The sequence below is a fragment of the Vicia villosa genome, unplaced genomic scaffold (assembly GCF_029867415.1).
Source record: "Vicia villosa cultivar HV-30 ecotype Madison, WI unplaced genomic scaffold, Vvil1.0 ctg.000756F_1_1, whole genome shotgun sequence".
Taxonomy (NCBI): Eukaryota; Viridiplantae; Streptophyta; class Magnoliopsida; order Fabales; family Fabaceae; genus Vicia; species Vicia villosa.
The window spans coordinates 618,909-690,997 of record NW_026705338.1 but is presented as its reverse complement, the minus strand read 5'-3'; the positions used below and the strand labels follow the sequence as shown (position 1 = coordinate 690,997).

General features: G+C 34.6%; 4 protein-coding genes across 8 annotated transcripts; 1 reads left to right on the top strand and 3 right to left on the bottom strand.

Annotated features, from left to right (window-relative positions):
* Nucleotides 1-417: 417 nt before the first annotated feature.
* LOC131630963 (zinc finger protein ZAT9-like) lies at nt 418-1,822 on the bottom strand. Its single transcript, XM_058901705.1, has one exon. The coding sequence runs from the start codon at nt 1,691-1,693 to the stop codon at nt 734-736; it is 960 nt and encodes a 319-aa protein (XP_058757688.1). The 5' UTR covers nt 1,694-1,822; the 3' UTR covers nt 418-733.
* A 38,495-nt stretch (nt 1,823-40,317) lies between these two features.
* On the bottom strand, nt 40,318-43,397 carry LOC131630980 (WAT1-related protein At5g47470-like). The gene is made up of 7 exons (XM_058901740.1): nt 43,001-43,397; nt 42,837-42,902; nt 41,829-41,945; nt 41,499-41,745; nt 41,210-41,371; nt 40,961-41,115; nt 40,318-40,762 (listed from the first exon to the last, which is right to left on the bottom strand). The coding sequence occupies exons 1-7, from the start codon at nt 43,189-43,191 to the stop codon at nt 40,651-40,653; spliced, it is 1,050 nt and encodes a 349-aa protein (XP_058757723.1). The 5' UTR covers nt 43,192-43,397; the 3' UTR covers nt 40,318-40,650.
* Nucleotides 43,398-44,226: 829 nt separating this feature from the next.
* LOC131630981 (protein NONRESPONDING TO OXYLIPINS 2, mitochondrial-like) lies at nt 44,227-52,128 on the bottom strand. 5 transcript variants are annotated; one of them, XR_009292569.1, is made up of 4 exons: nt 51,783-51,921; nt 46,413-46,473; nt 44,767-44,806; nt 44,227-44,464 (listed from the first exon to the last, which is right to left on the bottom strand). XR_009292569.1 is itself a non-coding variant. In XM_058901742.1 (2 exons), exons 1-2 carry the CDS (start codon nt 52,042-52,044, stop codon nt 44,439-44,441), a joined length of 288 nt encoding a protein of 95 aa, XP_058757725.1. In that variant the 5' UTR covers nt 52,045-52,128; the 3' UTR covers nt 44,227-44,438. The 5 variants fall into 5 exon arrangements, 1 of the variants encoding a protein (XP_058757725.1); XR_009292571.1 differs by lacking the exon at nt 51,783-51,921 and adding an exon at nt 51,721-51,752; XR_009292570.1 differs by lacking the exon at nt 44,767-44,806.
* Nucleotides 52,129-66,300: 14,172 nt separating this feature from the next.
* LOC131630979 (O-fucosyltransferase 29-like) lies at nt 66,301-71,055 on the top strand. Its single transcript, XM_058901739.1, has 9 exons — nt 66,301-66,707; nt 67,008-67,092; nt 68,244-68,320; nt 68,781-68,869; nt 68,972-69,161; nt 69,338-69,519; nt 69,834-69,936; nt 70,070-70,398; nt 70,510-71,055. The coding sequence occupies exons 1-9, from the start codon at nt 66,498-66,500 to the stop codon at nt 70,847-70,849; spliced, it is 1,605 nt and encodes a 534-aa protein (XP_058757722.1). The 5' UTR covers nt 66,301-66,497; the 3' UTR covers nt 70,850-71,055.
* The last annotated feature ends 1,034 nt before the right edge of the window (nt 71,056-72,089 follow it).

The following is a 72,089-nucleotide window of genomic DNA, read 5'->3' as shown; positions in this document are numbered from 1 at the left end:
AATCAAATTCAGAAATTTATGAGATTTTTATTATTAAAAAAAATTACCACAGTTTCTTAGAAAAAACAAGTCCTAGTTAGTTCTGTAAGTTCCACCGCATCCATCCAAACACTGAAAAAGAAACTAACTGTGCAGTCCTATTGGCTCCTTTAATCATTAACCGTTTCTGACTCCTTCCTTAGAATCATTGCTTTCATGCTTCACGCTTAAAACAACAACATGAACTCAACAAACAAACCCATACAAACACAAAACAACTCAATAATGAAGAAAGAGAATAATAACCCTTTTATTTGCATATTTTTTTATTTTCATGAAAAATACTAGTACAACTTAAATTTATGAAGAAAAAAAAACTAGTAGTAATAGAATTGCAGAACTTTAGTACTTTTAAAGGCAAATTTGTAGGTCCACACAGAAAACCAAATCTCAAATTCCCATTGCAAAAGTATGAAGAATTCTAGTACTATCAATCAAGTAAGAACCATGTTGGCCAGTACATACAATGAAGAAACTTCAACTGTTTTTACTACCAATTCATCATGTAACCGAATAACAACATAGCAGAGCAGTTGGTGAGAATCATAACTAATATTCATCTACCATTATAGAATCAAAAAGCATTTGATCTATCAATTTTGAATAATAAAAATAAAAACTAAAACCATTTTACCCAATTCCAACAAATTAAGAACTAATAATAATAATTAACCAATATTAAATAGCCACACAATTAGGCTTCCGAAACAACGCTAAGATCATCTTCTTCTTCGAGCGGAGCTGGCAAATTGAGATCTATGAAACTCTCTTTGAATCTAGCAGACAGATTAGCATTAACATTAACATTGGCTGCGGAATTAGATGATGAAGGAATCAAATGAGATCTCTTGTGACCGCCAAGTGCTTGACCGGAACCAAACACCTTAAAACAAAACGGACATTCGAAAATCTTATCATGGACACCGCTGTCATTCCTCGCTTCATCGCGACAACAAACACTTCTATGACTTCCCAATGCTCTTGAAGACCGGAACATTTTCCTGCAATTTTCACATAAATGCTTCCCACGAACACGTTTCAACAACTTCTCCTTCGGTATCTTCTCCACCGATCCCTCTTCTTCTTGTTCCACCACATTGTTAATGTTATTCTTCCTGTTCCATTTGTCTCTTGACAGCATCATGAGACACATAGCAACATCTTCTTCCGGAGAAGTATCAGAAACTGAACTCACAGGTTCAGTACTATCAATGAATGGCAACTGCGTTGCTGTTGGCACCATGAAATTCATTTTTGGTTTCTTCAATTCAAAGTTCTGGTTGTGGTTGCTGCTGCTGCTGTTGATGTGTTTTCTGATTCGTTTAGATCGTTGTTGACGAGTCGGATTATTCTTTGACTCAGTCTCACTTTCTCTATCTTGCACAATAACAGACTCAGTTTGATCAGGTTTGAAAGAAAATCCAGGATCTGCAATCTTCAGACTCTTCTTTGGATTCTCTCTCAAACCATAACTAACCAAAGTTTTCTCATCTTCTTGTTCTCGTTCCGATTCCGATTCCGATGAAGAGTTTGAGAACAAAACAGTTTGTTGTTTCTGAGACTTAGCTATGGCAAGATGAGCCTTCATGTGACCACCAAGTGCTCTTCCATTGCTAAATGTTCTTGAACAAAGCTTGCATTTGTGTCTCTCCATTACCACCAACTTCAACACTTTTAGTTTCTCTTACTCTTTTCTTTCTTATTCTCTCTCTTTTTCTCTCTCAACAAACAAACATACTAGTAGTAAGTTTTAAGGGCAAAAAATGAGAACTTAAAAGGAGTAGGTAACAAGCATTCCTCCACCAAAAGACACACACCACCCCATAAATTATCTTTTTATTATTATAATATTATTTAAGAAATATCATTTACAGTACTTTTGTAATAAATAGTATTTTTATTTATTTAGCAAATTTTAAATTTAAACCGTCCGATTTTAATCCAACGGATGAAAATTGAGTTGCCTATTACAACTACATATTGTAACAGTGCCATTAATTACAGAGCGGCAAAAATTTAGAAAGTGTGATCTTGAACAGAAAAAGAGCTATAAGTAACATGCAAACCTTGCTGCTCAAATGGAATAACCTTTTTCTATTTATTGCTTTCTGGCCACTCTTAACTGGCATTGCAAAATTTATACTTGTAAACAATATTTTTCTTCATTTTGATTCAATTTGGTGTAAAATTTAATTTCTTCCGGATTTGTATATTATCTAAATTACCCTATTGGGCAAAGTTCACATATACGCGTTTGCTTCGAAGATAAAATAATTACTTAAAATATTGAAAATGGGACCATGGAATATATTCATTGGAATTGGAATACAAGAATATACAAGAGTGATAATAGATAATTATTTTGTTGTGATGTGCAACTCACTAATTGTGTATGATTGTTGGTTTTATTAGAATTTGATTTCGAATGGTAAAGAAAATGGTGAGAATTATTATTCATTATAGAAATTGGAGATAACTTGGGGATTGGAAATATTCTCACAGTACGAGAGCAAATTGCTGATAATTACAAGAAGACTTTTTGTTGGTGAAATAATTAGAATAAGACTTTATTAGTAATTGGGTTAGTAAAAAATGAACGAGACAAAGTTATGATTTTGGGATGTAAATAATAAAAAGTGCCAAAATAAAAGTTGAAACAAGGAGTACTATATATGGTAGAAAAATTGTAGAATGTTGTCAACTATGGTTTGAACAAATGTGACAAACCTTAGAGGTGGTTGTAAAGTTTGAGAGTTGAGAATTCACCAAAAGGAAAAAATTAGATGGTGGTGAGTAATCAAATGCTTGTTACTTGCAAAGGAAGACTAATATAAGTTATTAGTCAAACAATTAAAAGAAATTTATCTATCTTTAAATTTAATACATATTCGCTGTAGCCATTTTATATAAATATTTTTATTAATAGAGATGAATAATGCAATTGTGTGTTGAAATGTATTTTACAAAAAAAAAAACTAAGTTATTAGGTAAGTGAGTCAACTTTTGTTTTTTTATAGATTTAACATTTTACTTAATTATAGTAGATGATAAATTTAACTCACATTTGAATTCAATAATCTTTTTAATAAGTACGAGTCTCATACATCCTATAATAATATTTAACATGAGATTTATTTTTTATTGAATTATACAAGGGTGACACAAATTATGTATTGGATTCAATACAAATATAAAGATAAAATAATCATTATCAATGTAAGATCATATGACATTCTTATCACTTTGGTGGAAGCGGTGTCTTTCTAGACACCACTCTATTTTTATAATAATATTAAATAAGTGATTTAATATTATTTCTAACGCAACGAAAATCTATAGGATTTCACACATAAAAACAAATAAACGAGAGATCAAATAAATGAGTAAGATTCATTTATGATTTGGCTATGTGTTCTTACGATGCCTCACTATTAATTAGAGACACGTGGTGCACCGTAACCTATGGTGCATATAAGTGATTCTATATTTGAGACACATGGTGCACCGTAATAGGATTCTTAGTTCTGGTTATCTCTAAGACCTTTGTTCATTCATAACTAGCACTTTAGACGGAAGAATATCCTATTGTAGATTATGTTCGCGTGGACTCAATATAGGTGATGTGGTTCATGTGGCGCTCATGATTAATATGTTTTTGAAGATCAACTATTCCACACTATAAAAGGTAATCAATCAATCTCTAACTCATGACTATTCGAAATAACTTGATAACTTGAATATACATCGTATTTTCCTACTCATTTTGCATGCTATTTAGTTTCATTTCTCGCTTTTATCGTGTTTTTAGGTTGCTTTGTATATGTTTTAGGTAATTGCTTTCCGTGAAGTGATGTGCATCGGAATCGGGAAGGACAAAGAATGAGCAGCAAAAAAAGTGGAGAATTGCAATAATACTGATATGGCGGTTGCCGTCAGCAGCATGGCACTCGCCATGGGTGCCTGTCACGTAATTTAATGAAGCTGACTCACGGTGGTTGCCACGAGCCCCATGGCGGTCGCCATACACCAGATATGCAGAAACGTGGAAAACAGAATGAGACTGATTCTTGGCCACTTCCCTAAATTCTCTCATGCACTTTTGACACGGGTTTGAATGTATCTTAGACCTGTAACACTATATATATGCACTCCTTGCCTCCATTAATATAAAGCATTCATTTTCTTTTATTCTTGTTCTCATATTCTATATTACTTGCATTATTATTATTAGTTTGTTTACATCAATCTCCATGTTGTTTCTTATAGTAATGCTTGTTTAATTTATTTTTCGATTAAAAGTATGTTCGGCTAAATAGTTTCGAGCCTGGTATGTGAGGACCGTCATTTCCGGCGGGATTATTTGAAAATTTTATTTTGGTCTTTGTTTTTAAACTTAATTTAAATAGCTTCGTCATGAGAGTGAGAGGTTACTTAACATGATCTTGTCACGAGAGTGAAAAATTAACTAAGGTTTGATCCCGCACTGCGAGAGCGTGGGGTTGAACCAAATAGTAAGAACGGTGCATTGACCCTTAAGTAGGGCGAGAGCGTTTTAGGTATTAATTAGAACTTGTTCAGTTTTCAAAACGTGTTCCTTGATTAGAATGGGCGAGCGAGAGAAAAATCCCATGGTTAAAGAACGCGACTTTGTCCAATAGCGCGGGAGTGTGAGATTTAGTCTTTAAATTAATATTTTCTACTAAACACTCTTTCAACTTCAATATATGCCAACGAGTTATAGAGTCCGTGAGGTACGTGGAATACACATTCCAGTCTCTCCTCATTTTCATATTTTCTAAAGTAATCCAATTTTAGTTTAAATTCCGTTTAACCATAAGCACCTTTCGCCTTAGCTTCACATAGTAACAATTGATAGCATTAGTTTAATTATTAGTCCCTGTGCGTTCGATATCTTTTAAAACTATAAAATGTGCACATGCAGTTAGTTAATCCGATAGACTCTTAAGTCGTAATCAGAACTCACTGTAAGAGAAATTTTGTAATTTTATTCGTCGTGTTAACTTTGTTTATTTGTGTTTTCTATTCACAATCATAGTCCACCATAAAAAAATACAATCACTTGAAGCTACACCACTCTAAATGTTTTCCACATTGACTTCATCGACAACCATAGTTTTAAAAAATTATCTCACCCTATCACGATGAATATACTTCATTTAAAACTAAACCACTCAAAAAATTCACATTTTTATCACTGACAATCATAGTTTAAAATGATTATATTACTCTAAAATGAAGAATATATTTCACTTAAAGTTTAACCACTCCAAAAAATTTCAGATGTTAAAAAACAGACTGAAAGTGTATGGTGCAATTTCCATGTTGATTGAAAATCCATCAAACAACAACATAATCTCCCATGACACCTTACATCATTGTCAATAAATGATTATGTACTAACCAACACTTTGTGTAATATTGATTCCATCAACACATTCTTGGAAACAATTTTTTAATGGAGTTGTATCCATGATATAAACCATGCATAATAGAGGTTTTTAGAAAAAGAAGTGGTATTACTGTGGACACACTCATGTACTTAGTCTTTCAAAAACATAATTTTCACACCACCATATTTCTTTTTGCTAAGGTTCATATAAAAGATAAGTCGTGTTACAGTGGACACACTTAAGCACCTAATCTTTACAAAACATCAATTGCACAAAACTACATTTCTTTTTGCTTTAATATCCACTTGTTGGAGATTATGGAAAAGCGCTTAAAAAATTGAGACAAATGATCTAGGATTACTAGAGATGGAGGTGCATAATGTCCATCTAAAACTTTAAGACATTAGGTACATATGTCACATGTCTTATAAACATAACATTTAATTGAATTTCAAAGTTTTTTATTTCCCTCATCATTACCATTGGAGTTACGTTCTTATTCTGATTCTGGTTGGGTTAGAGATTCTCTTATTTCTTGGAAGAGTAAGCAAAAAGTTAACGTATTATGTTCTTCTACAGAAGCTGAGTATCATGTTATGAAATCTATCACTATTAAAATAGTTTGGTTGCAATGGTTACTTTATGATATGGGTCTCCCTCATTTTGAACTAAATCTCATGTATTGTAATAAGAATAGTGTCATTCAAATTTTTTACAACTCAATATTTCATGAACTTACGAAGCACATTGAGATTGATTGTCACTTCATTCATCACCATCTTCAATATAGAATAATTACTCTATTGTTTGTCTCCTCCTCCTCGCTGATAGATAATTTGTTTACAAAAATGCATTCCATTAAACATTTTTGCTTCTTGATTAATAAACTCTCGATGATTCCTGCTAATATATCGTGAGTCTGAGGGAAGATGTTAGATAATGTGTAATGAGTCTTTTGGTAATAATTGGGTTAAGGATAGTTTATTATGTTTATGTTTGATTATATATATTCTTTGTAATTATTATTTTTAAAAGTTACATTATTCTCTAGTTGTACTGGTCAAAAGGTACAAGTGTTCATATTACCCCTATAAGGGAAGGGGCACTCAAAGGCCTTAGTATGTGTATAAAAAATAATGGTGGTTAGAGCTTACCCGCGGTAGCGAGAATCTCTGTACGATGGTGCTTAGGTGGTTTAGAGAACCTAATTACATGATGTGAAAGGCCCTGTAAATGTGTTGGGTACTTAGGTGTAAGCGTATGAATTAGGATCTCCCTTTCTTCCATTGGGGGAAAGGTATTTATAGAGACTTTGGGCCTAAGGTTTCCTTGGAAAAGGCCACCGTCCACCTAGTCAATGGTGAACCAATGAATCCCTATTTCCAAGGGGATGTGGCTCAGTTACTAACCATGACTTCTCTCTGCCCACGAAACGAATTATCCCATATTTCCCATGACTAGGAAATATGGAAGTATTTTGGGGGCGAGGTTGTATCTTCCTGAGGGCGACATATGATCATCGCCTTTTCTGGGGGCGGTTTTATGGTCGTCGCCTTAGCTAGTGTTGGGGGAGAATATGGTATAAGAAAACAGTCTAAAGGGGGCTGAATGGACTTTTAAAACAAACTTTAACTGATTTTTCAAAAATGAACTATCAGAGGCTTTCCGAGTTGTGTGCGAAAATGTTTTAATAGAAAAAGAGTGCATTATACTTGTTTAGAAATTGTTTCGCGTGAGCACTTAATCAATTTACAAATATCACACATGATCTAATGATGATACATAAGGTATTCAATTGATACCAATTGTATGTTTCACGAGAATTGGTTATACAATGATTCAATGTGTGAATTCTAAACTCGACAAATTTCTCAGATTTTATCACCACGAAAGCTCAATTAGGTGTCAATCTCAGCCAAAAGTAAGAGAGAGAGATAGAAGACACCAGGATTTATAGTGCTTCGAGTTTGTCGTCCTCGTGTGATTCTACATGCACTCTTCAAAGGTTTCACGTCGGAACTCTCATATTTCTTTTTAGAGTAGTGCTATTTAGTACGAAGCAATTTGAAGAAGAAATGCAAGAATGAGTATGTGTCACTATTTTAGTGGTAAATTTTAAATTAATTTTAAATTTAACTTCCTTTTTAATAGGGATCATGGGGGTATTGGTGATAATGGATGGTTGGGATCTATTCTTGCATTTCTTGTTTTTCCACTTTCTTACTAATAAGCATTTTCCTTCTTTTTATTTTGAAAAATATTTCAAGAGTTCATAGAATCACCAATCTATAAAAAACGATTAGTTCCAAGACAATGGCTCCCCCAATCAGTCATAGATATCTCATTATCAAAATCTGAAAACAAAACCGAGGTTGAAGACGAAAGAAATTCGAAGGCAAGGGTTTTGAACTTTCTGAAAATGAGAGAGAGTTGATTTCACAAAAAATCACAAAATGATTATAAAATTCTTTACATGAAAAGTGTCGGAATTTTTTTTTATATGTGCTTGAGATTAAGCACAAAGTAAGAGGTAAAATTTGGTTAGATTCAAATTTAGAATAATACATAGTTTTAGTTGAATGAGCAAGTGAGTGGAATAAAAGAAAATCAAATTTTTGACCCATTTCAGGCTTGATTCGAATCAAGTAAAAAGCATGATTCGAATCATAGATCCCATGATTTGAATCATATACAAAATCTTATTTGAATCAAGTGTAAAAATTGCTCGGATTCGAATCATGTGCAAAATTCTATTCGAATCAAATTGGGCATAGGTGACTAGAAAATTGCTTGATTCGAATCATGTCTAAAACCTGATTCAAATAAAAAAATTTCAAATATATTTAGTTCACCCCTGTTGAATTTGATTTGAATCAAAATATGTGTTTAATTTTATTGATTCAAATCAAACACTCAAAACCTCAATTTTTCATAGTTTTTAGCGTACTTTGAGATTTTTCTTTGCACCTAACTTGAATTAAAAACACATATAATTTTTATTCCACCGAATCATGTAATTGACTAAAAACATACTAATCAAGTTCAAACATAACCATTTCTTTATGCATGCTAAAACGAATAACAAACCAATTTCAAGCTTGATTCAAAAGATGTGGAATCATGAGGAGACTCAATAAAGGATAATAAATAAAAGTGATAAGACAAGCAACAAAATAACCATACTGGAGGTGTTCCCCCTGCATCTGTTTGGGACATGCAACAACCTCCCCTAGGGATATGGAGCTTTAGCCTGGTCAATTATAGATATAACATTATACAATCCCTCAAGCACGAAGCCCTTGATATATGACATATCATTTTTAAACCATGTTACATGGGAGTATCCCGAGGCCCTAAGTTTCTCAATGATATGTGCGATGGGCTAGGCCAATTAGGCTCGAAGGTTTTTAAAGATAAGTTATATTGTTTGGTCCTGTCCGAGGAAACTCTAAGTCTCTCAAGAGTTTAATTAGCATGGAAAATTTAAGTACCTTAGGCAAAGTCATATGTAACCTGGAGGATGAAACTATAAGTCCCTCAAGCGAGGCATTTTACCTCTCGGGCATGACTTCTATCAAGCCCTCAGATAAGACTTTTGCTAAGTCTTTTAGGCTAGACTTCGGTCGCACCTTTTAGGAAAGATTTCTATATCTGATTGCACCCTAGAAAATACTAAGTCCCTTAGGTGATAGTTGATTAGAATCTGAAATCTAAGTCTATCGAGCCAAATCATATGTAGCCGAGCTAATGTGACTATAAGTCGCTTAGACGAAACGTTGGACCTCTCGGGCAAGAATTATATCAATCTCTCAAACAAGACTTATGATTAAGTCTCTTAGACTAGAATTTGGTCGTGCCTTTTGGGAAAGATTTCTATGTCTAATCCCGCTGGAGAAAAATCTAAGTCTCTCAAGCGAGAGTTTGATTAGCCTGGAAATCGAAATCCATTAGGCAAAGGCATATGTAGCCTAGATGATCAGTGCATTTTAATGCACGTTCTTCCATGTTTGTCCTCAAGCATTTCTTCCATTTGTTTTAATTATTTTTATGTTTTAAAATGTTTTTATAATTTATTTTATTTTTAGCTTTATTTAATTTTCACACTTTATTTTCCAGCTTTAGCAGTCTGCACAGAAACGATCATAACCGGAGTTCCAGGAGTCTGGTTGAGGCGTTCTAATAATCGTCGGAAAGCTAAGAGAGAAAGCTACGACTTTCATGTTGGATTCAAAGTCAGATTCAGAGCCGATAATTCCCAGTTTTGTGTTTAAAGCTTCAACACTTTTTACTTTAGTGTTTGTGTCATTTGTAATGGGTCGGGCCGACCCGGTTAAGTTGTGAAACAGGTTTGGGTGTTTTCACCTAGGTTAGGCAGCCACGAAAACACTATGCACCATCATTTTACTATTCACATTGACGAACTAAAAAAAATTACGCTTGGCTTGTACGATGATGATGAACTAATTTCCCAAGGATCAATCTGCTGTAATCGAATTCCACTTTGAGGTTCTTTTATAAATTCCATATTAATCTGTTTCCTTCGAATTATTCTTATAATCTCAATTGTTTGCTTAATTTTGTTGTGGCTATAGGATATAATTCTTAAATTCGATTGTTGTTGTTGTTTCTGAATCATATTCGTGTTACCGTAGCTTTTGCGTTATCGCGTTCGATCAAATTGCGTTTGCTTAATTCGGATTTCAGAAACTTCCTTCGTATAATTGCTATTGCGCTTGTTGATAGTTCTTGTAATCGAATAGCATTAGACCCGTTTGGAAATTTATATGAATCAATGATAAGGCGGAAGTCGATACAGTAGGTTGATTCGTTTTAGCTTAATTATTAATCACTTATTTTATAACCACTTTTTCTGTAATTCGAAACTGAACCAACCCCCCCAATTCGACTTTACATTTGGTTAATAAACAAGAATCCTTGAGAATGATACTCGAGTTGTCGTTACCGTAACTATATTTCAAAATCACTCGTTTTTGATCCGTGTGCGACAGCGGATCACTAGATGACAAGACTATAAGTCCCTCAGGCGAGGTGTTGGATATCTTATTCGTATTATCCTGAAGGATGGCAAGGATCTTCTCCATGAAGTTCAACATAAGAAAATTACCTCAAGGGAAAACAAGGATATTTTCCATGAAGTCCTACATAAAATCATTGCCTCAAGGGACAACAAAGATCTTCACCACAAAGTCCAACATAAAAACATTGCCTCATGGGGCTGCAATGATCTTCTCCATGAAGTCCATCATAAAAACATTGCCTCAAGGGGCGATAAGGATATTCGTCATGAAGTCCTTCTTAAAAACTTTGCCTGAACGTGCGACAAGAATATTCTCCATGAAGTCCAACATAAAAATAATGCCTCAATGTGCGACAGAGATCTCCACCATGAAGTCCTGCATAAAAACATTGTCTCAAGGGGTGACAAGGATCTTCGACATGAAGTCCAACATAAAAATATTGCCTCAAGGGGGCAGCAAGGATCTTCTCCATGAAGTCTAGCATAAAAAATTGCTCTAAGGCTGACAAGGATATTACTTAGGGATCCAAAATTTTGGTCGCCTCTATGGACGACAAGGATCCCACTTAGGGGTCCAGAGTTTTGATCTCATCTATGGGCGACAATGATCTTACTTAGGGATCCAACGTTTTGATTGCCTTTACGGGTGTCAAGGATCCCACTTAGGGATCCAAAATTTTGGTTTCCTCTATGGGCGGCAAGGATCCTACTTAGGGATCCAGTGTTTTGATCACCTTTATGGGAGAAAAGGATCCCACTTAGTGATCTAGCATTTTAGTTGCCTCTACGAGGGACAAGGATTCCACTCAGGGATCCAACATTTTAGGTTCATCTATGGGTGCCAAGGATCCCCTTTAAGGATCCAAGATCACCTTTACGGGTGGCAAGAATCTTTCTCAGGGATCCAATATTTTGATCGCCTCTACATGGCAATATTCTTTTGAGCTTTTAGGTTTCTTATAAAGAAGATAGTAGATAGAAAACATAATTCTCTAATAAAGTAAGATGCCTCATTAAAAACCCTCACCATGTGAAAAGTGAATAGGAAAAAGAATGCACCCCAATAATTAACAATGTAGGTGGCTCTAGAGGGAATTCCATATGAGTCCTTAATCTTTGACCTCCCCGCTAGTAGAAGGGGGAGCCTTCTCAACCTTGCAGGTTCCTCCTGGCGGCCTTATTTTTGAGTCCACCTTCCTAGCTTTCACGCCTAGAGTGCAGACCCTTTTTCATCTTGAGGCTCTCCATGTAACATTTTTTGGGGATCTCATGATCTCCTTGGATAACTACCACTCGCTCATTCGGGAGTGGAAACTTCATGCATAAATGTAGAGGGGACAAGGCGACACCCATATGGTTAACCAAATACCTGACCTTTATTTTTATGGTCTGATCCAACTCTCCAAAAGTGGTCTTTAGCATGATGTATCCTTTTATTTGAACTTTCTCCTCGGAGAATCCAATCAGAAAGCCTTTGAGGGGTTTTAAGTCCCCTAGGTCGAGGCAAGGTCTTTCAAATTTCTTCCAATACAAAATGTTTGTAGAACTTTCTGGTCTACGAGGATTCTTTTGATCTCTCATTTGTCGAATCTGACAGTAATGACCATGAGTCATCATTATGAGGGTGGATGCTAGATGCATCTTTCACAGAGAAGGCGATTGTGGCTTCTAGCCCTTGGGCTTTACCTTTGATGTCGAGGATGTCTTCTATATTCAATATTTGGCGAGCATACCTTTTACGCGCGGAGCTAGTTTCCCCACCCTCGACAAATCTTCCTGTTTTGGCGTTGAGCTGACACACAACTTTAGTACCCTCGCCCTGGGATGCCTCTTTTTATTTGTTGGGCCTGGGATTTCCTATATTATCTCACCCTCGCAAGTTGGACTTATCTGACCCATCAGAAGGGTTTACCTTCACATATTTCTTAAGGTGTCCGTCTTAGATTAGTATCTCAACTATGTTATCCCTTGAATCTAAGGAACTTTCACCATCTTCCTAGTTCAGGACACATTACATTCGCGTTTGGAGCGGGTGGCGTAGGGAAGTTATGGAAGTGAAGGACCTCGTGCCAGATCTATTCATGATGGATGTTTAGGGGCGTGAAGTTCCCCGTTGTCTTGTCTACTCTCTTGAATACAATCTTGTCTTTTATGAGATAGGTATAGTTATTCTTCCTCTAATGGTGTAAACCCTTTGAGTTGGAAACACACTCCTTGGTACCATACACTTTCTTTTTGGCGTTTCTCTTCTCCCCCTTTATATAACATTCTACTCTGCTGTCCACTTCTAACAACAAAAGTGATGGCTTCAAGGCGAGAGACTCGTTGAAGTGTCTCGCATTAAGTCCATTTTGGAATGCCCCCATAAACATTTCTTGGTTTGATGGGATGACTTTGATGGTGGCTTCGTTAAACTGGGCAAGGTAGTCCTCAACGACTCTGATGGACCCTATTGTATGTTGAATAAGCTGGTGGTAGACATTTTCTTGGGACAACAAGCGGTGAACTGGTGTACAAGTTTCTTTTCCAGCTCCTGAAAGTTGGCGATAGAGGCACGAGGTAAACCTATATAGCATGGAAGAGGGCATCCTGAAAAGTTTCAGAGAGCAACTTGCAATTCAGGGAGTCAGGAATTCCTATGATTGCCATTGTTGCACCCCAAAATTTGCCCTCTTAATTTGAGCTATAAGTTAATAATGACGTTTATTTCGTCATTCAAAAATTGAAGAAAAATAATAAAGAGTTTTCATGGGTTTATGAAGATAAGGTGTGAAAAATGGTTTAAACAGTGTAAATACGAGAAAATTCACAAATCCTATCTGGAAGGTGATATGAGCTAAGTTCTCGCGTTGCCTCGACTGTTTCGACGATATCTACAACTTTTGTGTTCGGCTCAGAAGCCAATTCTTTGAGGAAGGTCGTCAAATTTTCAAATTACTTGAGGTTTCGCAGTGAAAACGGTGCTGAATGTAGGATTTCGGATCTCAGAAAATTCATATCTCCCAATCCGCTTGTCGGATTCGCTTGAAAATTCAACTGGAGGTCCGTACCATCAATACCAGGATTTCATATGTTCGGACCGAAGGCCAATTATGCACGGAAAACTCCCAGAATTTTAAGGATCGTCGTGTTGTTTCGGTAAAAAGTGTGTTTTCGAGTATGTCGCGCCGAGTTCGAAAATTCATAACTCCTTCGATTTTTATCGTATGAAGTCCATTCCGGCAGCGTTTTTTCAGAAATTTCGTTAGCTTCGATTCTTCATCACACATGCTTGTTCAGATTCTGAGCCGAAGGTGGGGTTTTATCGAGTTCTTTGAGCGGTACTCACAAAATTCTGCACAGTTGCGCCAGATGAATCGACGTTTCTCGTCATTCAAACGCGCGTAATTTTTTCATCGCTTATCGGATCGAGTCGATTCTCGCGGAGACGAGTCAAGAATTTGGTCATCTTCACAGTGGCATTGGTTTCGTTCCGGAATTCAGATCCGAACTGAGTTTCCTTAAAAACGAGCCAAAATAAGACGCACCGAGGGCAATTTGGACATTTTGCGTTGACAATATATAAACATTTTGCTCTTCAAAAATTAAAGAAGGACTCTCATAATTTCAATTCACCAAAAAGATCAAAAACACTTTCTCTCAATTCTCTTGGATCAAAACCACAAATTACATAAAACTTTCATCAAGATTCATCAATTTTCACCAAGATCAAGAACATGGATTGAAGAATCAAGATCGGAAGTTCGAATTTCTTCCCCTCTCCTCGCTAGATTTCGCGCGCCCTCCCTCTCTCTCCCTTTGGATTTCGTTTTCGCGTTCGTATCGTGTTCGTGTCGTGTTCGCGTTCGTATCATGTTCGTGTTCGTGCTTCGGTGTAGATCTTCATCCGGTAAGCTTTCGGATCTTGAATTAAGTGCTTAATTATTGATCATTATGTGAATTCGAATCTAGATATACCTCTTGTTCTTGATTAATGGATGATTGATGATGATTGATCGGTGAATTTGTTCATCTTTAGCTCGAATTGGTCGTGTTCATGTGAATTGTGGTTAGATTTGATGATTGATTGCATATAATTGATGATTGTTGATGATGAATTGTGACATTTGTGTGTGGATCCGGTTCCTGCGTTGTTTTTACTCTCTGGTTTTTGTGCCAGGAACCAGGTTGTCCCTAGGTGGGAACCGGTTCCTGCGTCGTTTTGCCCCCTGTGATTTAGTACCAGGAACCGGGTTGTCTCTAGGTGGGAACCGGTTCCCAGTTTTCCGCCTCTGGTTTTTTGTACCAGGAACCGGGTTGTCCTATGCAGGAACCAGTTCCTGTGTGTTATTTTTGTGTTTCCTTTCCTTAACTTCAATCTTGCATAACTTTTTACTCGTAACTCCGATTTGCACGTTCTTTATATCGTTGGAAAGCTTATGAGATGTACTATCTAGCTAGATACTTGGTTTTCATTAATTTGTAGATCATTCATGTTTGATTTCTATTTGGTGTTTCATCGCCTATTTCATGTTTACCTTATGTGCTCGTTTCTTTTGGTTTATAGTAATAACGCAATTCCGATTGCGATGTTTGTTACCTCTAACTTGTGTGCTAGTGTGCAAGGCTTTTGGATAGTCACCGATCGGCGCTTATTGCTTGAGTGTACCGCTTTACTCGCGGAACACGATTCCTATTCACTTGTATCGTGTTCTCATCCAGGAGACACGATCCTTTTACTTTATATCTGCTTGTTTGGTTTGCTTGTTCCTCTTGCAGGTGTATTGTGATTATGCTCGACGCGCGTGTCGACCTGTGTGTGCTTTCATGGCTAATCAGTGTGCTGACTATTTGCTTTTGCTTTGCTAGCTCGCTCGTGGGATCCTAGTTTCCTTGCTCCCTTCGCTTTAGTTTACGGATCATCATCCGTTTGGTATTGATTATGTTTCATTTTACTTCTTCTCGCACTTTATCGCTTTCTCGCATCATCCTTTAACATGAGAAGTAGGACCTAGACATGCATCTGGCCAAGTCCTCGAAAGAGGCTCTATTTTTGTTGGTGTGTTTACATTTGTGCTTTGCGGCAGGGAGTCACGGTGTAATAAGTCCTATATGGCACTCCGTTAAGTCCTTATGGAAGGCACGCGGAAAGGGTTAGCAATCAACCCCCGCTTAGTCTCATCGAGTCCGTTCAGTATGCGCACGCTACGCGTCGCTTGCTTTTGAACTAGCACAAGATCTTGTTATCGAGTATGTCAGGAAAAGGGTTCATGTAGCCGGACCCCCGCCTTTCCTATAGCTCGCGTTGTTCGACGTTGACGCTCGGTGTACGCATGCACCGTTTTCCTTTACGATCCGTGACGGCTTGGTTGCTGAGAGGGATCCGCTTCTCTTGTCTATGGCCCGATCATTTTCGCGAGGTCTAATGCTTGGTTGACTTGGGTTGAGTTGCTCCCCTTGGCTATGGCGGGACCGCTTTTCTACCACTCGGCCAGTGCCGTTAGTTTGTTTGCTTTACGAGCGGAGCTCGTCTGTGTGATATTATTGTTTGCTCCCCTTTTCCCTCGTAGGTTGGTAGTTTTAGTTTAGACTTGTACCCTTTGTATGATAACATTAGGTAGCAAGATTTCCCCTTTGGCTTAGGCTTTCCTCATGCATTCTTTAAAACACAAACCACACTCTTTGATTTTCTTTTCTTAAGAGCTTGTTATTTCCGCTCCATTCCCAAGCGTAAGTCTCCAAAGGTCGAGCAGCGGAGTGCGAATGTAACTTGTTCACCTAAAAAACACAAAACAAACAGAAAATAGTTAGCCGAGCTACGGTAGCTCTGATTCTGCAAAACAGATACGTAGGCAGCGGGGTAGGGCCCGTGCGAGCACAATCCTTTCTTTTCCCTACATTTTGCATTCATTTTAGTCCAGATTAGTGCAGTTTGCTCACACACCCATAGTTTTAGACACGAGCGTGGATACCATCGAGTACGATGGGCGCGAGGGGTGCTAACACCTTCCCCTCGCGTAACCGAGTCCCTTACCCTTTTTCTCTGGTCGTGAGACCGTTGTTTTGTTTTGTGGTTTGCTGGCATTCCCTTCCTTTTCAAGATAAATATGTTAGTGGCGACTCTGTTAATTTTCGCGGTAGCGACAGCCATCTGTGTGTTGATGGAGGAGACTTGCTCAAAGGGGTTACTGCGCCTATCGAATTTGATAAAAGAGGGAGATTTGAATTCCTTAGGGAGATTTGAATTCCTTAGGGACAAGCCCTCCCCATATCTCGTCTAAAATTGGTTGGGGATATTTCACTTTTATTTCCTTTAAGGACTCGATTCCTGGTGGCACGGTCTGATGTTATGCACATCATCCTCCAACATTTGGTTATGACAGTGTAATTCATCCATGGCGTCGCACATCTCCCAGTGTCGATATCACCGCTACTGCCGGTACCTTCTGTCGTAGGGGATGAAGCTCTCCTATTAACCATGACCGAAAGTGGCTTGGTGTAGAAGAGAAGGGTGATGGTGTTGAATAAGGTGTCTCCCAGGTTAGTTTTACTAGGGACCTATGATGAGCGCCATTGTATTAGTAAAAATGTATAGATGTGTCGTTACCCTTGCAAGGACATGAGCCTTTAGAGGCCTTAATAGGTGTATAACAAATAATGGTGGTTAAGGATTTACCACGACGACGAGAAGTCATCTACGGTGTTTATGGTGGTTTAGAGGACCTACTCACGTAAGGCGAGAGGCTCTGTATATATGTTGGGTGCTTAGATGTAACTAATGAATCCAGATCGCCTTTTCTCTCATTGGAAGAGAGGTATATATAAAGGCTCTGGGCCTAGAGTTTTCTTGGAAAAAATTACCGCCCAACTAATCAATGATGGACCGTTAAATCTCTACTTCCAAGAAAACGTGAGTCAGTTACTAACCTTGAGTTTTCACCGCCCGACTAGTCTTTTTTTCTTTCTAATTTATCATTTAATTGTTAACAATGTTATTATTTGAAACACAATTATTTTAATAGAGAGTTGTTAGTCAATCTTTCAACTAACTTTTCAAATTTTACAAAGAACTTTTATTTGCTAAATTAACATCTCATCAAAAAATAAAATAAATAATAGCTAATATTATAATAAAAATTCTAGTTAAATGTACTTTTCTCTCTATCATTTGGAAAATATCTAATTTTCCCTTGTAATTTTTTTTTTTCAATTTCACCATCATACTGTATAAATATAAGTTGTAAAGCTAAAAAAAAAAAATACCATATTACAATATTTATAAAAAGTCAAGAATAAATCACATGTCATCCAACTAAGAGGACAGCCCTAAAACATATACATAACATTCACTTGAAAAGTAGAAAAAAATTACACTATTCATTTTTAGGGATGTCAATAGGGTGGACGGGGCCGGCGGATACATTTCCATTATAATCCCTGCCCTCGAATTTATTCTCTATCCCCGCTTCGAATCCCCGCTACGGGTGGATTTTGTCTCCCATCCCCGTCCCCGCGAATTTCCGCGGGTCCCCACAGATCCTCAAGGTTCATGCGGATCCATAAACATGATTTTTAATTTATTGTTTTAATAATATTTAATCTAAAATATTGAGTGTCATGACCACCAAGATTTCCAACTAAAAAAATTGAAATAATCTTTTAGTTTTCACTGTTTTACTAAAAATACATATATATTTTAAATTTGTGTATAAGATTAATTATATGAAATGACAAATAAACTTACATAATAACTTAAAATTATATATAAATTAATGACATTATGGTATTTTAGGCGGGGCGGAGACTCCACAGGATAGGGGATATTTACGCCACCCTCGTCACCGAAGTGCATTCGGGGAGACTTTGCTCTCCATTCCCATTTCCACGTGATAAAATTTTCTGTCTTTGGGGCCCCAGACAAAAAATTTCCATAAAAATTCCCATTAACGGAAGCAAGTTGACATCCCTACTCGTAATGAGGTCCGCGGAGTATACTTTTTGAGCTTTCTGCTCGTGTTTGAATCTTAAAATGTCACCTTTGAACAAATCAATGCGAAAGTTGACCATGAACTTAACATTGGAAGGAGCAATTTATTGCCGTCTCCGTATAGAAAATTCTTAATAGTATAAAAAAAAATAGTTGTGTTTAAATCTACTATAAAAGTCTCATTTATAGAAATGAAATTGAAGACCAAATTTGATCACAGACTTAACGTCCGTAGAAATTTTTTTCTCCCTGTGGGGTATAAAATAAATAAAGTCTACAAATAAATTTGTGGTTATAACCTAACTTGACTCTTAACACTAACTAAGACTTGTTTCAATGATATTTCTAGCTGAGAACATTCAACAAAGTATGCAACGGTTCACGAGAAGTTATAATTGGAGCCTCACATATGCAAAAATCATAAATGAATGCATTTTAATTTCAAACATAGCGTGCATGCGTTTTAACTAAACCAGGTGTTATAGATAACTAAGTAAAAAATCCTTCATACGCACGGGTTATGTTCGGTTACGCGAATTTAGATACATTATTTATTTTAAATAAAAATGTTAAAAAAAAAAAAGTTAAATAATTGATTATTTCATATATAAAAATATTTAGATCAATAATAGATTTTTTCGGTATACCATTTTTGGATTAAAAATATTTAATCATAAATATCATTTATCGTATATAAAAATATTTAAATCAATAATAGATTTTATTTCCCGTATACAGACTTCATTTTTGTTCAGGTATCATTTACAAAAATATTTGGATCAATAGTAAATTTCGTATATAAAAATATTTAGATCAATAATAAATTTTTTCCCGTATATCATTTTTAAATAAAAAATATTTGGGTCATAAATACCATTTTTCGTAAATAATAAAAAAATTTCCGTATAAAATTATTTTTGTTTAGGTATCATTTACAAAAATATTTGGATCAATATTAAATTTTTGTATATTAAAATATTTAGATCAATAATATATTTTTTCCTGTATACCATTTTTTGATAAAAATATTTGATCATTATAATTTATCGTATATAAAAATATTTAGGTCAATAATAGATTTTTTCCGTATACAGACTTCATTTTTGTTTAGGTATCATTTACAAAAATATTTGATTCAATAATAAATTTCGTATATAAAAATATTTACATCAATAGTAGATTTTCTCCCATATACCATTTTTGAATAAAAAATATTTGGATCATAAATAATATTTTTCGTAAATAATAATACAAATATTATTTTTATTTGGGTATCATTTACAAAAATATTTGGATCAATATTAAATTTTCGTTTAAAAAATATTTAGATCAATAATAGATTTTTTATCGTATACTATTTTTTGATAAAAAATATTTGATCATAAATACTATTTCTCGTATATAAAAATATTTAGATCAATAACATATTTTTTTTCCGTATACAGACCTCATTTTTGTTTAGGTATCATTTATAAAAATATTTGGATCAATAGTAAATTTCGTATATAAAAATATTTAGATCAATAGTAAATTATTTTCACGTAAATCATTTTAGAATAAAAATATTTGGATCCTAAAAACCATTTTTCCTAAATAATAGGTTTTTTCCATATACAAATATTATTTTTGTTTAGGTGTCATTTACAAAAATATTTGGATCAATATCAAATTTTCGTATATAAAAATATTTAGATCAATAATAGATTTTTTGGCCTATTTTATTTTTGAATAAAAAACATTTGGATCATAAATAACATTTTTCGCATATAAAAATATTTAGATTAATAATAGATTTTTTTTCCCGTATACAAACTTCATTTTTGTTTAGGTATCATTTACAAAAATATTTAGATCAATAGTAAATTTCGTATATAAAAATATTTAGATCAATAATAGATAAATGTTTAAGTATCATTAATTTTCTTATATTATGGATTGATAGATTATTTTTTTTGGAAGAAAGAAGTGAGAAAGTGATGAAAGAGAAAAAAATAGAGAATAGAGAGAGATTTGATAAGTTTGATAAAATATAAGAGTTGTATTATTTTAATAATAAAATTAAGAATTTTATGGTACAAAGGCCAAAAAACCACAATTTTAATGTGGTGGCAAAAAATCAAATAAGGGTATATTGGACTTTTTCACAACCATTGATTTTCTTATATTATAGATCGATAGTTTTTTTTTTTGAAGAAAGAAGTGAGAAAGTGATGAAAGAAAAAAAATAGAGAATAGAAAGAGATTTGATAAGTTTGATAAAATATAAAAGTTGTATTCTTTTAATAATAAATTAATAACTTTATGGTACAAAGACCAAAAAACCACAATTTTAATGTGGTGGCAAAAAATCAAATAAGGGTATTTTGGACTTTTCCACAACCATTAATTTTCTTATATTATAGATTGATATTTTTTTTTTGGAAGAAAGAAGTGAAAAAGTGATGAAAGAGAAAAAAATAGAGAATAGAGAGAGATTTGATAAGTTTGATAAATTATAAAAGTTGTATTATTTTAATAATAAAATTAAGAACTTTATGGTATAAAGACCAAAAAACCATAATTTTAATGTGGAGAAGAAAGAAGCGAATGATGGTCTATATATAGATTTTGAAGTGAAAATTTCCAGTTTTCCCCTCTCAATTAAAACCCACTAAAATGCTTGATTTTTGAATTAAAATTAATTAAAAGATTTTAAAATGGTTAATTCTTGTGGCCCACGATGGCCTAGGAAACTAGAACCATGATGATAGTTTGCACGCATGTTTGTGACATGACGGTATGGTGAAAATAGTCATGATGATGATGACGTATCCCTTCAATGATTCATCCCTTCTATTGAAAACTTCATTTTCTCTTTCCAAAAACTATACCCTTCTCCATTTTCTCTTTCCAAGATTTAGGCTCTGATCCCACATATTTGACAAGATACACCAAGCATAAGTGGTGGGGTGAATTGTGGTATTCAAAATTCACGGTTAATTTATAAGTTTTATAACTAAAGAAGAAAATTGTGTTAGTATTTTCTAGATCAAAAATTAAAATAGTAAAGTAAATACCATGAATTTCAAAGATACAGGTTAGAGAGATGGCATCAGAGGATTATACAGGTTTAGGAAAAAGTTTGACCATTTCTGTCCCCAAGAGATATTCTTGAGATTTCCCTATAATATTGAGATTTTATAGGATATGCTCACGAACCTTTGATATAAGAAAATCGAGAGATTTTACATTTGCCTATTCCCCTAACCAAAAGTGAGCCTTTTCATGGATTGAGCTCACGAACTAAGTAGAGGTTTAACATCCTGATCTTAATAAACAAACAAAAAAATTTCAAGCTAATTTCTACAACCAAACAGCGATTTTGCAGATAGTTGATCATTAGAACCAAACTCATTTCTTCAAGAGTATCACACTCTTCAAAATAACAACTGTCGCACGAGACCAGTACAACTCTTTTCTTCCAAGAAGTTTTCACTCAGAAGGCACTGAGGAAACTTTTTTGAAAGAAAATATTTAGAGAGTGAGAGAGAGTGAGAGAGAGAGAGAGAGAGAAATTGGAAAGAATAAGGAAAATGGACCTGATCTGTCAGACTTGCCCATTTTTCATCATTTTTTCGTGAGGCCAGTCAAAGTTTTAGGCCCGCACCCTCTAATATGTTTGTCTTGCCCCGCTCTATTTTTGCGGGCTTTTGAGGGCCTAGACAATAACTTTTTATTTTATAAATTTTAGGCTTTATAAGTGCAATACTTGTGGGTCTACTCCGTCCCACCCTCATATTTATGCGGAATCGGTCAAGATTTTAGGCTCGACCCTCAATAATGTTTGCCCCACCTCCCCCCATTTTTACGAGGTTGTGTGGGGCGGACCTAAAAGAGGCGGACATGCCCGTTTGTCACTACTTATTTTATCTTGGACATGTTATGGCTCCTTTTCTATGTTGTGAGTTATTTTTAATCCTATTTGACTAGTTTTGGTGGCAACTACTATTTAGTTGGATTTGATTGTAAGTCATTACATTTTATTTCTTGGTAGGGTCGATATCATTCACATGTACATTATGTACATTTTGGTGGTTGTTAATTTTTAGATTTGTAATTTTAGGATGACCTAGAAGTAAATTGAGATTGTCATACTACTTTCAAATTTCTACCAATATAATTCTTATTTGGTTCGGTTACAATTTTGAGATATTTACTTTGGTGATATCGTTTTGATGTTTTGATGTACTTTGTTGGTTTGAGATATTTGTAAGGCTTATTAATTTTTTTTAATAAAATTAAATTGTCTTTTATAATTATAGTGTGTGTGGTGTGTACAAAAAATGTTGGCAAATTTATCTTATAATTAAATAAATTTAATATTCATTATTATTATAAAATGTACAAAAAAATAATATTATCAAAGCTACACCAATGGACATCTTGTAGGTCCCCAAAGATCAGCACGGATAAAATTAAAGGATCCATGTGTTCTTTGTGTGCTTTTGTTGAACTTCACTATGCAAGATTTTCCAAGTACACAGGGTTCACAAAACTTCAGCTTTTCGACTTTGTCTCCACCAAGCAGATTTTGTTTCCCTAATTCGACCAGACCCCTTTCACTGAAATGGCCCAATCTCATGTGCCAAATTTCTGTTTTCGACAAAGGTTTCGTGGATGCAACACTTGTCGAACCACTTACAACTTCATCCTCAAGGGTATACAAGTCTTGTTTCTTCACGCCTCTCAAGAATTCCTTCGACCCCTTCATGACTCTTAGGATACTTTTCTCTCCTTGAAAAACATATCCTTTCTTGTCGAATTCACCAAGAAAAAACAAATTTCTCTTCAAATCAGAACATACCTGACTTCAGTCAACAACCTTATTGACTCATCATGGAGCTTGAATCTCACATATCCAATACCTGCAATCTTGCAAGCTTTGTTGTTTCCCAGCAATACAGATCCAGCATCTTGATCACATAATTCCTCGAACAAGTCTTTATTTGGGGTCATGTGCCAAGTGCAACCTGAATCCATAATCCACTCCTTACTCGAGTCACTGCTTGAAACCACAAGAACATTTGATGATTCGAAATCCTGTTGAACATTATCCTTACCTCCATGATCCTTCACGCGTTCATGGTGTGAAGTCAAGACTCTCATTCCAATGTGTTTTGATGAAGACAAAATGAATATCAAATAATCATATCAAAAAGTATGGAAAAAAGCTTCAAAAATAATGTATCAATTCAAGTGTCCAAGTCTTATCATGAGCAAAACCTAGCACCAAATTATTCAAGATTAAAGTTGAAGATTAAGCACGGATCTTAATTGATAGAGGTATAAGCATGCAATTATATTGATAATTTTAGTGCTCAAATTATTCTCAACAAAAAAATCACTTGCATGCATTGGTCGTTTGTGTTCAAAATCACTTTCAAATATATATTTTTTAATCATATTTGAACCATGTTAAATCTCTTTTAAATATAATTTTTATTATGTTTGAACCATGTTAAATCACTTTCAAATATAATATATTGACTTGAATAAATCAATAGATATTGCATTAGGTTGGTTCAAATATTTAGACAATTATTTAAATATTTTAATTTTTTCAAACATGCAGTTTTTGGTAAATTATGGCGTTTTTAGCCACCGTAACAGCACAAAAACCGCCACAATTTACAACGTTCTGAACCAGTTTTTTTTATACTTGAAAAATGTTGCGAACTTGTTAAGTCAAGTGACCGTTTTAACTGGCTTAAGAAGTGCTGTATAGAATTTAAAATTGTATTTCTTTCATGAACCATTGTTATTTTAAACTATTGCAAACTTTCATGAAATGTCTCAAAATTTACCATGTTTCATAGATGTGTTATGCACTTATAAATACATGAAATTTCAAATAAAAAATCACCTCTTCCATTGCAACTTAACATCATATTTTTCACTCAAATTTTCAAACAAGTGTTTTTGTTCTTAATATTTCATAAAGAATTTTCAACATGTATGTTCATAACATTCTAGAAAATTCATATCATTCTCATAAACACTTGAGCCCTATATTTTCATCATAAATTGCTTGTTTGGAAGAGAAGATCAATCCTAGTGATTGATATATGTTCATCAACATTACTACTCAAATATATTTTGTTATTATTGACTTGCTATCGATGATTGTTGGAAGCAAGGGTTTTTGATTAGTGAGAGGATTGTTCTCATAATCAAATTAGTAAATCCAAGAGGATTCACTACTAAAAAATTCACTTTTAGTGATCAAAAATTTTTTGTCACTGTAGTGACCAAATTAGCCACCAAAATTTTATATTCATGAGTAAATTTTAAGAGGTCACTAAATCGATCACTAAAATAAATCAACCACCGATTTAGAGACCAATATTTTGTGACCGAAATTTTGGTCACTATAGTCTATAGTGACCGAATTAGCCACCAAAACTTAATATTCATGAGCCAATTTTAAGTGGTCACTAAATCGGTCACAAAAAATATTTTTATATACAATTTAATTTTTATATATAAATTAGAGACCGAAATTTTGATCACTAATATTTTTTGTTTTCTTTTTCTATTTTCAATCCTCTTTATTATTTTACTATTTCCTTTCCATTTTTTTAAAGATTTTAATTCTCTTTCAAATTTAAATTTTTACTAATTTTTTTTATTTTTATTGTTTTAACATATAATATATTTATAAAAAACTACATGTATATATGTTTAAATATAAAATATAATAATAGTTGTTAAGTAGTGTAGTGGCAAGTTGTCATTAAAATACACAGAGGTCACAAGTTTGATTCCTAGGTATCACTATTTTTATTTTATTTTATGAAAAATAATTAAAATCGGTCTCTAAAATCAGTCACTGAATTCGGTCACAAATTCAGTCTCTAAATTTCGGTCACTAAATTTGTCGCAAAAGCTTAGCGACTAGCACTTTTTCGACCGAAAAGTAATGGTTGCTAAATCGGTCTCTAAACGTTTTAGTGACCGATTTTTAGCTTTTTCGGTCTCTAATTCGGTCACTAAAAGCGAATTTTGTAGTAGTGATTGTTCTTGGTGGTTGAAATCTTGTTGTCCAAGATTGTTGGAAACAAGTGAGTCATTAAGGGAGGATTGTTCTCTTAGTGTACTTAGTGAAAATCCAAGAGGATTGTTCTTGGTGTTTGGTTTGTCTTGTGTAAGTCACAAACAATAGTAAAATCTCTTTCATGTTGAAAAGGGACTGGAGTACTCTCAAATTGTGAGGGGAACCAGTATACATCATTGTGTTCTTTACTTTTTTCGCATTTAACGCTTTCATCACAAATCAAAAACCAGAAAAGAAAGAAACATATGTATAAACTCTTGCACCAAACCAGAAAAATAAGAACAAGTATTCTAAAAACCAGATAATTTTTCAAAGTCCTAATTCACCCCCTCTTAGGCGTACTCTTAAACTTACACATGGCACACCTTTCTTGTGTGACCCTCCTTCTTACAATGATAACATCAAATACCAGATGCTTCGCCACTATAAGACTTCAAGTGACTTTTGCCCTTCTTCTTGTCGAACTTACCATCCTTTCGCAAGAATTTGCACTTAACGGCCAAACCTTCCTCAACAGTCGAAGGTTTATGCTACTTTCGTTCGTTCAATTCCTTAGAATACATGGTTGATTGAACTTCTTCAAAGGTCAAGGACTCCCTTCCATACAGGAGAGTTTTTGTGAAGTGAGCATGTGATTGAGGCAAAGCGCACAATAGTAACAACACTTGATCTTCATCATCGATCTTCACATCAATATTTTTAAGATTAAGAATCATGTTGTTGAACATATCCAACTGCTCAGCCAACACTTTGTCTCCAATCATTTTGAATGAATACAAAGCTTGCTTCAGGTAGAGTCAATTTACTAGTGCTTGAAAATATACCCACAGTTTTACGACCTTTGCTTATGGAATTGTGTCGCCGCTATAAGTCAAATTTATTATAGTGAAAATAACATAAACACAATTTTTCTCAGCATCTGTAATAGTATTTGTGGTTCCAATATTATGCTCCATAAAGACATCATACTTGAAAATATCCTTTCAAAATTGAATCCCTTTAGGAGAAATGTAAGTATCATAGGCCATATGAGCCGAACCATGAAGATTTGTCAAAATTGAATCCCTTAAGGAAGTAATTATCACTTACAGAACAATACACAAGAAGAATAAAGAGATATTTCATGTTGATTCTCATGCCTTCTTGCAAAATTATAATCATCTCGTATATACCACATCTGCTCCAAATGTATCATTTGTCAACTTTAACCCTACAAAGATAAGCTAGATAATCAATAGATGAACGAGGATGTGTTATAAAATCAATTATTTGTCTTTCAATAGTAAATCAATCACAAAAGAAAGGAAGTATAGTGTTATCATGTTCAAGGAAGAAAGCATTAGGAAGAAAGTGACTCGTCCTATAATGAATTTCAAGTCGAGGTCATTCATTTTATATTTAGTTAAGAATTTCAAGTTACTCAAATACAATAATGAATTTCTATTCTCTCAAATAGCCACTAATGAGATTGAGAATTTGTCTCTTTTTTTAGTGCAAATTAGTTGCATGCATTCATGTTAGATCTCCTTGTTGACACCGTTGTTATTAGTATTGTCAACTTCCTTCACTTCCAACGGCCTCTCACCATACTTAGGTCTCATGAAATAAATATGCAACGAAACACTACTATAACATTTTATAAAAAATATCAATATAAACATATTGTATTTTTCATAATCATGAATTTTGCTATAGATTAGCTACGATTTTAGCTACAGATTAGCTAAGAAATTTTATAGTCTGAAGTATCATGTTGACTTTAGCCACGTGACATGCCACGTCGGTATGTTTGACAGGTGGCACTGCCACGTCAGCTCTATTAACGGACCTTAACAGTAGATATCAAAAGTGTGGATGAAAAATTTTAGATGGATCATTCTATGAAGGAAATGTTTAGAGAGACTAAAAACGAAATCTAATATCTTTAGAGGGACAAAAAATATATTTAACCCTATAATTTATTAGAATATGACGAAATGAAGAAAAAATAAATTATAAAATATATAATAATAAATGGCTAGATGGCTAAATATTATCACAATGGATCTTCTCCTTTCATCCTTCCTTCTTCTTCAACAAAAACACATGTGAAGAAGATAATTAAGATAAAATAATAAATAGAGAGAAAATGATAAATAGAAGAAGAGAGAGAGAGAAAATATTAGAGAGATAGAGACACAAATGAGAAGGAGATAGTTGGAGAGAAAACGTTAGAAGGAGAGTATCCAAATTCATTATCATCTAAAGAAATAGAGAAAACAAATGAAAAATAATCTTTAAATTATTGAAAGAAATAGAGAAAACAATGAAAAATATAATTAATAGATTAAAAAATTAGTCAAAAATGTTAGATTAATTCCTTAAAAATGGGTGATAATAGTTAAGAAAAGTCAACAATAAAAATAGAGAGAATCAAAATGCATGGAATGATGATGATAAACACAAAAAGATTCAAATATTATAATTAGTTCTAATAGATAAATGTATGTTTGACATAATCACACTAAGCAGATGTGCTACATAAATTAACCTATGATTCAAATTTCAAAACGGTACCTTACAATAACATCATTCACGCCTTGTGACAGATAGTGCAAACTGAATAACAAATAGTAAATGCTGAACCAACAGCAAACATAAAGTGGTAAAACTTTTTCTCATCTTTTCACTTTTCTTGATTTTGCTTTTGGCAGGCACAAGAAGATAACTGAATACATAGTGTGGCCGTAACATGAAATAAGAAAGGTAGACACTATGTGCTTTTCTTGCACTACATAGCATGGCTCTTCCATTTGAGGATTTTGACTTCACTAAGAGGTACGAAATGAGTGCAAGACATGCTTAGAAAAGCAATCAAAATGTGCTAGTGAGACTTGGTTTGCTCCTCAAAAAGGACACAAACTAGCTACCTTTAAATATTGTATTCATTATCATATGTTTGTTTTTAGCTTTCAAGTCAAGTATATTATGACATGCATGATGACAACGATGAGAGACATTGATGCTTTTGCATCAAAAAGATAAATGTATGAATCACCATGGGCCATCCTTTGGTTCAATGTTTTGTGTGCAAATTGAATATCATCCTCATACATCCTTTAGTTCAATGTTTTGAGTATAAATTAAATATCATCAACGTATAATTATAGAGATTAATTTTTTCAATCGGATAGATAATAAAGGACTTCATAACTCTTTTTCAATAAATACAATTCAAAAGTTTAAGTGTTGTTATAAAAAAAATTCATTGATCTTATTTTAAATCCCTCGTATAGTTTATTTAAGAAGGAATCTTGTTATGATTCTCTAAATATGATTTCTATAGTATGGTGTGTATCCGAATTTTCGAATTTTATATGATAATATTAAATTGAATTTTTTAATTTTATATGATAATATTAAATTGAGTTTGCAATAGGAGAGATTGATCACAAATTTGAGGTTTTTTAAATATGTGGTGATTGGCTTCAAAATATCGTTAGAAAGATTCATGAGAACGCAATGCATTAGCATTGAGATTCACCTAATGTTTATAAAAGGTGTGTTTCAGCCTTTTGTGTATGTCTCTTATTGGAAAATTATTTTAGAACAATGCGTACCTTAGAAGTTCATATATCATTCTGAACGGTTGTACGCTGAAAACACGTCTTTTCCATACAAGCCGTCATTTTCTGAGAAGTGATTTGAGTTCTTCTTGAATAGCCAGAATCCAATCTTTGTCCAGGAGCTTCAGAACGTGATGATCTCTGTTTGTGCTTCCTCAGAACGTGAATCATCGGTTGAGCATGTTTTGAGTATTTGACTTCTTGTTCATCTATAGCAGTTTCATTACCTTCAGCGCCTGGATAGGTAATCTCCAGATCTACAAATTTTCAACTAGCTTTGACTTTTCAAGGTCAAGCTTATCAGCAAATCTAACATTTATTTATTCTTGAACAATAAGTGTTTCATTGTTGTATACTCTGTAGGTTTTTTAGAGTTCAGGATATCCTAACATGACACAGTTTTGAGCTTTAGAATCTAACTTGTTAAGATTCTCTTTAGTGTTCAAGATAAAACAAGAGCATAAAAAAATGAGAGTAAGAATCAAACTTGTTTCTTGGGTACCCCCAATTTCTTGGTCCCTCTCTTATTAGTTTTCCCATAGTTTCTTTAGGTTTAGCAGCAGAGAAATCATATTTAAAGGAATTAAAATGAGAAGGCTTTGTCTTAGGTTCAGAACTAGATTTTTCTTTTTCTTTATCTTTAGGAACAAACCCAGCAGAGACAAAAGAGAATGAAGAGTGTTAGGTTTGTCTTCCTTATCAGAATTAGATTCGTCATAGAAATTATAGCCAACACCATTAGTCCCATTTCTGCTCACGCCATGGATCATAGAAGCTATCATGCTTCTCCCTATGTTTCTGGCTAGGAACTTCTTGAAAGCTTTTTCATATTTCTTAATGACATCATCGGTATTCTCACAAGCTTTTGGAAGAGTTTTCATGCCTTTTAGGGCAGAGTTCTCATCTCTAAGAAAAAAAATTCTTCATTAATAAGAAGAGATCTTCCTTAAGCTTACTGTTTTCAGAAAATGTGGATTCATGGGACATTTTAAGTTCCTTGAATTCAATCTTGAGTAGCTCATGTCTTTCTAGAATTTCAACTAAAGAAGAAGTTAATTCAAAATGAGTAAGGTTAGAACATACCTCTTTAGAGAATACTTCTTCTGTGTCTGAATCAGAGTCTGCTTCATCTTCTGGATGGATCTTTGCATTAGAAGTTCTAACATGAGCCATTAGTGCCACGTTAGCATGTTCTTCTTCCGAGTCATCTTCTAAAGAATCATAATCATCTCAAGTTACCATCAGCCCTTTCTTCTTGCTTTTGAAAGCTTTCTTCTTAGGCTTGTCCTTCTGAAGTTCACTACATTCGTTCTTGTAGTGTCCTGGCTAGTTGCACTCATAACAAGTGATTTATATGCCACTATACCTCCTTTGACCAGAATTAAACTTGAAGTGACCATCACTCCTTCTAGTACTTTTGAATCTGTTGCTTTGATTTCTCTTCTAGAGACGGTTAACCCTTCTGGACACCATAGAAAACTCATCTTCAACTTCATCAGAATCTTCTTCTGAATCCTCAATCTCTTCAGCTTGAAGAGCTTTGGACTTCTTAGAATTTCTGATAAACTTCAGCGCAACAGATTTTCCTCTTTTCTGAGGTTCATCATGTTCTAACTCAATCCCATGACTTCTCATAGAACTCATCAGTTCTTCTAGAGAAGTGTTGTTCAGATCCTTTGCAAGCTTGAGTGCAGTTACCATAGGCCTCCATTTGGATGATGAGCTTATGATAATCTTGTTCACGTGATTTGACGTAGAGTATCCTTTATTCAGAAATCTCAGTCCTGCAAGTAAGGTTTGAAACCTTGAGAACATAGTCTCAACTGATTCATCATCCTCCATCTTGAAGGCTTCATACTTTTGAATCAAGGCCAGAGCCTTGTTCTCCTTGACTTAATCATTTTATTTATGAGTCATTTTGAGATAGTCAAACATAGACTTAGTTGAGTCTCTATTTGTGATCTTCCCATACTCAGTATAAGAAATAACATTCAACAAGATGGTTCTTGCTTTATGATGACTCTTATAATCATTTTTTTGTTGATCAGTCATTGCTTTCCTTTCAAGCTTCTTTCTGTTAGAATATGTGGGATGTTTGTAGCCATCAACTACCATATCCCATCGATTAACATCATGACCTAGAAAGAAAATTTCTAGTCTGTCTTTCCAATATTCAAATTTTTCACCATCGAAAATGGGAGGTTTAATATTGTAGTTATCTTTATCATTTGAAGCTGGAGCAGGTGGTGTAGGATCAACCACAATCTTTCTAAAACCCGTCTGGATATTTATCTGACACGGTTAAGTGTTTGATAATAATCAATACCAGAACCGAAGCTCTAATGCCAATTGAAGTTGCGAGAAACACAAGAAATGGGAGTTTGAATTGGGTTGCATCAAATATAAACGTTTTGTAACTCAAACACAAAGATAACAAGTGGATAAAAATAAATGAACACAATTATTTTTTATCCCGGTTCAGTGTTAACTAAGTTACTCCAGTCCACCCCGCAAGGTGATTTGTCTTATCCACGAGGACTTAATTTACTATAATCAACTGATTATAGACAACCACAATAAGTATGATCAACCTTGTTGACAACTCCAACAAGTTCGTTGATCCTTATTTCCAAGCCACAAATAACCACAATAAGTCTGATCAACCTTGATGACAACCTCAACAAGTCTATCAATCCTTATTGTCAACCTGCAAACAACCACAATAAGTCCGATCAACCTTGTTAAAAACCCCAACAAGTCAATCAATCCTTATTGCCATTCCACAATGACCACAACCAAAGTCTTCTTCAGAATCCTGACTACACCTAGTCTCTCAAGGAATCTATCAACAACTGTTGATTACAAATATGTGTATACAGATATGCTTCTAACAAGCAGATTACACAATGTTTAAGTATAGAAACACAAAAGTGTTGATAGCAAGATATGAACAAAATCTCCTTGCTAAAAAAAAACTATACAAAGAATATCTCAAAAGAGCTTGTGCAGCGCTTTAGTGTAATTTTGTAGAACTGATTCGTTGATTTCAAATTATTTCAAGTCCTCCTTTTATAGATGAGAAAGAGATTCATTGGAAGGAAGAATAGGAAACATAAAACTAGTTATTTTGTACCCAACGGTCATGGTGGGAATGGTAGACAACAAGTACAAAAGGTATGTCCTTACGAAACCCTATTAAAGTAGAGGTCATAATGTACTTTGTACTCTTATACTCACCATCTCACACAAGTCGGTCTTGTTCTTTATCTTCTATTTCTTTAGAGACTTCTGATTTATATTGATTGAAGCATGTTGTAGAAGGCTCAGAACTTGAGTCTTCTTAACCTAAGTCTTTGGAGACTTCAAAAACTTATTTAGCATAACATTGTCTTTAGAGTCTTCAGCCCTTGGACTTCAGAAGTAATGTCTTCATATCTTCAGAACTCGTTCAGTAGAACCTTGTCTTCAGCATATTCAAAACTTGGAACAACATAAGCAAAGCTTTAGAAGGCCTCCAAAGCTTCCTTGTAAAGTCGTGATTAGAAGCTCTTGTACCAACGTTCCTTAGAACTGTTGCATAAGAAGCATTCTATAATCTTGACTTAACTCTATAACACACCAAAGATATTGTTCCAGAGTGTTGAGTTCAGAACCTGGTGACGTCACACACCTTCTTACCAGAGTCAGAACCTGTTTAGCAAAATCTACACACTAGACAGAAACCATTCGAGTATACAATTATTCTCTAAGATATCATGTAAAGTTATCATCAAAACCCAATGCCAGATGCATAACCAATATTGTTCTTACACTTTCATCACACTTGACACATGGCTCCTTGTAAGACACATCCAAATATACATAAAGGTCATTCTCATCACAAGATTCTACTTCATATCTCCATCTGCTAGTGAGAGCAGTCACATGCTTAGCAGTCTCAACATTAATTTCATCATCTGACTCATCATCATCAGACCAGGACACAGAAAAATGCCTATTTTGTTTCTTGAGAAAGGTGGGACATTCAAAATTAATATGACCAAAGCCTTCACATTCAAAACACATAATACCTATACCTTGATTTGACTTCTCTTTAGTTTTGTTTCTTCTCTAAAAATCATAGTTCTTTCTAATGTTAGGTGAGATGTTCTTGACATTAGGTCTTGGCCTTCTGTCTATTCTCTTCAGCACCTTGTTAAATTGCCTCACAAGTAACATAATGGCATTTGACATGTCTTCCTCATTATCAAGGTCACATTGACCCTTTTCATCTTCAGTGTTGGAGACAAAATCTATGCTCTTGTTTTTCTTTTCAAATTTGTCACTAATAGCCAATTCAAATGTTTGAAGAGACCCAACAAGTTCATCCACTCTCATGTTGCTGATGTCTTGGACTTCTTTTATGGTTGTCACCTTCATGTCAAATCTCTTAGGTAGAGACCTGAGAATTTTTCTAACCGTCTTTTCTTCTGACATTTTCTCTCCAAAGACATTGGTAGAGTTGGCTATATCAAGAATGCTCATGTGGAAGTCATGAATGAATTCATCATCCTTCATCCTGAGATTCTCAAATTGAGTAGTGAGAAGATGAAGTCCTGACATTTTAACTTTTGAAGTCCCTTCATGAGTAGTTTTGAGAATTTCCCATGCATATTTATCCATAGTATAGGTATTTATCAACATGAACATATATTTGTCAACACCATTGAATAATGAATTCAAAGCTTTGGAGTTTCCAAGTGCAAGATCATCTTCTTCTTTAGACTAGTCGTCTTCTGGTTTTAAAGTTTCATTCTCATCTTTGTCCTTTACAACAGGATGGTTCCAACCTTTTAAGACAGCTTTCCAAGTTTATCTATCCATAGATTTTAGGAATGCTACCATATGTGTCTTCCAATAGTCATAATTGGTGCCATCTAAGAGTGATGGTCTGTTGTTGAAACCTATTTCTTTATCCATGGTACCAGAAAATATCTTCCCTGGAGCTCACCCAAAATAAAACAGGGTGTTTGTTCTGATGCCAATTGAAATTCTAGCATACAGATACCAGATGTCGAACCAGGTGATACGACACTGGGATCAAATTAGTAATAGTAATAAGAACAATTATGCAGATGAGATAGATTATTGAAAGAAAAATAACACCAATGATTGTTTACCCAGTTTGGTGCAACATTATCTACATCTGGGGGCTACCAAGGCATGAATGAAATCCACTATAAAAGTATTATTTTGAAACCCTAAACAACACTTGTTTACAAGTTTCCCACCTAATCAATATCAATGCAATTTCTACCTAGGACACTCCTAGATATAAGAACCCCCTCTCACTTCCTACCAATCACAAACCATTAATAAACTTTCAGTAATAACCGAAAGATAAAACACATTCTTCCAAGACAAAATTAGTTCTTCTTAAAAGCTTTTGACTGATAAACAATAGAAAACTTGACACACAATCGACTCTTGCTTAACACCTCATGAGTGATTGACAATGAACAATAAAAATCAGTCCAACTCTGATTATCAAAGAGATAATTGAGTGGATCACAATGAACAAAGAACACACTAAAATCCTAAACCTTTATCTCATGCACACGGCTTCTCTAAGTGTTTTTAGGTCTTGAAAGTCCTTATAAATAGGGTTTTGCAGAATAGGCTTTGACTCTTCACGTAAATTCAATCTTCTAGTTGTAAATATTCTATAAAGTCTTCTCCACAAAAATAGGAACAAATCTACAAAGTTTCCTAAAAAGTCTCCAGGATCCTTTTTATGAAACCAAATAAAATGTGTAATGTTCCTAAAATATCTTTCCTTGGTTGCGACCATATGAGACCTAAAATCATTCAGATCTCATATTTTAAACAAATCTTCCAAGATTTAAAAACCTGAACTATAGTGATGTTCTGGTATAACATGTTACAACATCTGTCAGAACAGCTATCTTCTGAGATGTCTTACCAATATGTCAAGACATCTGTCACAATATCTAGTTGTGAACCATGTTTTAGCAAAATTAATGCCAATCATAAAACCAAGAAACTTAGAGTATGATTATATTGAGTGGAGGAAAGATTGGAAAATAATTTGGTAAAAAATAAGGGATATTTTTATGAACTTGGAGAGTTATTTTCTTGTAACTCATATTGTAATCTCTTATAATAAACTCTTGAATTATAGGAGATCAGAGAACTTCTCACTCTTTCTCATAGTAGATCGGTTTGATGTGTACTCATATTTTACTTTCTTCTCCTTCTTGGGATTTACTTACATTGTTTGGAAAATTACTTTTTTTCTTAAGGTCATTTATTTTATCTGACATTGTTTTTTGTCTCCAACATCATTATTCTTGATTTGTTTGACATTGGAATCATTTCAATTTCACAACAAAATTCATATTTTTTACATTAAAAAAATTAGGAAATTGGCACTTAATTTGTGATTTTTGTATTAAGTTAAAGTTGTTTAATATTATTAATTCATTTGATAGTTTTATGAGGAGTGGTAAAATGGTTAAACATAAGATATTTAATATAATAAACCATATGAGAAACCTTCAAAAAGTCACTATGGATTAATTTGATATCAGTTGTTGAGAATGTGATCCAACAAAGTGTATCTAAATTAATTTGAAAATATCTAGTGAATCAAAGTGTACCTAATTGGGATCATTATCATTGCCGAGTTAAAAAGTATCCCTTCAATGGAGATAAGCATCAAAGATAAATTCAAGTATATTGGTTCAAAATGTTTCCTTCATGACTAGAGTACTCTCGATTAATGATGTTGTTTATTGTTTATTGTTTATTTTGTTACTTAATTAGTAAAAATTTCAAGTGGACATCTTGGAGCCGGCGTATTTACTAGAAAATGATTTTAAATACAAAGAATTATCAATGCCAAGCAAAATAATAAGATCAAATAATATGGGTAACTTTTTTGAAATGGTCAAACTCATATCATCATATAATGTTGAACTTGTAAATGTTCTATATAATACTTCATAAGTTCAAAGTATACCCTCTTACCCATTTCTAAAGAAAATATTTCATATCATGTCTAGTAAAGAGAAAATTTATAGTATGAGACAATAAGATAACATATGAAAATTAAAGATCCTCTTTATGAAATTTTATTACATAATCTCAAGATATACTTAATGTTTTGTCTATAATATCTCTAACTAAATTTAAAGACACTTCAATTGGGGGCAATATTTCCTCTAATTTTATTTGGTGTTTCTACTTTTTTAAGCATTGATATATTTAAGAATCATGTGTCAAGATAATATAAAATGGCCTACAATACAAGACAGGTCGATCCCTTTTGCTCTCCTTGTCTGGTGGAACTGCAACCAACCTATATAAAAGGATTCTACCTACAAAACACAGCCCAAAATGCAACAACAATAACAAAATGTTAAATCTTTAGAAAAACAAACTTTTGACTAGAAAACTAATAGTCTCCCATTACAAAAGGAAGAAGCAAGCAATTGAAAATCATTGTGACTTTAGCATTCCACAATTTTCACCAGTCTTCCAAGATCGTGACTGGAAAATGATAGTTGGACCTCCACTTAAACTTGTTACTTGAATTTAAATTAAAATTAATTAATTAATTAATAGGTTAAACTTGTTGCTTGAAAAATATCGGTAAATATAATTAAAAAAATAAGTATACTATAAATGTTAACCAAGAGCACTCAGTGAAATCGTAAATATTTCTTCTAACTTAATTAGAGGTTCGGTGTTTGATCTAACCCTGAACATAATAGTGTTAAATTTTCTGAGTCCGAGTTTTTTCATTTATTATAGTCCATTTATTTGAAGAATTAATCTTTACAATTGCATTGAGATATCTAATTATAATAAATGTTGAGTCAATTTGCATGAAGTGGTACATGTGATAAAATTCAACAATTGTACCAAAATATACATGATATTTCTAAGACCGGTGAACGAATTGTTGGTGATTAATTGGTGGGTTTGAAGTAATTAATGACAAGGAGGGTAGGTATTTGAATGTTAGGCAGCACTTCAAAGCCAATGCTGCTAAATTATGGTTGCCATATTAATTTACATTATTTATGGTTAATAAGTCAATTCAACATTCACTAAATAGGGTCATAAAGCATTGTCATTTCATCTATTTGATTCTTGAGATTAGACTTAGGAACTGTTTATGAGCTTTCCAACAGTGACTTAAGTATATATATTTTTATAAACTAAAAAAAAAAAAAAAATAAAGAAAAATCGGTATTTTAAAAATCAAATCATATTTAGTCGGTTGAACTAGAAACTGGTGGGATCATCGATCTGATCTGATTGTTGGATCAGATAAGCTATTGAATCAGTCAAAATCGATCAAAACTGATAAAAACCAACGAATTAGCGATTTTAGAAAATTAGAGGTTTAAATGCTTGCTTTTTTTCCGATAAAACAACATTTTGATGATTTTTTTTTTAAAAATAAAATATAATTAGATTTTGTTTAAAACTTATTTGAAATAATTTTTACTCATTAGAATTTAATTTATTAGACACTAGAGTTATTTTGGTATTCAATTTATATTGCAATTAGACTTTGTTCAAAATTTATTTGGATTTGTATTTTGTACTATTTTGTTATGTGTGATGACTGTATATAGAATTTTTATTTAAAGAATGAATTTTTGAAATTATGATTTTTTAGAGACTGGATCGTCTGTTTCAATCTGTTTAATAACTATATAGTTTTGTTATAGAGACTGGTTTATTCAACCGAGCTATCTGATTTAAACAGGTCTAGTCATGTGATTTAACTAGTTACCTAGTGGTTCGACAAATAAATCAGTGACTCATTACCCTCACCGATTTGATAATCGGTCTGATTTTTAAAACATTGTGGAAAACTGTTGAAAAACATGGTTAAACTAAAAAAATAAAAGAGATAATTGAATTGTTTTGTATTAATTCAATGAAAAGATGATCAGTACAATAAATACATAATACACTTTTGGTAATGACGATCAACTAACAAATTTTAAGTAACTTGTAAAAAATTAACTAATTAATAACTATCTATAACTAACTATAATAACTAAGACAGCTAAATCAAACTGACAAAACCAACAAAACAAACATACAACCCACTAGATCAAATAAACAAACCAACACTACCACATCAGAAAGTGACCAAGCTAGATTTCGACACCAAAAACAATAGTCAATAACAACAAAATCTTTCAGAAAGGCACCAAGAACACTATGCTTCAAGAATTCGGTCAATGACTCTCAAATACTATTGGCTCAGGTAGAGGATAAGGTTCTCCAGTCAATTAGAGAAATGAGAAGATTGGACGGAAAACCTATCAAAATATAATTTTCAAGTCGAGAAGAAGAGTAAGGGGCCTCACACTTGGGGGACTATGTACATTTTAGATTTTAGAAGTCGGGAAAGGACCTGCCTACCAAGATCTAGTACAAACTGGGATCCTCCAAATATCACTTTCCAGACACTGACCCGAGGTTTTCCTAAAACACCATACCTCAACTTGTCTGAGGTCTCACCTCGGATGGAAACCGGAGACTTAAAGGTCGGATAATCAGCAAAGACAACGACAAGGTCTTGAATGGCATTGATACTCATTCACAGACAAAGGAACATGTCTTTGATGAGCCATCAAGGAACTTGATGGTCTTAAATGGCATTGATACTCATTCTCAAACAAATGAGTTTACCTTTGATGAGTCATCAAGATATTTGATGGTTTCCATAATATTCCGTGATTTTAATTGTTGTAGGCCTTCCAAACCTTCAATTTCGATTCCGTAAAAATCCAGATGTTTAAAAAATTACAATCTATGCAATACTCTAATTATCTCGAGTTAATTCACAATTTTAACACCATTAGATCATCAAATCACTAATTTAAGGTTGTGCCTAAAACCTTCGAAATTGCAACAATGGTGAATATGGGTTCAACCATCAAAATAGAAAATTACACACATACAAGACACACGAAATTGATTTTATTCATAACACCAAAAACACCATAAATTGTGGGAACTCAAAAATTGTATTGAAGAAGAGTTTTTGAGGGCTTACATAAATTTCCCAAATATCTTTTAGGTTGTTATAGTATTATGAAAATTAAAAATATAGTAATGATAATGACTCTTTTATCATTCTAAACAAAATCATTTTTTCAAAAAATATCAAATATTTTTCTATATTTTTTGAAAATTTCATTTTCGTAAGTCTTCCCCTCTCCTCCCCTCCAAACTCACAAACAAAACCTAAGGATTCCGCAATCTACCCCGCATGCTTTAGCACCCATTAGAGAAGCACATCTTCTCCTTATGTGGTTTTCTAGCAAAGATAAAAGAACCTTTGATTTCTAAGCTCTTCTTCTCCTTCCTCTTGCCCTAACCCTTCCAAGAAGAAGAGTAACAAGCACTTAAGCGCATCGCCCCTAAAGGGCCTCATGCTTGGGAGACTATGTACATCCCGAATTCAAGAAACTGGAATAAGACCTTCTCCTGCTCGGAATTGGAACCATCTCAACCTTCCGAGAAAAAAGTAACAAGAACTTAAGCGCATCGCCCCTAAAGGGCTTCACACTTTGGGGACTAAGTACATCCCGAATTTCAGAAGTCGGGAAGGGACCTGCCTACCGAGATCTAGGACAAACCAGGATCCTCCGAACATCATTTTCCAGATACTGACCCGAGATTTTCCTAAAACATGATACCTCGACCCGTCCGAGGTCTCACCCCGGATGGGAACCGGAGACTTAAAAGTCAGGTAGTTAGCAAGGACAACAACAAGGTCTTCAATGACATTGATACTCATTCCTAAACAAGGGGCCATGTCTTTGATAAGCCATCAAGGCACATTGACACTCATTCCTAAACAAGGGACCATATCTTTGATAAGCCATCAAGGCACTTCATGGTCTTCAATGGCATTGATACTCATTCCCATACAAGGGAGTACCTTTGATGGGCCATTAAGACACTTGATGGTCTCCATAATGTTCCTTGATCCTTGAAGAAACTATAAAAGGGCACTTCAGATGAATGGAAAAGGATCCACAATTTAACAGAAAAACATTTATACACTGCGACCTCTCCCGACCCGCACCGGAAAAGTTATCAATATTGTTCTTCAGAAAGATAGTATATAAGAAGAATAAGATTAAAATATTATACATTTTTTCTTCATAATTATTTTTTCTTGAGTTCAATTTTCTATCTCAACTATTCCTTCTTCTCACCCTCAAATGATCCACTTGTTTTGTTTTCATCATGCCCTCTTAATTATGAGGATATAATACATCACTCTATCCCAAAACCTACAGTTCATAACTAATTAATCTCCTTGCCTAAAAAAATACCTCTCCTATATAATACATTACTCTATCTCAAAACCTATAGTTAACAATTACACACTAACTTGTCAAAACATACACATAATTTACACAATATTGTTTTGACATTAATTTTGAAAAAAGAAATCAACTTAAGAGAGGCTTCTCTGCATCAAACTCAATCTCTATACAATCCTCTTTCCCTTTGGCCCAAAGCACAAAGTAGAGTCCAGTGAACATGAGGAACATCCCTGCTATGCTGCAATGCAAATCAAGCATTTTTAAGTTAACTGTGTAGCATCGAGATCTCTGAGCAATGATGTGTCAGTGTTTGACACCAACGCAAAATCGACACGTGATGTGATTATATTAAATTTATTTATTTTTCAAATTATTACATATATGTCGGTGTGTCCGTGTCAAAGTAAAAAAATAGTTTGGAATGATATGAAAGTACCTTCCAATATTAACGGTACTATCTCCTAAAGTAACAATAGAGAAAATGACAGAGCAAACAGTGCCAACAGGACTGAACATGGATACCAAAACTGGCCCTCTCTTCTCAAGTGCCCAAGCACTGATGCTTAAGCATATTCCAGTTACTGCACCTGACTGTGAATTTTCAATTCAGCCATCATTTAATATCAAACAACCAATGTACTAGTAATTCACAATATTATAAAATTTAACACTAGTTGAAAATTACCAGAACAGAATAACCAATCATGTCACCAACACTAACTAATGGATACCCGGTTTTGATTTCATGATATTCAATTAATTGAGCTGCTGTCGTAATCACACCCCCCAAAAATGATGTTATTGCACACAATGACATTGGCGCGGGAAATTCTCCTAACGTAAATGCCTGCAACAAACACAAATTTTTATAAACAACACATTTTGAACAAATAGTCTGTTCAGTCGGTCTTTAAATGCAGTCTGCGTCAGACTGCATTTGAAGACTGAACTGACTGAAGACTAAAAAACTTTACCTGTAAGACAACTGTGCTTGAGAGAAGGAGGATTGAAACCAAGAGATACAGGCAACCAATGATCTTGTCTCTGTCAAACATTACAATTGGTGGTGATGGAAGAGTTAATTGAAGTTTTAACTTTTCCATTGGTATAGGAGTTGAGATACTTTGCATTAAGCTCATTGTGAATGCTCCTAAGACACAGAGCAATGTGCCAATTATTTTTACTCTACTAAATGTGCAGTTTAAGTCTACTTTTTCCAACCTGCATTGTATTATTATAGATGTAAAATTTAGTTGCAAATTAGTTACATTGGTTAGAAATTAGTCTTGCGAAAATAGTGTTACCGAAAAATCCATGCGATGATGAAGATAAACCCTGGGGCAAGGTTTGGCATGGCTGTTCCCATTGCGGCTGAGGTTAGATTGATTCCTTTAAGGAATAAAGATTGGAACAAAGTTACACTGCATAAGATCATCAATACCAATGATCAAATTAACAACATGGATTCTAGTGTTCTTCTACATACATAAATGTCATGTGATTTTTTTTACTCTAAAATTCTTTCAATTAATACCATCCTTTCATTTAAATAAGCCTCTTCTTAGGAATATGGTACGATTAGGGTGGCTAACAGATATGAATGTCGCAAAAAAACAAAATGAGGATGACATAGTTGAGGGTGCGAATCTAAAATCTTTGACCGCCCTGCAATAAAATAAAGGCGGGCATGCGAGTCTTACACCCATAAATGCTAAAACTTGTAAAAACCTTATTAATGTCTACACCCGCAAATAAATAGGGCGGGACGGACATATTAAAGGTGTGAATCTAAAACTTTGACCCGTCTTACAAAAAAATCCAGACAAATCAAACATGTTTGGTGGGCAGAACTTGTTTTGCCTCTCTAAGATTAGCACAAATATGGTAATAATTCTGCCACCAAAAAAAAATCTAAAATTAGTCTTTTGAGCTCTACAACATTTGTGAGAAATTCTAGGGATGAAAGATTTCTCTAAAATCCATGATAATGAATCCGCCAAAAAAAAATCTAAAATTAATCTCTTGTGTTCTTCAACATTTGTGAGATATTCTAAGGATCAAAGTTTTCCCTAAAATCCATGATAATGAATCCGCCCCCAAATAAAAAAACTAAAATTAGTCTCTTGTGATCTTCTTCAACATTTGCATTAGGTATGCAACTCTAAGATAAGATCCTACAAATTCAAAATCTTTTTTCCAAACCCCCACTTTTCTAACAAAATGAATTAATCAAAAAGATCAAAAGTGAAAACAAAATTCAAAGACTAAGAACATTAAACTAAAAACACATAATAGTAGTAAAATTTTCTTACCCTCCAAGAGCAAGAAGAAGAAACTTTAAAAACAACTTGAAACTAATTCTCTTAGGCCATTTACTCCTGCAATAGAAACAAACATGCCCAAATAAAAATCATCATCAAAATTCAAAACTTTCCCATTAGTCATCTCAACAAAATAAAAAATAAAAAAATAATACCTTTCAAAATAAAGAACAAAGGGAAGGAGAAGAATGAATGTAGCAAAGGCAGTGAAAATGACAATGGTAAAAGATTGAAGACCCAAGGACATAAGATAACTCATGAGCATAGCATTTCCAGCATAAACAAATTGTACACCAATTAACCCTCCAATTATAATCACATCTTCAATTATCCCTGAATTCACCATCCTCAAATTTCAATTCTCTCTATAATCCTCTCATCATAATTCATGATTTTGAAAAACAAGAAAAATGTTATATTAATAGTTATTATATGGATGCGTGAAGCATCATGATATTGGAAATGATGATAACCGCTATTGAAGATGAGACGTGTATGAAAACAAAGTTAGAAGAAGTGAACTGTCATTCATGTTTCTATCAACCAGTCTTTGTCTTTCCAACCGCTTTAAGGAAAAACTATTTTTTGTTTTTTTTGTTTTGTCTCTATTCAGAATCTCAGATACATGCTACAATTCCTTACCTAACCATGTTTTTTTTATCCAAATTGTTTAATTCTTAGAACATGTCTATAAATAGTGGGAATTAGTTAGCCATAAATTTTGTCTTTACAATATCTAAATCTAGATATTATTCCTTGAAAATAGAGAGAAAGATTATCTATCCTATTTTCTTTTTCTTTTTCACTTTTGTGATTAATTTAATTTAATTATTTTCTGTTTTGTTGTAATTATGGAATTGAGATCAAGCATATGTGCACGCAATTTATTCATGAAATTGAAATTAAATAAATTGTATATGTGCACGCAATTTAAGGTGCATTAATACTGATATACTAGTTGAGTTGAGAGGTAGTCTAACTTAATATGGCATTGCAATATGGCATTGCTTGTGTTATAGGTAGTAGGTGGTGGGAATAGTTAAGAATAAACCAAATTCAAATATGATTTGGATCTTAAAATTATTTCTTTAAAATAGGTTAATTTTTTTAAAATCAATTTACATATAGATCAGTTCTAAATCAGTTTCTCATAAAAACTAGTTCTTTTGAAAAACTGATTTCTCATAAAAACCAATTTTTTTAAAAAACCGGTTTCTCTCAAAACCAATTTTTTACTTTCTTTAAAAAAAAACCAATTTTTTCAACTCAATTTTCCTTTCGGGTGATATGATTTCTAGATGAACTTCCAAAAACCGGAGAAATCAGTTTAATAGGCAAACCCGTTTGTAGGGAGTATAATAGTTGTAATTGTAAATGTAGATTTGCAAACGGTATCATACTATTTATGTGTGAATGTATGAATAAATATATCAATTAAGGCTTCTATTTTTTTATTCAACAGAACAAACCATTTTCTAAGCCTGAAAGAATTACAGCAAGTATACCCACTTTCTGGGCATCAATGTAACAAAACGATTACAAATCCATCCTTACAAACCTAAAAAACTTTCTTCAATCTTTTCTTCTAGTAAGTCACCTTGGAACCGATAGACCAAGCTCTATAACAAATAAACAAAGGCTCAATTAGTAACATGCTTCTGTAGAAACCCTAAATAACGCAAATAGCCATAGACTACTGAACGAAAAAATTATATTCAAGTCAGTTACAATGATGCCATCATATAAGGAAAAACTATGGTGGTTTATGTGTAAACTAATAACTATAAGCTACATTAATATGCCAATCATACAATTTGCTTAAGAAAAACATATTGTTAAACACATGTTTGAACACGAACTATGAAACAGCTGTTGGGATTTCTCAAAGAGTTCTTCAGAGGGTGAAAACAAAATATCCCACCTTAAACCAGCAAGCATGTCTCACGTTCCATCAATTGCATCTGGCGAAAGTAACAGTTACGTTATCATGTTATACTTACTTAGGATAAAGAATCATTTAACATATTATAACTTAGAAATAAATTGAGTTTGAATAGTCCAGTAGGCTGTTGTAACTCGTAACAGATCCATTCAAATTCTAAATCAATACTCCTAGTTTCAGCTTCCCTACGTATCACTGCAAAGCTTTCCTTTGTTTTTCATGATATATCCCACAAGGAAACCTTTGGCAAATATTATATACCATACATTCAAGTATTATATACCATACATTCAAGTTCGGACTATTTTATTATTTCTCAAGTTTAACCATGATATACATTATATCAAATAAAAAAACATTAATCCCACACCAAACAAAAATGAGTATTTATAAGCTCAACTATTTTACATCATCGTCCATTTGTTTATGTTAGGTAGTGTTTAAGAAAAAAGATGTAACCAGCAAACTCACTGGCAAAAGCCTTAAATAATATGGCTATTTTAAAGATGTTTGTGAATCTCCAGCTCATCATGCCAGACTAATTATGCAGAACAAAATGTGTACAAATAACGTAGAACCAATGAACAAACATAGTGACAGGAAGCAAAATACTTGGACTCTTCTTTGAGAAATATCAAAAGAAGGGAGTATAGGGTAAAAAATAATTCCCAATGAATCTAGACATTAATGGCAGATTGGTTTCATGATGGGAAGCCAAAAATCAGCTATAACAATACCATGGAAGGCATTGGATCATAAGATGGAATCATTATATAAATACTACAAATATAAGTATAATACACACGCAAAAAAGAACACTAAAACTGCGGAGTTTAAGGAAAAAATATGTAACCAACAAACAGAGGACAGAATCACAGAATAAAGACTGCAGAGAGAGCACATAGAGGATATTCTGCTCACAAAACAAAGACTTAGAAAGTCACTATTTACAAAACAGAGCAATAGCGAGAAGAAAAAAATATTGAGAGGGATAGACAGATAGAATAAAGAGATATGAAGAAAAGAGAGGAATTGAGACTCGAGCAATAAGGAATTACAGAACATAAAAAGGACAGAGAAAGAAAGAGAAAAGGTAGCTTCCGGAGAGAGATAGGATATACCATAGAGAATATGGGTCATCTATCAAAGATGCACCACTAGTGAGAGGGGGAAGGGAAGCCAAAAGCACAAGGTAAGATATAGAAAAAGATGTATGAGTGAGTAAGCAAGTTGGATCTGCTACCCCACTTTTTCTATTGAGTTGGATCTGCTACCCCATTTTTTCTTTTAACATGTTTTCAGAGCTATTTCCACCATGGCCACACGGGGCAGCATGCAAAAACTTCAACTCCATGCGGCAACGGCCACCATCTAATAACAATAGGATTAACGTATATAAACTTCAACAATTTCATTTCCCTTACTATTTTACCCCCTCTTTATATTTCCTAAGCAAAGAAAGAGAACCCCCTGTCCTATGGAAAAATCTATTCCAATGTCCAACTGGTGAAGCCACCAAAAGAATTTCTTCTTAAGATAACAGAAATGGAAGCTCCATTCTAATATTGCCGAAGAAATTACTAAATTAAATATTAAAACTTTAAAGAACACTAATAGTTTCGTACTTGGTAATGAAGCAGTAGGCCTTAAATGGCTGGTCCCGCATACTCCCAATTAACTATGTGCCTGCAGGAACCAAATTTTACAGTTAGATGACATCTAAATTCCCTGTTAGAGAACTTTTAGTCTCTGACTTTTCTACTAATGACCTCCAAATAGTTTTATTCTTTTCCCACAAAACCAACCTACCTATGCCCCAAACAACACCCTCATTCTAAAAACTCAAGGAGGCTACAAGACCACAGTTAGATTCAAAAACAATCTTATACACATTTTGAAATACTATCGGGTAGTGCCAATGATTGAGACTATGCTCTGTCTCAATCAACAGAGCTTCCATTGGATTATCAAAGTCTTCATGTAATCGCTAATACATTAAGTCCAATAGCTTATACATTAAACTTCTATGATAAGTGTTTATGCTATAATAATCACTAAATGATACCGAAACCGAGTTTATTTAAGTGTTTGGTCTAAATTCTTATACTTTTAATTTTCGTAAATTAGCTACAATTACTTTATGTAACTACTGATAACACTGCACATCATCAATAGGACAAACGTCACACAATCTTAACAAGGTGTAATATACCAGTGTAATTACCACTAAATTAAAGGAAATAGAACAGAAATTGGAAGATGAAAATACTCGATACTTTATTCAACATACTGCAGTGGCTTTTATAAAGCCTTACAATTTGAATGTAACTAGAATAGAGAAAAATAAGGAAAGTAAATTATAACAGACTTGAATAAATCAACTCCTAAAATATAGCTTATTTAGACCTATTCTTTAGCTTTAATCCTAAACCCAACAAATTCCTCCCCTTAAACTGATACATGCTTAATCAGCATCAGTTTACTCATCAGGTCTTTGAACACCAAGCAAGCCTCTAAGTTTAACAAACTGATCCAACTTAATAGGTTTAGTCATTATGTCTGCCACTTGATCATTAGTTCCACAAAATGCTAACTTCACGGTTCCTTCACTTGATAAATTGCGTAGATAATGATATCTAACATCAATGTGTTTTGTCCTTCGATGCATAACGGGATTCTTGGATAGCTTAATTGCTGAACTGTTATCACACATTATGTGAATGCAGTTAGAGTCTTTGACACTTAACTCTTTCAAAATTCCCTTCAACCAGACGCAATGACACGCGCAGGCAGTGGCAGCTACATACTCAGCCTCGGTAGATGAGAGAGTTACAATCCCTTGTTTTCTTGAACTCCAACAAATTGCTGCTCCACTTAGTAGAAAGACGTAGCCCGACGTACTTTTTCTATCGTCCACATCTCGTGCATAGTCGCTGTCTGTGTATCCCAACAGATTCGCATCCGTGCTTCTCTTGTAGAAGATTCCCAGCTCCAATGTTCCTTTCAAGTACCTCAGTACCCTTTTAGCAATCATCATGTGTTCTTCTTTAGGTTCAGCCATATAACGAGAGATTAAGCAGACCACAAACATCAAATCCGGACGCGTTACCGTTAGATACATTAAGCACCCTACTAGTTGTTTGTACAGCATTGCATCAACGCCTTTGCTGCCTTCCTTTGACAAAACAGTACCAGGAACTATTGGATTCTTGACAGCATTACAACTCCACATATGGAACCTTTGCAAGACTTCCTTAGCATACTTCTTTTGGCACAAATGAATTCCGTCTTTACTCTGATAGATTTCAACTCCAAGAAAAAACTTCATTTTGCCCAAGTCTGTCATCTCAAACTCCTTCTGCATTGACAACTTGAACTCTATGCACATATGCTCATCATTTCCTGTATATATTAAATCGTCAACGTAAAGACTTACCACCAATAGTTTGTTTCTATTTTTCTTCAAGAACAAGGTGTGATCATAGTTGCTTTTCTCAAATCCTTCCTTCTTAAAGTAACTATCAATTCTGCTAAACCAAGCTCTTGGGGCTTGCTTTAAGCCATAGAGCGCCTTCTTCAGCCGATACACCTTGTCTTCCTCGCCCCTTTTGATAAACCCTTCTGGTTGATCGATGTATACCTCCTCCTTTAGTTCGCCGTACAGAAAAGCACTTTTAACGTCAAGTTGGTAGACACACCACCCGCGTTGAGCTGCTACTGCCAAGAGAATTCTAATGGTATCCCAACGAGCCACTGGCGCATACACTTCATTGTAGTCTACTCCCGCTGTTTGCGAATACCCTTTCGCGACGAGTCTAGCCTTGCACTTATCCACCTTGCCTTCTTCATTCAATTTTGTTTTGTATACCCACTTAACACCAATTTTCTTTGCTTGATGTGGTAGTGACACAAGCTCCCATGTTTGATTTCTCTCTATAGCTTGAATTTCAAGCTTCATGGCCTCCTGCCATTTTTCTTCCTTCACAGCTTCATCAAAGCTTACTGGATCATCATGAGAGATATATAAGGCTAAGTTTTGTTCTAGTACTTCTTCTTCAGATAGGCCTTCACCGCTTTCATAGTTACTCATCCAACTAGGCTTTCTTCTCTCTCGTCTTGTTCGTTCTTTAGGTGTTAACTCTCCAGTTTCGGGAAACTCCTTTGTACTGTCGTATTCAATTTCTTCAGCATCCCCATCAGTATATTCTGCTTCAGATTCTTCTGTTACAGATTTGTCATCTCCCCATGCAAGAACATTCTGTTTTACCTCTGTTGCGCTCAAGTTCCAATCCCATTTACTACCTTCTTCGAATATGACATCCCTACTTATAATTATTCTTTTTGTTATCGGATCATACAACCGATAAGCTTTAGATTCATCGCTGACTCCAAGCAATATGCACTTGTGACTTCGGTCGTCGAGTTTAACTCTTTTCTGTTCAGGGACATGTACATGTGCAATGGAGCCGAATACTCTGAAGTAGTCAACCTTTGGTTTTATTCCTGTCCACCTTTCTTCAGGTACCATGTCTTTTACTGCCTTTGTAAAGCTTCGATTCAAGACGTGAGCTGTCCATCTCGCAGCATCTGGCCATAGTGATCTCGGCATCTCCTTCTCTGACAACAAACAACGCACCATGTTCATGATGGTTCGATTCCTTCTTTCTGCCACTCCGTTTTGTTGTGGAGTGTATGCCGCTGTCAATTGTCGCCTTATGCCATAATCTTTACAAAACTGGTTGAATTTATTTGATGTAAATTCTCCTCCCCTGTCAGTTCTTAGTCCGCATATGGATGTCTTTGCTTCCTTTTCAACAAAACTTTTGAAGGTTTTAAATGCCTCAAAAGATTCTGCTTTATCAGCAAGAAAATAGATCCAAGTTTTTCGAGAGAAATCATCTACAAACACTAACAAATACCTTTTACCACTGTGAGAGGTGGGACTGATCGGTCCACAAAGATCTCCATGAATTAACTCCAATTTCTCCGATGCCCTCCAGCCACTCTTCTTTGGAAATTTTCCCCGCTGCTGTTTTCCCACGTTGCATACCTTGCAAACTTTGGCCGCTTCTTTCAACTTTGGTAACCCTTTTACCATTTGTTTTTGCTGCATTATTTGGATGGACTTGTTATTTAAATGTCCATATCTCTTGTGCCAGAGATTCTCCAAGTCTTCTTCCTCCATCTTCAAACAACTACCGGGCAATGGTTTCATCTTTGCATAGACCACAAACATACGATTCATAGTCATTGGAGTGTCTACTATCAAACCTCTTTGATGATGATAGATTCTGCAAGTACCCTCTTTAATTATAATCACCAGACGTTTCTCCTGTAGCTGTCCTATGCTCAATAAATTGTTACTGAGATTCGGGACATAGTACACGTCAGACACCGTTTGTGTGATTCCTTGTACTTCAAACCTGACACTGCCTTTTCCTTGAACCGCCATCCTTGAGCTGTTACCCAATCTGACAGAATGCTTGAAGCTTTCGTCGAACTCAATAAACCAACTTTTGTCTCCTGTCATATGGTTTGAGCACCCGGAGTCGAGAAACCAAATACCTTTTCCTTCAGCCTTACTAACTTCTGTGTGCGCCATTAGGAGAAGTTCTTCTTCCTCGTCGAACTCGGTATAGTTGACTCCTTTTTCCAGACTTGAACATTCAAATTGATAATGCCCTTGCTTTCCACATCGAAAGCAATTGATGGCTGACCTGTTAACGAAAGATCTACCTCTTCCCCGACCTCTGAAGTTGCCGCCTCTGAAGTTTCCGCCTCTGAAGTTTCCGCCTCTGAAGTTGCTGTTTCCTCTCTGATATATGCTTCTACCTCTTCCTTGTACATTCCTTTGCTCGTTCTCCACCTGTAGAACTTGCTCTTCACTCCTTTTCTCAATCACCTTTTGTTCATGTACAAGCAAGGATGCTTGCAATTCATCTACTGTGAGATCATCAATGTCCTTGGACTCTTCGATGGAGCATACCACAAAGTTGAAGTTGTCCGTGAGACTTCGAAGTATTTTTTCAACAATTTTGACATCGTTCATGTCTTCTCCACAATTCCTCATGTCATTGGCAGTAGACATGACTCTTGTGAAGTACTCAGATACACCTTCTCCCAATTTCATTTCAAGGGTTTCGAATGTTCTGCGAAGCCGTTGCAGCTGTGCGCGCTTCACTCTAGCAGTTCCTTGATACTTAACTTTCATTGAATCCCACAACTGTTTGGCTGTCTCCTTCTGGGTGATAGTTTTCAAGATGCTCTTGTCTATGGACTGAAAAAGATAGTTTTTTGCTTTAAGATCTTTGAGTTTTGCTTCGTCGAGTGCTTTGGCGCTTCTGGCTTCGGTCCCTTCGAGGCCAGTTTCGATGACGCTCCAGTACTCCTTGGAACGGAGGAGATTCTCCATAAGTAAGCTCCAGTGATCGTAGTCACCATCGAATTTCGGAACACATGGTGTTGAGAAACTCTCTGCTGCCATTTTTCTTTTCTTCTGTGTTTTTCCTCTCAAACACTATTGCAGACTTTCTTATTTCCTCTCAGTGTTTTTCCTCTCAAACACTCACTTTCTATATCACTCTTATCAGGCCCTTTCGAGCTCTGATACCAGATAAAGGAAATAGAACAGAAATTGGAAGATGAAAATACTCGATACTTTATTCAACATACTGCAGTGGCTTTTATAAAGCCTTACAATTTGAATGTAACTAGAATAGAGAAAAATAAGGAAAGTAAATTATAACAGACTTGAATAAATCAACTCCTAAAATATAGCTTATTTAGACCTATTCTTTAGCTTTAATCCTAAACCCAACATAAATTAAACAAACAATAACTCTTTTTTGTTAAGTTGAAAAGCTTATTGAAATGCGGAAAAATCAATGAAAACTTCATGGAATGTTAAATGTAAGAAGCAAGGAAGCTACTCACAGAGTATGAATAATTTTGAAAAACAAAGTATTAGAGGCCGGGAGAGGTGCAGCAGAGTGTACCCTGAGAAAGCGACTGACAGTTCCTCGAAGTTATGCTGAGGCGTGACATCATTCTAGACACCGCAACCGCACTGTGAAGCGGCAACATCGACTGCACGCATCCGAGTTCCGGTGCAATTCTGGATGAAAAGGATCGGCGAAGCGGAGAAGAAGTGGTGGATGTTGGTTTGGGGATAGATGAGGAGCGAATGTTGGATTTGATAGCTGATTTGATGGATGAAATTGACGCTCTTTGAGCAATTCTACTGCAAGCTGAAGCCATTGATGATGAGATCGGATCGGAAGAATTGGAACAGCGAGAATTAGGGTTTAGGGTTTTCAGTTTTTCGTGGGATTAACCAAACTTTGGGGTACAATGGGCCTTCTGTTGGAACGGGCCTCTAAAAGAGAATTTTTACTAGACACACTCTAAATTTAACCTGCACCTCCCATTTTCTATAATACCTTTAATTTTTGACAAAATTTTAACAAAAAAATGCACAAGAATAATTCGGTAGAAAAAAATAAAATATCCTGTATAACTAAAAAATTGATAGTATATGTCAAAAGTCGGGTATGCATTTATACCGGTTTTTTAAAAAATCTGTGTGTTAAAAAATTTATCCATTTTTTTAAAAAATACTCTATCCGTCCCACAATGAGTGACCCATTTGGAATAAAATGATGTCCCAAAATGAATGACCCATTTCAATTTCCAATAAACTTTTCCCAATTCTACCCTCTAATTATTAAATTTTTCATCATTCCCAATACATAATAAGGGTATTATAGTAAACATATTATTCTCTCTTATATACTTTTAATCACTTTTCTTAATCTGTGTGAAATGGTGGGTTGGGTCACTCATTGTGGGACAGAGGGAGTATCATATTGTACCGAATTTTTTTACAAAACCTTGAAAAATCCAGTAGTGTAAAATCAATGGTTTTTTAAAAACCTCCTTTATTTACTAGATTTATAGAGGAATTACAAAAAATGCGGTAGTGTAATTTCGACGGTTGAGCTTTTGCCGACAGTTTTGTACGGTTAGGATTGAACCGACAGTTGTGTGGTTCAGAATAAATCTAAACTTGTATAAATAGGGATCATGTGTTGTTAAAAAAACATCTTAAAATGCCTCACGATTCGTTTATGGCATGTGTGTACTTTAATAAGGTGAAATCTCCAATTGATTTTGGGCTCCCATATGACACCACATGTCTCACTCTTTTGATATCCAAAATGAATATTATGTTGTCCAACATCGAGAACAGAAAAGTGAGTAAGATCAAATTTTGGCACCATTGATTGATACTGATGGAAGGATAAAATACGACCATATTGAGCTAGAGAGTGATGAACATCTGAAGGTTGTGTGGAGAATTTTTATACTTTTCGATAACATAATCAAGATGTTGAAATATCCAGAATCATCTATTAATGTCTAAGTCTATCTTTGTTATTTAGTAACTCCTAGGTCATGTATAGCATTAATACATGCAAGTTGTTAGCTAATCAGAAGAGTAGTGAAGACATTATCTAGCAGTGGAAGATGGAACAAATACGAGACATCATCCAAGGTAATTGTTGTCTCACCAAACAAAAGATAGAAGAAAGATATCACCTTATGTCATTGTTCAACAGAGGTTATCTATAGTTGACCGTCGAGCTTGGTTAGGGAACAGTCCACCAATGTAAGGAGACCACGATCTTTAAAAGTCGCCCTAACCTCCTCAAGCATCGGGCCATCTAAGAACCTCTTCAACTTCCCACAGTGGGTAGGCATCTTCGGCGACGGTCAATCCTATAACAAACAAAGTAAAAAACATCAATTAATTTCAATGTATCAATAATAAATAATAAAACAAGTTAAACATGATATATGCATGCATTTAATTTCAAATGAATCTGAGACCCACCTATGGTCCCTCACCTGAACCAACGATTCCACCAAATGAATATGAGCATTCATTAGATCAAAGTCCTACCTATCTCCAAGATATATGCATGCATGATAATGTAGACAAACAAGCATGCAACTCAATAATCACCAAAAGTCATTTTAACATCATTCTCTGAAAAGGGTTATGTATACGAACCAAACATTTGTCAATAATCAGGCCACCACTATAATCCCATTGGATTATTAATCACAACGAAATAATTACTTTCAACAATTTTAATTATCAATCTCTAATACTAAAAAAAAATACTCTAAAAATTTCTAAAGGTTCCTAAAGGGTAAACCCCACGAGTGATAGTTCTACTAATCCCAAGGGCTGATAGTTTGACTCAGAATAGACCCAAAGGTAACCCGAAAGGTCACTAATGTCAAAAATTACATAAAAATTAGCAAAATACTCCCTGAACTCAAAACTGCCAAAAAACACCCTAATTTGTCTGGACCCGAACAACCATCATCAACCACCTTCTTTCATCAACCTGGAGGAGAAGCCTAACACCCGGTTCGACAACCTGGGCGTTGTCAAAGCAAATTTCGGCTGCTCATCCGAGAAAGACTCTCACTGGAGAAAAGATGAATCTGACAGTGGGATCCATGGTCGATATGATAAGTACACTCATTTGTATGCATCACAAGAGAGTATTTACCAGGAGTGTGCCAACTCGGTGTTCCAAAAGGGAGGAATTAGAAACCCATTCCTCATTAGAGAGTCATCTAGAACGGATAATACAAAATACTATCACTTCCATAAGGTTCGGGGCCACAACACCGATGATTGCATCCAACTGAAAGATTCAATCGAAGGATTGATAAAGAAAGGTTGTTTATAAGAGCATGTCAAGGGATATCATAGAGAGAGAGAGTAGTCACCTAAGAGCAAGTCCATCTTGAAAGTTGCATATGTTGTGACCAGTAGAGATGGGACCAACGACAAGGATAAGGAAGCAAGCAAATGTTAGAACAAGAATTGTTCTGATCAATAATCTTAGTTTTGATGATAACAATGTATATGAATTTTGCTCAAGATAATGTGGTACTCTAATCCTATGCAATTTCCTTTTCAGGAAATATATAAAGAGTATGCACAAATCAGCGCTCAAAAGCTTTGTCTCAGAAGGTTCAGCATGCAACATCAGAACATGGTCTGGCAAGACATCAGAAGATGGTCAAGACAGAATCAGAACATGGGTCTATGGAAGCATCAGAAGAACTTGAGATCAGAAGCAGAAGCACTGAAGCTCTCATGGTATCACGCTCAGAAGCACTTCAAGGTCAGAAGACAAGAAGATGCTAAGCACCAAGCTGTTTGACTCTGATGATATTCAAACGTTGTATACACAAGCATCAGATTAGAAGAAAGTACAGGTGGCAGGCTACGCTGACTGACAAAAGGAACGTTGGAAGCTATTAAAGGCAACGTCAGTAGACACAGCGTGAACAAGGCTCGAGGTAGTTGACAAAAGCGTGAAACATTAAATGCAATGTTGTACGGAATACGCAAAGCATTAAATGCTCCCAATGGTCATCTTCTCAAGTGCCTATAAATATGAAGTTCTGATGAGAAGCAAGGTTAACTAATCCTGAACGAACTTATTCTGAAAAACTTGCTGAAATGCTGTTCAACTCAAAGCTCAGAAACTTCATCTTCATCAAAGCTCACTATATTGCTGTTGTAATATATTAGTGAGATTAAGCTTAAACGTTAAGAGAAATATCACTGTTGTGATTATAGCTTTTCAGAAGCATTTGTAATACTCTTAAAATTGATAGTGATCAAGTGTTGATCAGGATACTCTAGGAAGTCTTAGCTTGTGTCTAAGCAGTTGTAATTAGAGTGATCACGTGGTGGTCAGGATACTCTAAGAATGTCTTAGCTTGTGTCTAAGCATTTGTTCCTGGAGTGATCAGGTTGTGATCAGGATACTCTAGAAGACTTAGTCGCGAACTAAGTGGAAAACCATTGTAATCTGTTGCGATTAGTGGATTAAATCCTCAGGTGAGGTAAATCACTCCGTGGGGGTGGACTGGAGTAGTTTAGTTAACAACGAACCAGGATAAAAATAACTGTGCAAATTGTTTTTATCGTTCAAGTTTTTAGACTACACTTATTCAAACCCCCCCTTTCTAAGTGTTTTTCTATCCTTCAGCAAAGAGAAATGCTAACTCATTATCATTATCGCCAAAGGAATGTCCTAGAAGCATATCTCGTCCAAGGGGACGATGTAGTGAAAAATTGCATAAATGTTGGCCGTCCATGAGAAGGATGAAGGCACATCAACCAAGATCCCTGGAAGACTAATGCTCAAGTTCCAAGACTACAAGAAAATCAAGGGAACCCTAAATGTAATCTTCCCTTTAGTCATAAGTGCTACGGTCGGGCATCTTGACTTCTCTTGAATCGTGATCGACAATGGAAACTCATGCAACATAATGCACTTTAAATTGTTTGAGAAAATGGGCATCGAGAGGGGAAATTTGTGGTCGTACGAGGGGTCTAACTTACAGGCGTTTAATAACACGATAACCCTAAATGTTCATCTCAGAAGCATGAACATATGGCCTCTCATAAGTGGCTAAATCGAAGAGATGGAAAACATGAAGAATAAGTGGCTACTAGTCCACCTGGTTATGTTTTCTCACAAGTGTATGATGAACTCCAAATTGATAATGAAGAAATTACAAATTTTGAAATATCTATTTTCATTGTGATTGTGTATGGTAACGAAGATTTTGTGGTACGACTAAAGGGATTGAAGCCCTAACATAAATACTTTAGGATGTTGTTGCAAATTCCACGAGCGTGCAACCAGAGTAATCAAAACCCCATTGTGTGACGCATAGGAGGAGGGGTGCTGAACTTTGGTCGGGAAAGACCCTAGAAACGTCCAATAAACTTCGAGGGAAGACCTCGTAAGTTCGCACAGAGCCTGGATCAATGTACTCAGGATCAAACATGTATACCTTAAATAGGTACAAACAAAACCACATATATTAAATTTCAATTGTACTTTACTACACTTGATGTAACAAAAAACAGATTATTAATATCGAAGGGAGATGATATTCCCATCTTTGATGAATCTGGTCCGGCCTAATATGCTCTCTCGAAACACGCAGAGGATGGTAAAAATGCTCCGCTTGCTATAAGTCATTCTCAAAAGAATTTGAAACAGTTGTGATACTAGCAACAAATGACTCAGATAAAATTAAAGCCATTGAGAAATTCTCAAGACGAAGGGCTTATAGACCTCCCTAAACCGCATAAAGGGATGTCTGATCAAGGTATAAGATAGATCTTTATCATTCCTTATTGCACCCTTTACCAAAAAAGTTACTTATTCAACTAGAGAGTCAGGAAGATTGAGGACATTCAAAGCATTAGTTACCATGATCAGAGAAGCAATATCAATTACTCTGATAAGAGAAGCATAAGCCTTCTGTATTTCTTGTAGGTACGTATTCAGCTTGATTGTTAAGCTATAAACATTTTCCTCTAGTTGTTGTTTCCCCTTGCATCGGTGGGCAAACAAGAAGACATCCAAACGGATGACGCCACCAATATCTAGAACATTTGAAGTGTGGCGAGTATAATACACCAGAGTTTACAGTTCCTCCTCAAGATCTTGCCCAATCAAGCTGGCTAGATAAGAACAATCCTATTTTGATGTAGGTCTTTAATGTTCTTTTAGAGCATGGGAACTCGACCTTGGAAATTCCGCAAAAGCTTGAAGACTCGCCACGTGCGACGACCTCTGAGAATCATTTAAAGTACCTTTGGTATGCCCTACAGAGGAAGAATCCCCGACCAGTCGTGAAGTTTTTGAAGGACCCACCACCACCTGAGTTGGTCGGATTCCTTGCCTTAGTAGGAGGATAGTTTCTCCATCCTTTATTGAATATACAAATAACGATTACTAAAGTAATAAAATTGTAAATAACTGAATTAACAACGAGGAAGAAAAGTACATATGAAAATTCACAAGAGGCGACCTTCCTCTCTTTCTTAGTGCAAGCATCCATCAACAGGCGGGTTTTGATAAGTCATTTTAAATGCTTTTGTGAAGCTTTCCTCTCAAGGAGTAACCCCCTAGGATAACCCAACTCTTTAACGAAGCCCACCAACCTTCTTTTTAGGTAAAGATCCTCATAAGGCATGTTGTTCTCCTTGCATACGGGCAATTCAATCCACATCAAGAAATGACCCTTGATAACCTAACTCTGTCGCTACAGTCCCTACAATGCAAAGAGTCGCATGAGCTTTCTTACAAAGGGGGACAACCAAGAGGAATTAATTTTTGAAATGATTCAAACTCTCTGAACTTTTCCTGGAACTACGAACAATTGGCACCAAATTAACTAAACCATGACCCTGCACCTACGATGCGAGACTATGTTGTACTCTGAAGAGGTGGAAGAAAAGGGGCATATATGGTTTTCCATTTTGATATTAACACTACTACTGGAAAATTTTAACATACACCTAACTCCTAGGATGCAACTGTGAAGGGAACCCATCAAGTGATTCAGAACTTCTATATTAAAGTTGTTAAAAGGAAATCGAAAACCCAGGATAAAAAAGTTACAAAGGAATGTCACATCTTCCATACTTGTTATAGATTCTCTCATTTTCACCAAGGGTCTAGACACCCCAATTCGAAGGTGGACCAACCTCAAAGAAGGCTCTGTCAATACCATCCTCTCAAGCAAAGGTAGAAATAGTTGATGAAGAAACAAGGTTAACCAAGGATGCATAAGTATCTTTTTTTCATTTTTGATTCGTGATAAGAACTACCTTATTCTAGCACATAAAAGAAAAGCATTGTAAAAAAATGCAAGCAACAATGAAGAAAATAGAACCGCTCAGAGAAATGTGAAACTGACTCCTAGAAACTCGTATGGTAAACTACTAAAATGGATAAACCTTACCAACAATCTAGATCATGTCAGTGAGACACTCAAGTGTTCCAATCAGCGAAGGTCACTATGAGGGAATCCATAAAAAGACATTTGAAGCATAGGGATTATTAAAGGCGTGAATTTCCAAGAAATAGTAACGTCTTTTCTTGGTTTTCCACTTAAGCTAAAAGAATGATCTATGAATGAGGCAAATACGAAAAACTCTTGCATTGTCATACGGAGACAAGGGTTTGGGGTGTAACTATTTTGGGCCGACCAAAATTGCCATCGGTCGACCACCCGAAGGAAACAATGGTTCGTTTGAATTGCTTACACCATATGGGAACTACCCTATGGGAATAATACAGGTGATCCAGGGCCATGATACATCTAATGGCTCCCTGCATCCCACGCTTAAAGGATAACAAGTTGTTATAATCGTTCCATTATATAAAGGACACACGAGAATAATTTTAGGTACACAATTTCAAATTTAAATTTAATTCACTCTCCTCCTTCACTTATTGACTTGAGCATTTGAGTGCTAGCCTTGTAGGTTAGCCTCTCCTCCTCTGCATCTTAGTTTCAAATCCACCGTCCTTTACCATAATCATGGATTCTCCGATCAATTATGGTTCCATAATAAAACAACTTCCAAAAAATAACCAAATAAGTTTCTAGATCTTGAATTTACCAAACAATTAAGGCTATCAAAATAATATCCATACTAAAACAACATATTAAATAAAACGAAAATATGGAATTGAAAATGAGAAATAAATCAAAATGTCTTGAACAGAAGTATCAATAGTTAGAGAAATAAGGCACATGTTGGTGGGAAAAGATAATGGTGTTGGTAGTTAGTCATCAATAACTTCAGTAGGTTCATGTACCAACACAAGACCACCTCTTTCAGAATCCTAGAAAGAAGCTTATATTTTAAGGAGTTTGAGGCAGCTGCATGCTCATGCTGGTCACTTTTTCCATCTTTGGTCACCAACAAGGGCGGTTTAAAAAACTATAGGATCAGGGCATCCAAGATGTCAGGGGAGAGGAGATGAGGATCTAGGTCTTTTATATCTTATGGCTTGTCGTCCTTTGATTGTTGTCGTTGATGGTTCAAAATGATGTTTTGCAGAGCATTGCTTTAGCCACATAATCTTCCATAAAGACATGTATTTCTGTTATGGCGTCTCGACCATCATTATTTTGATGACTCCAACCCCTACCATAGTGGAACGAAAGGTGGAGTGGGAAAAATATCAAGTGAAAGTGGTGTCTGAGTCAGGTTTATTTGGTCCCAGGGTTGGCACCAAATATACTTTATGTGAGTACAATATGTAGGTCATATTGCCTACGAAATGTAACTCAAAAAAGAATTTAATATTTTGATATGTTGTTAGGAGTAAATTAATGGTAAATTCATGTGTTAATAGAAGTGATTTAGTCTCCAAACCAATGCAAAATGTGATGAATCTATAGGTTTTTATGAAGAATTGAACTGAATAAGTTTAGTTCATGTATAAAGCAAATCGAATCACTTGTGGGTGTTATTGTTGCAGGTTTTGAGCTGAATTGGAACTTAAGAAGAACATGAGGAGGATAGAGAGCTTGAAGTCTCAAAGGCAAAGGAAAAAGTTGGTTTTTGCAAAGGTCGCGCCGCGACAGTTCTTCCTTGCGCCGCGAAAATATCTCTGTTTGAGGGGCGCGCCGCGCCAGCCCGTTGCCGCGCCGCGGCCTCGGCGTTAAAAGCCCAAAAATTCTGTTTAAAAGCCCTAGCTTCCAAGAGAAAAAGGGTGGTTGGAGAACTTTGTGAAGAGCGAAATTAGGAGAGCAATCTGAAGGTGCAGCCACAATCATCAATAGAAGACCAATTCTCTATCAAGCGAAGACATTCCTTTGATGAAGATGAATTCTTCCATTAATCTTTGTGTGTTCTTCATGTCTATGGAGAGCTAAATCCCTCGTGTTGAGTCTAAGGTAGTAGTTAACCTATGAATATACAATACCATTGATTAATTCCTGTGAACAATTATTTGAATTCATTATCAATAAGAAACCTTGTTTTTATTCTTAAATTATCGTTGAATCTTTGATCGAAAGAAAGGATTTAACTTTTGCCCTAGGTTACTATATTGATTCAATTGCAATTTGCAGAGATGGAATTGTAATTGGGTTTTCATAATTATCGTTCTTAATTACTATTATCGTTATTGATATTTGGAGAGATCGAATCTCATACCGGTAAAAGTTATCTAATTTGATTTGCAGACATGGAATCTTATTTGAGGATAAGTGAAGATAATGATTCAAAGGATTGTTCTATTGTGAATAATTAATAATTGTATAGGATTAGGTTGATGAACCCTAAAGGCTCAATATCTTTCTTTAATTGTTAACACAAAGTCTTTTACTTGCTTTTATTTTATTATTTGCTTTTGATATTAGAAGTATAAAACAAACCAAACTCAATTTTCATAACTCAAAATAAACAACTATAGAATGGCAGTGATATTAACCAATCCCTGTGGATACGATATATTACCGAAAATATTTACCCAAAAATACTTTCAACAAATTGGCGCCGTTGCCGGGGATTGGTGTCAATATTGCACGCATTGCAATAGTCGTATTATTTTGAGTTATTTACTTAATTTTAGATTTTTTTGTTTATTTACTTAATTTTAGATTTTTTGTTTAGTTACTTAATTTTAGAATTTTAGTTTAGTCCCTTTATTTTAGAATTTTAGTTTATTTCCTTTATTTTAGATTTTTTGTTTAGTTCCTTTATTTTAGAATTTTAGTTAGTTAGTTTATTTTAGATTTTGTTATTTCAATAATCTTTTAATTTTTATTTTTATTTCTTTTAATTTTAATTTTATTATTATTATTTTTATCCTGTTATTTCACTTGTTTGCTAGTTTTGTAGAATTTTCTTTGTCGACATGTTCGACCCAAATATAAATGCTGCGATTCATGCTCAAAACGAGATCCTTTTTCAACAAATGGAGTATCTCCTTCAAAGTGTGTCACAGTTCACACCTCAAGTTAGTGAGTTTCATGATATCGGGTGGGGCATACCGGAAGATGCGATGGAGTATCAGATGGCTAACCATGAATACCAACAACAAGGGTTTTCACACTATACTCAAGATTATCAAAGAAGACCCTCTGAGTTAGAGGAAACCATGAATCAATTCATGCAATTCTCTTTAACCATTCAACAAAACCGGGAAACTCAAGATGCTCAACTTACCAAATTCTTAACAGAGCAAAACGTAAGTCAAGTCTCAACTTTTCAAAACCCTACGACTTATGTAGAAACTTGCAATGCTACTTCTATAAGGAGTGTAAAAGTGATTGGTGAGGATGATGGAAAGAAGAGATTGGAGGAGGAAGTTGATGACAAAGAAGATGTTGTTGAAAAGGATAACATAGAGTATGGAAACATCAAGAAAAATATAGAAGTTGAGTATGAGCTCTCAATGAAGCTACCTTATCCAAGACCTCCTAAAAAAGTAGATGATGTGTTAGTCGAAGGAACAAAAAAGGAGGATATAATCAAAGAAGTCATGAATGAGTTAGAAACTTCAAAAGCTGAAACTTTTTCAAAAGAGAATATGATGGACTTAGAGTTGAAGAAGAGTAGTAATGCAAATGAGCATAAACTCTCATTGGAATTACTTCCTCCACAAGTTCCTAATAAAGAAGGGAAGGAGATTCATTGCTTTCGACCAATGGAAATGTTTAGCCATTTGCAAATCACCATCCCATTTTTAGAAGGTTTAAAGTTAAAGCCAACATTTGTCAAGGATAGGTTCTCACCGACGAAGAAATTAACGGGTAAGGAGGTTATCTCTCTTGAGGAGAGGAAAAAACAAATGAAGGAAGAGAGATCGCGAGTTGAAGTGGTAAGAATTAAGGATGAAGAAACCAAACAAGCAAACATGAAATACTTTTGGGGTTTCACATTGGTAAGAAAAGTACCAAGGAAAAGAGACAATGGTTGATGATTCAACCATGAACCGTCGAGCCATGCGACGATAAACGAAGCACTTCGTGGGAGGTAACCCACACTTCTAATGTTTTGTTTTGTTTAGTTTTTATTTCAGGAAATAATCAGGGAACCCGTCTGGTGAAAGCTAGGAGGCAGCAACTGATATTGCGTTACTCTCTGTAAGTCACCCTCTCGGATTTGTTACGAAACATTGAGGTCAATGTTTAGTTCAAGTTTGGGGGGTGGAGCTATTTATTTTTTGAATTGTTCAAATTTTCTGTTTTTATTTAATTATGTACTCCCAGTTAGAGTAAGTAGTCCCATAACAAAACGAGAATCTCAAGCGAAGTATCAACAATGAAGCAACATGTATGAAAGTGGTAGGAAGTGAATGTTCAAAATTTTTCAGTTTCACTCTCTTTTTCAATAAGTAACAAAGCAGGTATAAATTTTCAAACTCAAACTCTTAATGTGTGCAATGAAATTTAGGTTGTTAGTAAATACTGTCAGAAGTTCTTTATGGTACATTGTTTATTGGATCAGCTTAGCCTTAACCATTGTGAGGAAAGCTTTCCATTGTTTACTATATGCAGGAGACCATCAATTATTTTGACTTGTTCGTATCATGCTAAACCGGTTGTTGCATCGTCTGTGGAAATCTGTGGAAGTGATTTAGGCAATTGTTTGAATTTGAGAGTTCTTTGAGCCGATTCCACCGTAAAAATTATTTTCTTCTGTGAGAGTGTGATCCTTTGCTAACCATTCTTTGAGCCTGAGGTCAAGGTAAGTATCATAATATGCACCAAGGAAAATACCTGGTGAGTATTGATCTCAATAAAAGTTTTGTTCTGGATCATCAACCATAAAATTTGGTGATGTGTTTTCTCTTTAACCCTTTTTAGAAAGTAGGGGAGCATTCATATAATCTGAATACAGGTTGATCTCCAAGTTGGGGAGAGTCATATGCAAAAGAAGAGTAAGTACTTATGGTAAGCGGTGAAAGAAAAAAGTCGTAGCTTGAAAAAAAAGAGAAGTAACAACGTTTGAATCTAAACAGTTGTTGGAAAAAAAAGGGAAACAGCAAAGAAAAAGAAACACTGAGCTACGAATGAAAAGAGATGAATGGGTGAGAATTAAAGTATAGAGAAGAAGGAATGAGTTATGATTTGGATGCTTCCCTAGATTAGGAACAACCCTTGATTATCTTCTTTTCTTTGAATCTAAACCGCATTACAACCCTAGAAAGACCTTCTGATTCTCAGATTCCACACGACTTGATGCTAACAATTTGGTGAACGTATGATATGGATCTTTGTTGACTTAAGTGATTGGATGAGTGTTTAACCCCTCTTTTAGTCATCATACTTTTTGATGAGAGTGATTAGTGCTGATTCAATTCCAATTGTGTAGTGTTTTGAACTTCTGGAGGTAATTTGCTTTCAAAGTTTGTTTCATGTGTATATTCTGAGTTTGCAGGTAGAAGAGGAGTATTTGACTTAGTTACTGTATTGAACCACTTGGAAAAAAAAACTTTTTGAAAAACTTGTTGCATGATTGTCGGTAAACTTTGCTGGAGGTAAGTAATTTTGTTTAGGGACAAACAAAGCTCTAAGTTGGGGAGAGTTTGTTAGGAGTAAATTAATGGTAAATTCATGTGTTAATAGAAGTGACTTAGTCTCCAAACCAATGCAAAATGTGATGAATCTATAGGTTTTTATGAAGAATTGAACTGAATAAGTTTAGTTCATGTATAAAGCAAATCGAATCAATTGTGGGTGTTATTGTTGCAGGTTTTGAGCTGAATTGGAACTTAAGAAGAACATGAGGAGGATAGAGAGCTTGAAGTCTCAAAGGCAAAGGAAAAAGTTGGTTTTTGCAAAGGTCGCGCCGCGAGAGTTCTTCCTTGCGCCGCGAAAATATCTCTGTTTGAGGGGCGCGCCGCGCCAGCCCGTTGCCGCGCCGCGGCCTCGGCGTTAAAAGCCCAAAAATTCTGTTTAAAAGCCCTAGCTTCCAAGAGAAAAAGGGTGGTTGGAGAACTTTGTGAAGAGCGAAATTAGGAGAGCAATCTGAAGGTGCAGCCACAATCATCAATAGAAGACCAATTCTCTATCAAGCGAAGACATTCCTTTGATGAAGATGAATTCTTCCATTAATCTTTGTGTGTTCTTCATGTCTATGGAGAGCTAAATCCCTCGTGTTGAGTCTAAGGTAGTAGTTAACCTATGAATATACAATACCATTGATTAATTCCTGTGAACAATTATTTGAATTCATTATCAATAAGAAACCTTGTTTTTATTCTTAAATTATCGTTGAATCTTTGATCGAAAGAAAGGATTTAACTTTTGCCCTAGGTTACTATATTGATTCAATTGCAATTTGCAGAGATGGAATTGTAATTGGGTTTTCATAATTATCGTTCTTAATTACTATTATCGTTATTGATATTTGGAGAGATCGAATCTCATACCGGTAAAAGTTATCTAATTTGATTTGCAGACATGGAATCTTATTTGAGGATAAGTGAAGATAATGATTCAAAGGATTGTTCTATTGTGAATAATTAATAATTGTATAGGATTAGGTTGATGAACCCTAAAGGCTCAACATCTTTCTTTAATTGTTAACACAAAGTCTTTTACTTGCTTTTATTTTATTATTTGCTTTTGATATTAGAAGTATAAAACATACCAAACTCAATTTTCATAACTCAAAATAAACAACTATAGAACGGCAGTGATATTAACCAATCCCTGTGGATACGATATATTACCGAAAATATTTACCCAAAAATACTTTCAACATATGTAAAAAGTGAATCCTATCGAACAAACTACTTGGCTAGGTATTTATAATCACGGTCTCTCTTAGAGGGAGATCAGTTCTCGCGCCTATATACATGGCCACACGTCTCCCGCTTTTTACTGAACATTATAAACGAGTGGGGTGAGCCATTCCTTGAATATAGGTAGTGTAATCGAATTATCATACTTGATATTTTATGGTCCTTGACCTAAGGAATCATGTTATTGTGCTTGGAACATATTTTGATACGTCATCTTTTGAGGTGCAGCGTATTGGAGATATGACAATCTCATCCATGTGATCACCATGTGAATGCCACATGACCTTGCTCCTTCTTATTCTGGTAATTTTTCTATCAGTTACGAGTTATAGAGTTACTAGATCGAGGGTTTTAGCTCTTATTGGGCTTCTTTTGCGACGTGATAGTACACAATTCCTCAAACACAAAGCATGTAAAAGTGAAATGATTAAATAAAAGCAAAACTATCTATTATCTCTCCAGCACAATGTCTATAAGAATGAAGTAATTAAATAAAGAAATAACGGTCCACAATTCTTCGAACAAGAAGTATTTAAGAAAAATAATTGAACAATGAAAAAATGGTCTAAATTTATAATTTAATCAATGGTCTTTCGTCAAGATTAAACATATCCATATATGTTTACCAACTTTTTTTTATATGAACTATTACAATTTAAGCATTTAAATAAATTTGAGTGTAAGTAAATATTTTTTAGATTTTTTAGATTTTTCATAAATAAATAAAAAATCCCTTTTATATGAATTGATTTCAACTAAATAAAGAAAAAAAATGCTGCAATACAATAAAATATATAAAATATAATCTATATGTAATGAAGCCATAGGAAATATTAATAGTAAGATCTATATGCTGGATTCTTTGATTTTCAATCATTTTCCTACGTTCTCTGTTTTCACTAACAGCAAATTAACCAACTCACCTCGCAAATCCGATTCTATTCTAAACTCGCGCGTCACTCTCTAATATCTTCACCATTCTTGAATGGGGTTTTAGATGAAGATTTTGGTTTTGATTTTGTAACCCAAACCCCAATGGGTGTGGTGAAGTCGTGGTTGTTATCGATGAACCACACTCACCCTAACACCAAACACGTCTTCTGTTCGAGATCCATCCCTTGGTCCCTCATTTGCGGCTTCATGCTTTTCGGTTTGGGTTTAATTTCCCTCTTAACAGGTCACGTTGTTTCTCACGTTGAGTGGTACTCTCAACGATTCGTTCACCGCTCTTTCTTTTCTTCATCGGTTAGTCTTCTTTTCCCTTTTATGCATTGCATCACATAACATGATGTATTTTTGTAAATTTAAGCGTCAGTGTCGTGTCTCGTGTCTGTGATTCTAAGGGTACTAAACATATAGTGTAATTAACATAAATTTTTTGATTGATTAGTGAGTTAGTTACAATTCCTAGCTAGTGGTTATAGTAGATAGTTACTTAGTTAGGTAGTTAATTATTCATAAGCGCTTTATATAGCATGATGTATTTATCTTTTTTAATCAATATGATTCCCTGTTAATTTTTACATCATGAATGTTTTTTTGTAGGATGGTCACGCGCCAATTGATATTTGGAAATCACAATATTCTAAATACTACTATGGATGTAAAGAAAGGGGACGGAATTTTTCGCGTAAGTTAATTAACTAACTAACTCCTTGTGTTTTGTTTTTGCTAAAGCTAAGTAAAATTGACCTAGTAAAATTACAAGAGTAGTTCGTAAAAAATATCTTGTGATTAACGATTTGGATAGAAGCACGGTTCTGGATAGAACATTATGAGCGAAGTTGACCCATGTAACCGACCCCACTTAATGGGATAAGGCTTGGTTGTTGTTGTAACTAAAATTGATACCATTGACATGTATGTTCTATGATGTTTCGCTCAATACAATTCTGTTGTCAATATTTGTCCACTGCTTTTAGGTTAGATTACATTTGTAGATTAAAATTAAATAGAGATCAGTGCAAATTTGCTCTGAGGTTTGTTAGCTTCAGGAGAATTTTTTCCATCTTTCGCCTCCCTTTATCGTGATCTAAATAAGACCTTTCTAGTAATTTTCACCTTGCTTATGATTAAGATAATGTCTCAATGCTTTGGTGTTATGTGGTATTTAAAACTTACATTGCGAGATTTTTAGTGCGTGAAATTTTTGTTTTTATAAGTACAAACGAGAAATCAAAACAGAAATTGTTTTCCTCAACTAAATAAGCCCTTGATATACTAATGCTGTCTACTTTAGAACCCCTATTTGACCTCAACGGCTCTATTCTATTACCATATAGTGATAGGTTTTTTGGCTAGCAATAGATAGATGTGAGTCTACATCGACAGTTTTAAAAAAACCACTTTAGGCATGGTGTTTTGCTTCCCTTGTATATGGTATAGTATGGTACTTTTTATGGATATTAAACAAATCCAGATAACTTGTAACATTGCTAGACTTTTCACAAAATTTTGAACCCTAGGATGCTAAACTGTCTTCTTTTTCCTCTCTTAAGCACACATGTAAAAGTTCAAGTGCATGGAGTTGTCCTTATTCCTTAAACACTTATCTATTATGTCTTGATTAATGAATGCTCCTTTTCAAATTATAGTGTGTGTATAATTGTCCCAGTTGTATTGTAAGAGGCTTTCATGGCCCCTTCCATCAGATGACTGTGGAATTTAAGTGTTCCATCTCATACTTTGTTTTACCTCTAGACAAATCGTTAATTTCGGAATGAATCATTTAATTTTTCTACATGTCACTTTCTATCTCATTATGGTAATTGGATAATGCAGCTGCTATACGTGAGCGCAAGTCAAATGGCTACTTGCTTATTGCAGCAAGTGGAGGACTGAACCAACAAAGAACCGGGGTAAGTAGGATATTAGTTTTATAATATGCCATTAGTCCTCACTCAGTGGTGCAATTATCGATTACTCGTTCATGGATGGAAATGATTAATGTATCTGGTCTTAGTCGGTTGCTGTCCTACCGATCAAAATCATGAAAAGAGCAGAGATGATTTTGTGTTAGCACATTTGCTCCTTTTCAGTTGTTTTTGAAGAATCTGAGGCTAGTTTGATCACGTTCTTTTCAAATTCACGATGATAATTGATAGAACCACTCATGTGTTATTATTCTTTGGTTGCATGTTATGAGTGATTAGGATTAGATTGAGAAATTGCGTCAATTATCATTTCTTTAATCCTATTATAAACAGCCTAGTGTGATCTGATTTAGACACACAGAAATCACAAACTCATCAAAACAAAATTATTCATTAAAGATAATATTATTTTTGATGGAAATGACAATCATGTCCGTGCCTACAGATAACTGACGCTGTTGTCGTTGCCCGAATTCTTAATGCTACGCTAGTTGTACCTGAATTAGATCATAATTCTTTTTGGAAAGATGACAGGTAATTTACATTTCATTTCGTAGTCTTTACCTCATATTATAATTACTTTGAATCTAGTTAACAATAGTTCATTTGATAAACAATATATTTTTTTTAATACAGTGACTTTGCCAATATTTTCGATGTTAATTGGTTCATTACTTATCTTGCAAAAGATGTTACTATTGTTAAAAGAGTTCCTGATAAGATCATGCGATCAATGGAGAAACCCCCTTATACGATGCGTGTCCCTAGGAAATCAGATCCTGAATATTATCTTGACCAAGCTTTGCCAATACTCTTGAGACGACGGGTAAGGCTGCATGTTATGATTTAATATTTGAAATTTTGTGATTATTTTCACTGCAAGATGTTGTTTCTTTAAATGACTGCCACGATGAAACGCCTAGTAGCTTGTTAACATCTGTTTGGATAAGTCCTTTCTGAGCTCAGCTGTGGTGGTAACAGATTTTTTGGGGTATTTTGCAGGTTCTTCAATTGACAAAGTTTGACTATAGACTTGCCAATGACCTCGATGATGAGCTACAAAAACTTCGTTGCCGAGTTAATTATCATGCTTTGAGATTTACAAAACCTATACGGAAAATTGGTCAAAAAATTGTAATGAGAATGCAAAAAATGGCAACCCGTTACATAGCAGTTCATTTGAGGTTTGTTCAATAAACCTGCTATATGAAATTTAAATTCAACTTCAATAAATGGCAAAGTGGTGTGAGTTGATCTCTACTCTTTCCTAATGACAAACTTGCTGTCCATATATGTTCCCATCCTTTTAAATCTTTTGATTTGTCTTAATCTGGTTGATTTGTGTTCCCGTTTTCACAACTTCATCATTGTCTGAAATTAATTGATCATTTGAACAATTTGAAAATGTAAAACTTTTTACGCAACTTAATAGTTGATAGAAGGTTTCAATTGTGGCCATTGTTTGGATTCTCATATTCCATAATGATTTATGGCACAGGTTTGAGCCAGATATGCTGGCATTTTCAGGTTGTTATTTTGGTGGGGGTGAAAAAGAAAAACAAGAGCTTGGTGAAATCAGAAAAAGATGGACAACACTGCCTGTAAGACTACATTCCTATGTTTGTCAAAATCTTAAACGAACATTCTAAATAAACTGAAACAGACAAGCTCCAAACTTAGTTGTTTCCTTGCTGATATCAAGTGATTGAGTGGTTACCTCATGTGATAATACAGGATTTGAGCCCTGATGAAGAGCGAAAGCGTGGGAAATGTCCTCTTACTCCTCACGAAGTGGGTTTGATGCTGCGAGCACTTGGTTTTACAAATGACACATACTTATATGTTGCGTCTGGGGAAATATATGGCGGGGATGAAACCATGCAACCTCTTAGAGAACTTTTTCCCAACGTCTATACAAAGGAGATGCTTGTTGAAGACGAGCTGAAACCTTTTCTTTCATTTTCTTCCCGCCTTGCTGCTATCGATTACATTGTTTGTGAAGAAAGTAATGTATTTGTTGCTAACAACAATGGTAACATGGCCAAGATTCTTGCTGGTCAAAGGTAAGAATATATAAGTTTACTCTGATGTCATGATTTTATTCTTCCTTGCTTCAAAAACTAATCTGAATATTGTTCATTAACGGAAAACTGATTTCCTCTTCTATGTAACAGACGATACATGGGTCACAAAAGAACCATTAGACCAAATGCAAAGAAGCTTAGCGCGTTGCTCATGTCAAGGCATGAGATGGACTGGGAAACGTTTTCCGGAAAGGTGAAGGCATGTCAGAGGGGATTCATGGGAGAGCCAGACGAGATGAAACCTGGACGAGAGTTTCATGAATATCCAAGCGCTTGTGTCTGTGAGAAACCGTTTATAGATAAACTGAGTGAAGATGGAATTCACCCGCCTAAACTCGCGTTGAGAAATATGACAACGGGGGCTGACTCTGAAATGAATAGCGGAAATGAAGAAAATTTTGAGCTACCAAAGCCTAGTGAGATAACATGACATTATGATGATGATGAGATTGAGAATTGAAAGAGCAACTTTGGTGCCTTTAAAGTTGGTGGTAATATTGAGTTGTTACATGGCCATGATGAAAACCTTGTTCTTTCATGTTGTGATGGCTCGATATAGATCAATGTATAGGGGAAAAGTACGTAGATGACATCAACACCTTACAAATGTTAATAGATATATATCTTTTTTTTCCATTGTGAGCTCGGTTATTGGTCACATGTTTTTTCGACAAAATTGTTGTTTTCTATCAAGTTGTTTACCGTTTTAAAACGGATTGCCTGCTGACTTAAAATATCAGGTCCGGCTAGAAAATGAAGGTTCTCTTAAAAAAATTAAGGGCTCATTTATTTATTAAAACTTAAAAAAAAAAAAAAAAAAAGGGGTGAGCAATCCCGATTATGTATTCCGCCGCATCACACTTTTATTTTAAAATTTAATTGATATATACAGATGGTGTAAAACATATATACAGATGGTGTAAAATAGTTTTAAACATATATGAGTGGTTGTGATGCACTGATTATTGTGTAAGAAAATTTACACCGATAGGATGTATCAATTAACAGAATTGATAAGATTATTGTGTAAGAAAATTTAGACCGATAGGATGTATCAATTAACAGAATTGATAAGTGTACACCAATTTTAACACCACACTGTACATTTATACCTACATTGCATACTTTTTTATTTTTTTAATAATATTTTATGTCTTGATTTATGTGCTAAGAGAAATGCTTTTGCATAATATATAAGGTGTACATACGGTGTGTGAAAAAAACGGTGTAAGCATAGCATGACTGATCAATTAATCTCATTCTTTTAATGATGTGGTAGACTGTTGATTTTTTTATCGGTGTAAAACTATTTTCTATTTTACACGGTCAATTAAATCTTAAAAAAAATCTTTGTATTTTTAAAAAAAATATTTATGATTTTTTTAAAATAATAAAATTATTTTAACTCATTTTTTATTAATTAAAAGAGTAATCTTGACACTTAATAACTTAAATATTCAAAATTGCAAAATTTTAATAAATCAAAATCACAGTATTTTTAAAATTAATATATTTCAAAAATAATTTGTGTAAAAAAATTTAAGTAGTTTTGAGTTTTCAGTGATTTTTTATAATTTAATATAAAAATGGTCATAAAAGGATAACTATATAATATAATATTTTATAAAAGTTATATATGTAAAAAAAATTTAAAGTATTTTTCTTCAAAA

Coding starts and splice junctions, on each gene's coding strand:
- LOC131630963 (XM_058901705.1), bottom strand. CDS start 1,693: ATGGAGAGACACAAATGCAAGCTTTGTTCAAGAACATTTAGCAATGGA.
- LOC131630980 (XM_058901740.1), bottom strand. CDS start 43,191: ATGGTGAATTCAGGGATAATTGAAGATGTGATTATAATTGGAGGGTTA. Junction 42,903..43,000: donor TTTGTTCTTTATTTTGAAAG/GTATTATTTTTT, acceptor TTTCTATTGCAG/GAGTAAATGGCCTAAGAGAA. Junction 41,372..41,498: donor CAAGCACAGTTGTCTTACAG/GTAAAGTTTTTT, acceptor TGTTTGTTGCAG/GCATTTACGTTAGGAGAATT.
- LOC131630981 (XM_058901742.1), bottom strand. CDS start 52,044: ATGGCTTCAGCTTGCAGTAGAATTGCTCAAAGAGCGTCAATTTCATCC. Junction 44,465..51,782: donor CTGTCAGTCGCTTTCTCAGG/GTACACTCTGCT, acceptor TATTTGTTATAG/AGCTTGGTCTATCGGTTCCA.
- LOC131630979 (XM_058901739.1), top strand. CDS start 66,498: ATGGGTGTGGTGAAGTCGTGGTTGTTATCGATGAACCACACTCACCCT. Junction 69,162..69,337: donor CAATACTCTTGAGACGACGG/GTAAGGCTGCAT, acceptor GGTATTTTGCAG/GTTCTTCAATTGACAAAGTT. Junction 69,937..70,069: donor AAAGATGGACAACACTGCCT/GTAAGACTACAT, acceptor GTGATAATACAG/GATTTGAGCCCTGATGAAGA.